Genomic DNA, 60,948 nt, shown 5'->3' with positions numbered 1-60,948 from the left:
ATGCCACACTATGACATTATTGCAATGTTCTGAGATATGTTGCAATTTATAACCTTTTGTCCAACTTCTAATTTTTCACCATTTTTAAATGATGTCCCCAAAAGGAAACTTTGTCAACATCTGTTTTATCTAAAAAAGAAACATTTCTCCGTTTGTTCATATCACTTCAATGTTATTGCTGCAAAATGGGACAAACTGACCAACACATATAATATATATATATATATATATATATATATATATATATATATATATAATAAAAGATCCATACTTGGTGCCTGTGTATCAATACAGTATTGCCACTGAAGATATTGCGATTCTCTGCTATATATCGATTGACAGGTGGTCAGGAGCGACGTTGCAGATGTTGTACGGGACTGCTGTAGTGAAGAAAGAGCTAATCCTTCCTACCCTGACCCTATGGTCATGAGCTTTGGTGAAGAGACCCAAAGAATTAGATTGCGGGTACAAGCAGCCAAATACAGAGTGGGGGACCGCTAGCTGGAGAGGGGCCGGTTCACCTCAAATGATTGAATGCGTCACTCATTAAATGCTATTTGATATATTTTATTGGCAAATTTGGAATTGCTTATAAAACTTTTCTCTCTTTATAAAACACAGTCGCTGGATTCTCGTCATGAACGTAGTTTTTTTGTTTTGTTTAGTAAAGCTAGACGTCTACCTGGGGAAAGAAGAGAGTATCTTAAGTGATTTGTTAAGTAATGCAGGTGAATAAACTCCATCACGTGGGATTTGTCTGTCGTGAAGGATTCTCATGATTTAGTCATCCAGGTGGCAGTAGAGGTAAATGGACACGGTCATGGCAGCAATCTGAGGAAAAAATATAGGTCAAAAGCAGATTTTTTTGCATTCTGTTTACTGAAACCATGCAGCTCAGAGGCCTGTTGTTAGAAAAGAAAACTGCAATTAAAGTCCGTGTGTGTGACTGTGCAGTCCGCAGCCCTCTGGAGCCGATAGATTAGATTAGATTCAACTTTATGTCATTACACAGGTACAAGGCAATGAAATGCAGTGTAGGTCTAACCAGAAGGTCAATAGCAGCAGGTGCAGGATATACACTGGTTCCATAAGTGCAGGACATGGATATGTACTGAATAAATATAGAAATGAATACTACTATAAACAGAATTTTACAGACAGATTTGTGAACAAGATTTAAAAACCCAAATTCAATGAAACTAATCATTTATTTTACATGTAAAAAGAGTTGTCTAGAACAATCCATGTTATTTTTTTTGACAATTTGGTTGAAAGAAACCCCAAATTTCTGAAATAGAAACTTTTTGAAAATGGGTCAAATTCGACCCGAGGACAACAGGAGGGTTAATATGGACTGAAAAGCCCGTCTTTCAGCCAAAGTGAGCACATGTCTGAAAATCTTGCGCTTCCTTTTCATCTTCTTTTACCTCCAAGACTCCTATCCCCGCCGCGACGCCTCCCACGGTGTTGGCGTGCTTCTGGACCATCGCCACGATGTCTCTGAAACAGCCCTGAGGAGAAACGCGGCGTGTAAATATAATCATCAGTAATTGACAAATAGGAAAACATCCTAAGAAACAAAGGCACCAAAAAAACATTCACCATGTTGAAACATAATGAAATTAAATAAGGCTAATACACTACTATCAATTGATGCATTGAATGCTTTTTAAAATAATCAATTGGCCAAATTCCTAATGTTGAAATGTTTGAAATGAATGTTTTGTTTCATGGTGGCTAATTTAAAAAAACTATTTTGCAGCCCTGCTAGCGAAGAGGCTGAATGGATGGCAATGTTGGTTTGCACCAGACTGAAATATCTCAATGTTTGGGATTGATTGCCCCAAAAGTTCTGACTTTCACAACCACTTAGAGCTGTGATTGGCTAGCAGGTGGAGGTGATGGAGAATCCCGGGGTCTGAACTCTTTTGCTGTCTTTTTTTAGTTAGTGACTCAACTATTTCCGTCCCTTTTCATCCGTACAAAAAGGGCCCACAATGAATTTATTCCAGGAGAGCGAAAAAACTAAAAATCAGAATCAGAAATACTTCATTGATCCCCGAAGGGAAACTCTGTGTTGCAGTTGCACAAATAGTATAAATATCAGAGTAGAAATATAAGGAGTGTGGATATGTACGGTATTTACATAGTAAAAGGAATGTTATTATACAGTATTTACACAGTTAACATAATTAGGAATTGCGATGGTGAAAAGTAATAAATAATAATTATTATAACAATTATGGTAGGAGTTGAGTATTGCACACATTTCAGGCCAGTGTTATTGCACAAAACAGATAATATTGTCCAGTTTCAACCTCTCTAAGTGTGTGTCAGACACTTAGAGGGAGGAGTTATAAAGTTTGATGGCCACAGGCAGGAAGGACTTCCTGTGGTGCTCTGTGGTGCATTGTGGGAGAATGAGTCTATCACTGAAAGTGCTCCTGTGATTGAGCAGCAAGCCATGGAGTGGGTGCTAGACATTTTCCAAGATGGCATGTAGTTTGGACAGCGTCCTCCTCTCTGACACCACCACCAGATAGTCCAGATCTCCCCCCCCCCCCCCTCCCCCCGACGTCACTGGCCTTGCGGATCAGTTTATTGAGTCTGTTGGCGTCCGCTACCCTCAGCCTGCTACCCCAGCATGCAACTGCAAAGAGGATAGCACTGGCGAGAGTTATCCTAGAGTCATCCTAATCAAACCAGCTCAACTAGGCCCTTACAACATGAAGGAGCAGTGTCTCTACTCCGAGCTCCCTCCGGATCTCTGAACTCCTAACCTTATGACTTCAGCAAGTTTCGGCTGCTTGTACACGCAATCTAATTCTTTTGGCCACTGCCCAAAGCTCATGACCACAGGGTGAGGGTCAGAACGAAGATGGACTGTTAAATCTAGAGCTTTGCATTGTGGCTCAGCTCTTTCTTCACCACTACAGTTGGGTACAGCGCCAACGCTGCATCAGTCCACTGTCCATCTCATGCTCTGTTTTACCCTTGTGAATAAGACCCCAAAATACTTGCACTCATCGCTTGGGGCAGTAACTCACTCCCAATTTGGAGGTAGAAACACAGTTTTCCAGCAGATCCAACTTAATTTGTGCTGCTGTTGGACTTTCGTTACATTATATTGAGAGATCTGTGTAATTTTTTTGTTTGATACTGTTACCTTGTAACTGGCAGTTGGATTCTCGCGATATCATGAGATCAACATATCACACGAAAATCCGTGTGTTGTCAGGCTTTAGGTAATGTGTCCGAACAGCAGCGGACCCAACCAATCAACATCCGGTGAGAAGCTAATGGGAGCTACGGCATGGTTTAGGTGTGTGAGGCACATGTGACGCACATGTTCAAAAACCAGTAAAGCGGAGGAGGTGATAGACAGATGGTTCATCCAATCACCTGCCAGGTCTTTTTTTTTAAGTGCCTGCCCTATACCAAACAGTCTCCAGCGACTGCTTCTCGGATGGTTCTGTGTTACCAAACCAATTGGCGTGTCCGAGTAAATATCTTGTCCATTCCACGTAAAACCTTAATAGACTTACCTCCTCTGCCTTTACTTTGAGTATTTCTTATATTCAGTTCTGATGGTGTACATCTCACCTGCACAGCGCTGCTCTTTGCCTCTTCCAGGCTGCAGGGGGTGCTGTTAGTCCGGCAGCAGCTGGGCGGCAGGCTGCCTCCATTCTCTACTTCAAACTTAGATCCCACAAAGTCGGTGTAGTTGGTGAAACCGCAGCACTTGATCTGGGAGAGGGAAGGAAGCACAGCAGGAAAGCACTGGCAGAGGGTGTTTTGTGGATAAATCTTAGATCCGTGAGCATTATCAATCAAAGTTCAAGTTCAGTGAGAGCTAGCACATTGGCCCAATCCCAAAGTGCGGACCCACAGACTCACGGACTTTGACATTCGTAAGGGCTTAGGGTCGTCCCGATGTCTAATATCAAAGGGCGTGGGGGTTTGAGTTCACACTTACTGAGCCCTTTCCGGGAGTCCGCATCAATGCAGACTTCTCAAAAGGAAATTACCAACAGTTTAAAGCATTGTGACGTTAACCACATTGCCTTTTAACTTTTTTTTTAAGTCTCCCTTAGCGTCATTTTGGACCCTTTGGACCGGATCTCCTAGCCTCACTATTTGATGCTTCTAGCTTTTGGCTTCATGGTACGCTTTATTGCTTTAGTCTTTTATCTTTATGTATTCACTTGAATCATTTTCTCTAAACTTAATATTCATAAGAATTAGTTAAAATGTTAACAAAATACAGCAAAGCACTGTTTTTGTCTAGAATGGTGGATGAGAGTGAGGCTATTCTCCCCTAAAGACTACGTCACACTGGAGGTTCATTTTCACGTGGCTGGCGATAATGTGACTCACGCATATTCTTCTTAATGATCTCTAAATATGAAATTGATTATTACTTAAGATGCACTTAATCTGGACTCTTGGTGTCACTTTTTTCACTTTTTGACGCTCTGGGTCGGGACAAACGCACGTTTAACTGACATGTTTCGGAAAAGATCTTGGGTCGGGGTAGAAAATGTACGTTTCAGTGACAGCGGCACAGAAACGGGACACAAACCATGGGTGAAAGTCCTGTGTTGTTTGATTTCATATTACTCACGGTAGATGCTAGATCGGATCTGGTAGATGTGTCAACATCACTGGATGCCTCGTGGCCCGCCTCATTCTGCCTCTGATTGCCCTGGTATTCTTACCCTAACCAATCCTCACTCCCTATGCCTAAACTACGTCGACATGTCTAGAGGCTCTGAATTATCATCTACCACTACTTGTTACCATTGTCTCGCTTAATACTACGTTGTTCAAGCTGCTGCTATGCCCGGCTCTTCCATACAGACACTAAAGGGGAATGTTTGCGTCGGTATCTGATGCTGAGAGCCACTGACCAAAAGTCAGTATTTGACAAATTGGGGGGGGCGAGAACAGGTTGTAGTTCAGGATGTCGGTTCAGCTGTTGCTCTGTATCGTTGTGCGTACATACTTCCTGCATGCAACGTGTCAATGTTGTGTCTCTCACATAATTAATCAAATGACTTTGATTGTAATAGATCATACAGCAGCTTTCAAGATTCAAAAAGTAGATTTTTCTTGGAGAAGACGTGAAAACAATGTCTCCAAGAAGGTGGGCAATTCATTTAAAACCTGATCATGTGATTTGGAAAATGGTCAGCAAGGATATTAAGTAATAACATACATGTATGCATATGTAGTAAGTAGTTTAGAGGGAAGAAATGCCAAACAAGTTGTGATCATGCACATGTTGAAACCGTGCAGGCTTTCAGAGATTCTGTACCTCTGTCATGGTGGTGTTCCAGATCTTAGTGACCACGGGGTCACTGCCGTAATCCTTCTGTAAAGACGGGACGGCCCACTCTCTAATGATCCCCTCAGCCTGAAGAACACACACACACACACACACACACCACACACACACACACACACACACACACACCACACACACACACCACACACACACACACACACACACCACACACACACACACACACACACACACACACACACACCACACACACGTAAGGACTCTCTTAAAGTCCACACTTGCCAACACATTTTTAGTTTATTCTCTAAAAATATCCCATTTTTTTCTGCAAAAGTCATCGAAAAGTCATCTTTTTAAAATAAATACTTTTAATCAAAGGATTGAAAAAACAGCCCCTGCATGTCAGGCTTTGTTTTATACTCTTTATTGATCTCCTATGGGGAAATTATAATTTACACTCTGTTGTTATTACACACTACACACAGGCCTGAAATACACACACACGCTCACTGATGGAGAGATGTCTGAGAGAGATGCTGAGCAGGCGCCCTGAGCGGCTGAGGGGGGGGGGGGGGGGTTCAGTGCCTTGCTCAAGAGCACCTTGGAGGTGAACTGGCATCTCTCCAGCTACCAATCTACACTCTTTCTACATGCTTTGGTCCGTACGGGGACTGGAACCAGCAACCCTCCGGTTCCCATCCCAACTCCCGACGGACTGAGCTGCTACTGGAGCTCATTCAAATTTTATTGTGATTTTGATTTTTGTCTCATGACGATCACAACAACAAAAAACAATGCAATCGAGAAAAACTGGAATTTTTTGCACAATATATTTTGCAAGAAAACTCTTATTTTATCTTGTGTTCTGAAGCAGAATTCAAGTAAGAAGGGAAATGTCCCATTTCAAGGTGCCTTCCCTGTTGATTTGTTGAACCGTTTCACTGTTTTAGTTCAATAATAGCAACATCTTTTCAAAAGTCAATAAGTAATCCTGTTAAATAATGGATTACAACATTGACCCAAAAAATTGTGGCAATGATTTTTATTTATAATCGAGTAGCCTTACTGTCCCCTTTAGGGCGCAGTATGTATGAGAGGCTTATACATGCAAATACCCTCCTGTGGATGCATATAAAAGCACAACACTGCTGTCAAAGAGTACCAGTGTCCCACATGTAAACACACTTGGTATACTCACTACGGGAGCCCCTGCAAATAAAATACTGCAGCTAATTTCACGGGTAGGAAAGGTCATTCTCTGGGAGTTCCTATTCATCACAACAACATTAAATAAATCTTCTCTGACACAAAGCACTTTGGAAAACAGCCCCAGTCTGGAAAAAATCTAAAAAAAAAATCCCTATTATTCCACATTCTTCTCCTTTTTGTGGTTGTTAACTGTGAGCTGGGGGAGGGCGGGGGGGGTATTAACATATATATTGATGCGCCTGATGGCTCCGGTCAAGGTGCATTTTGTCCTCTATTTGTGTTTATTCAAAAAGCAAATAAGGCAGGTTATGTTTCAGGCATGAGGAGAGTCTTTTGTTGTGAACGAATTGCTTCACACACAGGTTAGCTCTCTTTCATGCCTCCCCCCCCTCTTCCTCACCCATCCTCCCCCTTCCTCTTTTTTTTTCTCCCCTCCCCACTTTGATTAATAATCCTGTCACGTACAGTCACACAAAGACTCATTTGATGAGGAGGGAGAGTGTGTTTTACTGTATGTGCATGTGCCCATATGCAACTGTCTGTCTATCAGGGGTGGGTGGGTGGAGGGGTGGGTACAGTACAGTGAAGAGGGCAGGCGTACGAAATGCCCAAAGGGATGCTGGGATACATATCACAATTAAAAGTGCCCCCCAAGAAGCTGTGAGAGCGGCTGAGATCAGAGAGGGTTATTACCATCCGGCTGATTCATCACGGTCACTCTGCACCCTCGCCTCACCACATCCTGTTAAGTGCACACACTCGCGTGCTTACACACTGATCTGGGCACACACACACGCACACACACACGCACACACACGCGGGGGACAGACAGGACAAAGCCTATAGAAACCCACAGCCCAGTAAGGCGAGAGGCGGTAACACATCTATCAATACAGAACCGCGTCCCCACACACGATAAAAATCTTCCGCCTCGTGTGTTATTGATCTCTCGTTGCTTTACTGAGTGTTTCTTCTTCTGAAGTAATTATTGATATCTGTTACCACGGTGACTCACTGGCTGCTAATTGGTTATTGTTCCAACTGTAAGTGGAAAAGCAATAAATGAAAACGAAGGTTGTGTGTGCCAGGTCTGCAGAACTTTCCACAGATTTTTAAGCAAGAGAAGAAAAAAGAAATTGAAACCAAATCTGAAGCGTTGACGCATGTCCGCGCCAAACAGAAAACCAGTCGGTTAATTTACTCTGCATCACAGCTGAAAACTGTAAAAACAAATCCGCAGATTCCATTTGAGTCAGGTCATAAGCTGCATTTCCATCTCCGTCTGTTCATAAATGCAGTCCCTTTTTTTTTTAAATGTTTTCAACACTACGTAACACTAACTCACTAACTTTAGTTTTACAGTTATTTTTGGAGTTTAGGGTCAATAAACCTCATTTATTGGAAACTATACCTAATGTTTGAGTTAGAAAAGCAGAAATGAGGAATTATTGAGACTAAAATTAAAGGAATGGATGTTGATGATAATCACAGACTGGAATATGTCAACTTTTACTCAACACTATTTCAAAAACACTTCAATTTGTTTTTCAGATGCAATAAAATTGTAAAAGTTGCCCCAAAATTAATGAAAGTAGAGATTTGTACTTGGCAAAGAGCGTTGTGTGGAATCAATCATGTTATTTTGGGGAATTAAAAAGAACATTGATATAGGAAAACGGGTCAATTTGACCCAAGGACAACATGAGGGTTGAAAAAAAAAAAAAATATCCAGCTCCTCTGGCACCACCTACAACCTGTGGTGCAATATGCAAAAATCCACCGCTCCCGGTTCAGATGCACAAATCACGGCCGGGTGGGGGGGGGTCTTACTGCTTGTGCACATGCATTCATTCTCCCTTGAGGGGCTTAGGAGACCATTTTGGTCAATGTTCACACTTTTTGGCTAAGTCCTGGATCTTCGCGCTCCTTCCTACTGCACCTTTAAGCACCTGGATTAAGAAAGAGTCAGTTTGATACAACCCAATAAAAATGTAATGTTATTGTGTATGGAAATAAACCGTCACTACGCTAAAAGATGCTCAAATGGTCCGTAAAGCTGAGTGGAACTACAAAGTTGGCGTTGATTCTCTGCAGGTTCCTCTTGACTGACCCCTTCCACATGCACGCAGACCTTTCTGCCATTATTAATCCCCAGATATTGATTGGTGCAGCTTTAACGCAGAAGTAATTGGAGTTAATCATCTTACATCACTTACTCGGGCTAATCCTTCCTCTCGCTGACGACATATTAACGCAAACTTTAATCAGTATTGGATTACGTTTTGAGTGAACACTCCTTCGCTGTCCACGGACGCCGGCGTGATTCATTAGATGCCACGTCACATCCATGTCATTGATCCAGTGTGACGCCCATACCGGCCTCCGGTGATAAATCTCCACCCTGGTCACTTACCAATCACTCGAAGCACAAAGAACAACCCCGACCACTGACGGCCTCTCGTAACGCCCGCTGCAATTGCTTATTAAATCTCAGTTATTCCGACAACCTGAAGGTTATGGGCTCTTTGGTTAGATGAGCTGCGGGGGGGACCCGTTGGCCAAAAGGCAGATTTATGCTGCGGATAAGTAGGAAAGAATAGATCAACACTTTATTTATTGTCTCCTTTCATTGTCTTATTGACACAGGCGCCTAATATAGTGTCCATATGTATGCATATTAGATGGTTATTGCACATATTCATTATTCGGGTGCTGTTGTGTTTACCGTGTCTTATCACAAGCCCATGATGGACAGCCACTCTCACACACGTGTGTGTGTGTGTGTGTGTGTGTGTGTTTTATAATGAACAGATAATGCTTAAGTTAACAAACAGCGCGTTAAATTGACTCTAAACCCTATCTGGTCTCGCCGCAGGAAAAGACAACTCTATGAGCTATGTCTCTCTCTCTCTCTCTCTCTCTTTCTATCTCTCTCCCTCTTGTTTCTCTCGCTTGCTTTCTTTTCTTTCTCTCTCTGTCTCTCGATCTTTCTCTACCTACCTGCCTTCTCTCTGCCTCCCTCTCTCTCTACTTATCCCTCTCCCTCCGTCTCTCTCTCTCTCTCTCTCTCTCTCCTCTCTTTACCTTTCTCCCTCTTTTACCCCCTCCCTCTTGCTCTCTTCCTATTTTTCTCTCCCTCTTTCTCCCTCTCTCTCTCTCCCTCTTCTCTCTCTCTCTCTCTTTGTCCCTCTCTCTTTCTTTACCTTTCTCCCTCTTTTCCCCCCTACCTCTTACTCTCTCTTCCTATTTTTTCTCTCTCTCTTTCTCTCTCTTTCTCTTTTTTCTCTCTCTCAAAATTTCATTCCGATATTATGAAACTGCTCGTGTGGTGTTAGGTCAGTATCGGCTCCCATAGGCTTCACCACTACTTTGAATAATCCCGCACGGACCAAAACGAGCGCCTCAGCTTTCCAGGATAATTGAAACAAGATAATACACATAAAAATAAACAACTATGGAAATAATCTCTCTTTAGGCATCTTTTTTTTCACTCGTAGAAGATCAGTTTTTGAAGGACGCAACTGCTGGATTTTAAAGAAATTCTCCAAACTCCCCGCTAGCATTTGTGTTTGCTGTTGCCTTCAATGATAACTCGTGTGAGCAGTTACTCATATGGTCCCCCCCCCCCCCCCCACCCCACCCCCCCACCCCACAGGACGTCATGTGTCAGTCTTAGACTCTTTCTACTCTGTGCAGTGTCTTGCTGCTGCTGCTCAAACTGGTTTTACCAACAATCCCAGCACAGAGAAGTGAAATTCCCCGTCCTCTCTCCTCCGTTCATCAGCTCCTCCCTGCAGATGGATGTTGGTTAGATTACCTCTCTTGCTCCGGGGTACTCAGTTGAATCCTATGATTGGATAACAAAATCCACTCTAGATTTTCTTTGTTCGTATCCCAATCTTCACTAACCTCCTTTTACGTAGCTCATTCAAACCCCTTGTAATTATTATACAGTACGTGGCACTAAATGTAAAAGGAGCTTGTGTCTGTGAGAGAGCGCAAAGGGGGGGGGCACATATGTAAATAGGCTGTTTTGCATATAAAATGCTTTTAGATTCAATATTCCATAGTAATAAATTGCTCAAAGTTAGAGACGGCGCACACGGCCCTGGGCTATCCCGAACTCATTAAGTAGCCCAATGTAGTGAGGCGGACACAAAGGCAGTAATTCAATGATGGGGAATTTACATGGAGATAAAATCCAGAAAGTGGGACGGGTAGGTGAGAGGGTGAAAGAGGAAGCCAGATCTAGAGGGACGAGTAGTATCAGGAGACAAAGGAAAGCGCGTGAAGAGGAGGAGAAAGGGAGGGGATGTGATGAGGCGTGTGAACGCAAAGAAAGAGAGGTGTAGAGGGGGACTTACATATGAAGAGTAGACCAGAACCACGACTCCAGCAGCCACTTCAGCGGTGAATATGATGAGGACAATGGAGAAGAACTGCAGGGAGGAAAGAAGGGGAGACGAGGAGACAGTTTCTGGGTATTTTGTTATTTATATATATTAGGGAGCAGATTTCCAAAACCAAGACCAGAGCCACAATGTTCTGCATTATTGTTTGCACAAAGCATAATAAGGCATGGCTGTGCTCTTCATTAAGTCATAATGCTCTTTTGTCAACATTTGCTCTGATGATTGGCTATTTAAGTGACTTTTGCATTGGACCGAAGGGTATGGCGCCTTTCTCAATAATCAAATAAAAACAGAGTAAATGAGCTATTTAAAGTTCTGATGTTTGTAGCCACCAGCGCTTGTAAATACCCAGGGTCGTGTAAAACCGCTACTGCAGCGCGCAGCAATCACAGACTGGCGATAAAGCTCGGCTGATTAGACAGAGCCTGACACGGAGCCTAAATGAGCCCCTCGATCAGCTCTGCCGCTCTCTTTATTCAGTCCATTACAGCTGTTCCTCATGTGAGCCAGATATGCGCAGCGTCCTGCGCCGTCAGTCGCGGGATCTGCTGCGCCATCATTATTCAACTCGATGGGAGATGTGGACATGATGGGGGTAATATGTGCTGCCTGTGCTTCTCATTACACTCACCGCAGTGGACTAAGAGGTAGTTAGGCTTGTCGTTAATGAGCATGATGGTGTGCACTGTGCTGTTCTGGGGTTTGCTGCTGTTGCGGGTATTATCTGAGCTGTTGATGAGCTGGGTGTGAATGTTAAGTATGGGGGGGGGGGGGGGGGGGGGATACTGAATGTGGAGCACCCTATGAATCCATACTGTACATGCACATACATTTGTGGTGTTTTACATGCCAAAGTCAGTGGTTGAAGTTGTTTTTAATGAAACGGAACATGGAAAATATGCAATAACAATGAATGTCGTGATAACGATTTTACTTGGGATAGATAAGGATATTAAAGTGTACTCAATTCTGCATTTGTGCTGCTTTCAGTGTTCTGCTAAAATACAACAAATTGCTTGTTGAATTTAAAACAAATGAAAGGGCATAATTTCCAACTTTCTTTTATGGAACAATTGAACATTGAATTGAACATAAAAGGCAGCACTAAAAAAAGAATGCCACTTAGGTTGTCAAGTGCAGGTTTCTACTGATATTTTCTTTCAACTAACACACTGTCTAAACTTACAAAGATACAGTTATTACCATTTCTCAGTACTACACCTTCAGGCAATGAATGTGAATGAGTGTAAAATCAGTTGTTTGCCTGAAGATGGTCTAGATATTGAAATGTTTGCTATTATTAAAACTCCATTTTTTTGCAAGTTGCAAAAACAAGTTGCAAGACAGTGTGCAGGAGTTTTTCCTCTCTAGACCTACTTGTCCACATCCTACGCAACAGTCTCATGCACGTAAATGTGCAAAATATTCTCTGTACTTCCAACTAACACTAAAAAAGTGTATTTCACGATTTGCTTCAGTAGTGTACTGCGATGACGATTAAAAAAAAAAATAATAATAATAATACCGTGTAACCCTACACAATACACGAATGGATGACTTGTATTGTGTCACTATTGGTTTCATGACATGATTTAGCTTGAACCATCTATATTTTGACTGGTAGACACCGTGAGAAATCATCCGCGTGAAAGTACATGGAGTTTTGGAGGGGCGATGATTGTAAGTCGATCATTTTCTCTCTTTTAGCTCCAATTTTGGTCTCCACCAAACCAGAGCTTGTTTGACGGTAATCTCTACAAATGGATATCTGCATATGAATCTGTAGGTATTGAGACAATATTTTGGTATCAGAAGTGTTCTGGTTTCAGTTTGTAGTCCATTTGTAGTCTGAGCAGTATTAACCAATCATGCTTGATCGGGCATTGGTTGCCTGCAGGTAACCTGTCCGTGAGGAGAGCAAAGAGATGGAAAGCATTGGTCAAAATGCAAATTTTGGAACCCATCGGCCATTGGTTTAGCTTTTCATTAACTTTTTGTAGTAATGCATTTGCATTCATATGCAGATATCTATTTAAAGAGATGTCTTCTCTCAACTCCAACTCCATTGTTGAATCTCAAGTTGCTAATCTTAGCCCGTACATCCCCTGGCTACCCTACATCAATCACCTGGGTGCAACAGCTTTTGAGAGGTTAATAGGTTTTTGGAAATGAGAAGCCATCTTAAATGACTAACCCTCTGTTACTATTACCTCTTATCGACATCATGCCACCTTAATATCATTCATTTAGAGAGAAGGATTCCTTTTGTGAGACAGAGGTGCTGCCTCAGGCCTCCTATTATGTATTGAGTTGAGCACCTACTTGCCTTCTTTTTACCTTTCTGAATTAAGGGACTGCCCTTTTCCATGACTGCCTTCATTTTCACACTCATGTCACACAGGCATAGTGAAAGGCCATTTAGTGATCATCCTATTGTGCTACTAGATAAAGACAGCCTTGGGGTCTACTGAAGTAGATTATGGGATTATTGCGGAGAACGCCAAGTGAGGGAGATGTTTACCGATGTCTGTTTACTGTCGTCTGTAAAGAGTTTTCTTTTGTCTGCTCTGCAACTTTATTCAGCAAGAAGGGAATGCCATGACAACAAGGACTATACTCCACATGCGAGACTAGTTTCTCTACTGGTACACTGGATGTTCCTGGTCTTGGCAATTAAAAACACTTTACTAAATACAAAGAACAACACACTGGATTCATTATGAAATATGGACCAGTGGACATTTAGACAGTCTCAAACTGGATGCATCATATATTTTCAATTGTCATTGTTTCTAACAATGTGGCTGTTTATTAAAAGGTCCTATACACATACCGTGAGCAGGAGACACTTGCTCTCCTTGTGGGCCCCACACCAGCCCAGGGACCCCAGCAGCACCAGCACGGCCCCGATGGAAATGCAGAATATGACCACGTTGATGAACTGCATGCCCTGACCGGAGAACGGCCCCAGCAGCTGGAGGAAGGAGCTCCCGTCTACGCTCACCCAGATCCCCATGGCCAGCAGGGTCAGGCCTCCCAGCTGCAGGAGGATCCAGGAAAACACGATCAACATCTACACACGGATCCCCGTTAAAGTGTAACACTGAGAAACTAGTTTCTAGCGATGCGTACACAACAACGGCGAGTAAAACGTCAATCCCTTGGGTTCTACAGATTTTCAGGGAGAAATAGGTTTTTGGATATGAGAAGTCATCTTCAGTCACTAACCCTCTCTTACTATTACCTCATGGTGATGCCATGCCACCTTAATAATCCATTAATAATTTCCATTTAGAGAGGAGGATTCCTTTTGTGAGACAGAGAGGTGCTGCCTCAGGCCTCCCATTATGCATCGAGGCTCGAGCACCAACTTGCCCTCTTTTTACAAAATGGCCGCCCTTTTCCATGACTGCCTTCATCTCCCCACTCATGTCACAAAGGCATAGTGGAAGGCCATTTAATCGTTGTCATATTGGGCTGCTCGATAGACGGCCTTGGGGTCTACTGACGTGGTGGGATTATTGCGTGGACTGTCAAGTGAGGGAAGCGTGTTTACTGTTTTCTTTTGTCAGCTCTGCGACTGAATTCAGCAAGAAGGAAATGCAATGACAACAAGGACTAGACTCCACATATGTGACTAGTATTTCTACTGGTACGCACTGAATGTTTATCATCTTTGTAGTTTAAAAAAAACACCTGCAAGACTTTACTAATTACAAAGAACAACACACTGGACGACACATATACTCTGACACTCAAAAAAAGGACCGATATAAAGTTCTGTCTCTTATTTAACCTACAGTTGAAGGTAATGGATGCTACGCTTTTGAGAATCTACAGTAATTAAACTAGCCCAACAATCTCTGACCATGAACATCACAAATGTAACATTATATTGGGGGGAAATGCATTTATAGAAATCTATGGACTCAAAACCTGTATGACCTGCCAATAACAAACTAAATCAGAACTATGTCATTTCACATGTTTCACATTACAGTCTGGTAATCACCCAATCCCACTCTCCCTCCTCATCTCTTTACCTTTGACCTTCTCTTCCACCCTTTTACCCTCCTCCATCTTGTCCTGTGTATTTCCCCCTGCACTCCTTGCACTGAGTGATTTCTTCTTCTTCTTACCCCGTCCATTGCAGAAACCACGTTTGAAACCTGACATTGTCTGTCAGGATCCATCAGGCTGGTTGCCATCAGCCCCCCCCCCCCCTTGCCCTTTGCTTCCCTTCAGGCCCCGACACGCCACATCTCCTGCCAGACGCCAACCCCACCCATGTGGGGTTCATCTCCCCCTTCTCTTCTCAGTCTCCCTACCTTGGCCTTGCTCTTTTTTTTTGCTCTCCTCTATTCTCTCGGCCTCTCCCAATCTTTCACTTCCCTTTTCTTGTCTGTTGAACCCGTTTGATTCCATCAGTTCACCAACGGCTACATGTTAGACGACAAGCATATTCCTCTCTAAGTCGACGTGTGCCACCATCATCCTTCAGCAGGCATAATTATATCTGGCACTATGTCTTTCTTTTTTTAATCCTTTTGATGGTGCTCATGTGCAGGTCGATGCCCTGTCAGAGGAACGCCCACATGGAGGAAAAAAAGCACTGGAAGTAAATCAGGTTTTTTGAAAGAGCAGGGGGGAAGAACAAGCGGCGTTGTATCTATGGAGATGGGAAATATAACCTGTTAGAGGAGAGGGAATGAATCACAGGCCGAATAGGAGGCCACGGACATCCAGAGAGTGGGAAGTAAATGGAGAGCGATTAGATAGAAAGATACAGAGGGAGCGGAGAAGAGAGCATGCCCCTCCCACCCAAAGTGAAATGGAATGGGTTCTTTCTGAAAGGGCTGGAATGAGAAAGATGTCACTTGAGTTTAAAAACCCATTTTCAAGGGTCACATTATCGGGAACAGACGATCTGATTACCTTCCGACACTCGGCCGTGGATCTGCACACCGAGAAATCTTCTGTCCAGTCTCTAAGGGTTTTGTTTACCTTTAGTTTGCATTATATTTAAAAAGGTCATTTATAATGGATCTGAGAACCAGGGTTAATGTAGACCCGGTGTGTTTTTTTATGTGGAGTGACCCCTGCACCGGACTCTGCAGACGCTGAATTTAACCCTTGTGTTGTCCTCGGGTCAAACTGACCCGTTTCAAAGTGTTTTATATCAGAAATATGGATTTCTTTCAATCAAATGCCCAAAAATAACACGGATGATTCCATTCAACGTTCTTCAGGTAATTTAACTTTTTGGGGGTTTTATTTAATCTTATAACATTTGAAGTCTTTTTTTTTTTCTTTCTAATGGTTTTAAAACAGTATCCGGACTAAATTTTGACATATAACCATCTGAGATCCAGTCAACGTCCTCTGATCTTTACTATTAGTCAAAATAATTCATAATTTCTGCCTTTTTAACTAAAAACTTATGTATAATTTGATATAAATTAGGTTTTTTGACCACGAATTCCAAGAATAAGTGTAAAACCAATTATTAAACCAGCTTAGGTTTTTTTTTTAAGCACCAAAAGCTAGAAAAATGACAAATAATCTGAAAAAAGCGACAAAAACATGGAAAAGCACAAAAAAAGTTAATTTCAATTTTGACCAGGATTGGACAAGTTCAGGTTAAATGGAACAAACCGGGTTAATTACATTTTTATTAAGTACTCACCTGCACCGGACTGGAACGATTGGTAACTCTTTGTTGTCCTCAGGTCAATTTGACCCGTTCAAGTGTGTTATATCCAGAAATAGGGATGCCTTTCATCAATGCCCAAAAGTATACACTGTGTCCATTCAACCGTTTTTCAGGTAATTACTTTTTGGGGTTTATTACACTCTTACATTGAAGTCTTTTTATTTTTCATTTCTATGGTTTTAAAACAGTATCCAGGATAATTTACATATAAACATCATGAGACATACAGTCTTGTCGTTTACTATTAGTCAAATATAATTCTAATTTCTGAAGCTTTTAACTACAAAACTATGTAATTTGAAACAATTAGGCATTTATTTGACGCGAATTCCAAAATAATGTAAACCAATATTAAAAACAGCATGGTTATTTTTAAAGGACCCCACAAGTACAACAATAAAATAAATCTGAAAAAGCGACACAAAAAATTGGAAACAGCACTAAAACACAGTTAATCTTTCAATTATTGACCAGGATGGACAAGTTCATGGTTAATGGGAAGACAACACAAGGGTTAAAGTTACATTTAACAACAGAATACTTCATCCACACACTGTCACAGTGTAGAAAGATGTGGTAACTCTTTGTAAAGCTCATTTTCCGTAACCAGTGTAAAGCATGCAGGAATTAGCACGCTAGCTGACTAGCTATTTGAACTCTAGAGTCCTCCATACATTTAACTGATGTAAAGGTAGAAATACTACAGTTTGATACTCACATACCATTACAACTCTTAACTAAAGTATAAGTAGAAATAATACACCATAACATCCCATTACAAGTAAACACTTTATTGAAGTAAAATTAGAAATGTGATACATTACAAGATCCAAGAAAAAATCCTCCTGAAGTAAAAGCAGAAAACTACAGTAGAATACTTTGTTACAAGTAAAGATGTTAAGTAGAAAAACTACAGAAGTAAAGCAGAAATAATACAGAAGTATAAGGACAAGTACTACCCCCCCCCCCCCCACACACACACACCGTCAAGTGATGACAACCAAGTATTTTTATTTTTGTTGCTATTTGCTATTTTTAAGACCCCAAGTATTATAGCTTTCTTTAGAAATGTACACAAAGACCCATGCATTAGAGCACAGAAAAGCTTTCTTTTTTATTATATATATATATTTTTTATGTTTTTATTTTACCTTTATTTCAACCAGGTTTGTCTCATTGAGATATACAATTTCTTTCTAAAGAGAGACCTGGCCAAGATAGCAGAACACATTAATTACATAAAACAAAAATTTAAAACCACAAAACAAACACAAAAGAGGCAAAGACAGTGCATTTCAATTAAATAAAAGTGTCATTAATCAAACATTTGCACGTGTGAATGGAGTCATGTTCTATGGTTTTACCATAACATTTAAACTCATTTAAGGAAATTAGACACTGATGTATAAACAAACCTGTATGGCTAAACAGACCCGGGAGGCATCGCTAGTTAAAGAAACTCCTAAAAGTTACACAACGACTAATGAGAAAATATTAAAGTACATCCCTTAATGTTTGATTGGCAGCTGATCTCTGTGCAGGGAAGAAACGCCACGACCATCAGCTCTCAGCAACAAACACAGAGACAAAACAAGAGTTTAAGAGTTAAAGCTATAGTGCAAACTGTTGTATATTAATGAACATCCGTTACATTCAAGCCATTGCCAAACGAGTTGGCACAAAGCTTGTAAAAGCCGATAAGTACCAGAGTTCTCTGTACATTTGCTGAGTACATTTGCATTTTATGTAACCGCTGAAAAAGGACAACAGCAGTATTCAGCTTTGGAGACAAAGAGGACATAACAATTACAAGATAAATACCTCTTCTGAAGCGTCCATCACGTTGGGTTTTTTATCCTTTGTGTCCTCCTGGATTTGACGGGTTCAACTACTAGCAACTGCGTGGTGGAGGGGTGCTCTGCACATCACCGAAAGATTGCATCATGTGGATGCGTGGACAGTGTTGTTGTCATTACATAGAATTCCTCATGAGGGCGACAGAAACTACCCGCCGTCAGCTTTAAAACACAAACTCTAACCCGCTGCCCCTTAAACGTCTTCTGTCGAATTGAGTTCACAGAACGTGGCCGAGTCTCCCCAACTGTAATTAAAGCAAAACCCAACATAGAGCGGCTGAGTGAAGGTGGTCTGCACTCTGTGGAGGAGAGTCATGGTTTTAGAGACGCTGTAGAAGGACAGAAGGCCTCTACTGTGATCCAGATACACTCCTACTTTGGACGAGCACGGACCGGAGACGTGAGTGCAGACATTGTTGTGATGAAATGTAAGACTTTTATTGAGACGACTTAACGCCCAAGATTTGTCATTGTATCCAAACTGACATTCTTCAAAGCCCCCTGTTCTGCTGATATCCTTGTATGTGACTGCTACCCTAACTCCTATCCCACTCCACTGCACCTCCAAGTAACGACGACCAATCAGACTCTCTCTACTCAGGACCTGACGATATGAAGTGAATCGGTCTTGGTGACTAGAATAAGAGTGTTGGTCTTTCGTGAATGTTGCTCCTCTGTTCCACACTGACACCTGTGGGTGGGCTGTATTTGGATCCAGGGTGATTTTCTGCGAACATTTTAAGAATTCAGCTCTGGTTTGGGGCTCCGGATGGGACAGTAAAACGTCCACATCAGTCACTGCCAGTGAGATGTTTGTCCATGTCTCACTCAGAAAGTCCTGTAGTTTTTCTCTGACTTCTGACACAGCCGCTGTCACACCCTCGAAGTAACTCAGAGGACGGATATTGATGCTGGATGAGTCTGTAGGTTCGCTGAGTGGTGCCAGTGAGGGGTAGTTGTGTAGAAACTGGTTGTGATCCTCGGTGTGTAACAGCTTCGTCAGCTCGGCGTCGTTCCTCTTCAGCTCAGCGATCTCCTGCTCCATCCTCTCCCGAAGCTCTGTGACTCGACTCACCTCGCTTTTCTGCTGCGATCTGATCTGCTCCTTCACCTCAGCGCTTCGTTTCTCAATAAATCGGATCAGCTCAGTGAAGATCTTCTCGCTGTCCTCCACTGCTTTATCAGCAGAGCAATTGATGGCCTCCATCTCAGGTTGAAGCAGCATCACCTCTTTCTTTCTGTCCTGGAGTCTCTGCTGGATGGTTTGTTGATTCTCCTCGAGCTCCTTCTGCCTTTCAGTCCTTTCTGCTACAGCAGAGACTGTGTCGTGGTCTTTGTGTTCATCCACAGGGCAGAGATAGCAGATACACTGCTGATCAGTACGGCAGAACATCTTCATCACCTCACTGTGACGAGAGCAGACGTTCTCCTGGAGCTTCTTGGACGGAGCCACCAGCTTGTGCTTTTCAAAGATGGGTAATTCAAAGTGAGGCTGAAGGTGTTGCTCACAGAGAGAGACCAAACACACAAGACAGGACTTGTTCGCTTTCAATTTTGTCCCAGTGCAGAAATCACAGTCCACATCTTCAGCTTCAGCATTGCAGTGATCAGTTTGGACTCCATTGTTCTTAAATCCTTCCACTAAATCTGCTAACGTGGTGTTTTTCGCCAGGACGGGCCTCGGTTTGAAGATTTGCCCACACTGAGGGCAGCTGTAGAGTCCCTCATCATCCTCTGTATCCCAGAAGCTTTTAATACATTTCGTGCAGTAGCTGTGTTCACAAGACGTAGTCACTGGATCGCTCAGTAGATCCAGACAGATCAAACAAGACAAGGCATCCCGGTCCAGCTTAGCTCGTTTCTGCTCCATTTCTCCTCTCACTGACAACAACTGCCTGACTCTCACTTTCTGAGAAGTGAAACTAGTTTGAGCTCTGATCTGAGCAACATGTGTTTCCGCAGTAGAAGGGGGGGGGGGCTGTCAGCTTTCACACCAAAATGTTGGCTACACCCATCTTCAAACTGTAGATCTGAAGGGGAGGGAACAAGGAAATACATAGACAGAGCAAAGCTTGCTGTGTGTGAGAGCAGGAAGAGGAAGGGGGGGGGGGGGGGGGTGTCAGGCTGTGATTCATTCCAGCTATAGCAGAGCAGCACATTTATAACGCAGCCTGCAGTTTATACCTGCTCCAAGTCTCAACACGTTTTTAGTGAAATACTTCTTTGCTCCTGGCTTCTGATTACACTTCCTTAAAGTTGGTTACATTTTCATTTACTGATTGAAAATAGATGACTGACAACAGGAAGTTATCAAACTAAACGGTCATGAAATACAGTTTTGCTGTTTAATAGTTGTCTCAAGTATATAAGGATCTATTTTGAAGGACTTGTGACAAACCATTTAAATTACAGAATTACAATTTTGAACCAAACCGGCATTTAAATCTTCAGATGGGTTCAAACTAATAGCCTCAAAGAAGGTATTAAAAAGTAGCAAGTGGGCGTGATTTCATCTAAAGTGACCCCCCCCCCCCCCCCCTCCCCCCACGTTTTAACACTCATTTTAGTAGATAGACAGAAAAACATCTGAATCAATCAATCAATCAAAATGTATTTATGGAGCACTTTAAAGCAACCAGCAGGTATCCAAAGTGCTTAAGATCAGAATGAGTAAAATCCCATCATACAATAGAAAGAGTGAACATAGAAAACAGTAAAATCAGAAAAAGTCACAAAGAAACAAAAAAATGAAATGGTCGCACCACTGCTACATATCAAAGGCCAGACTAAACAGATACGTTTTGAGTTTGGACCTAAAAAGAGCTACTGTACATCTGTAATAGTGTGTATATCGGGGGGAAACTTGTTCCAGAGTCTCGGGGCAGCAACTGCAAAAGCCCGATCACCCCCCCTCCCCCACTGTTTATACCTGGACCTTGGGACTAACTGATTTGAAGACCACAATGACCGGTTGTGGTCCAGCAAAGTTAAAATTTCTCTCCAGTCTTTCCAAAATCTTCTAGCCTGAGACTAATGGTCGTTTTTACAGTTGACGCATCCAAGCATGCGAGCCAATGTGATGTCAACATGACGCAGATTTTGCTGGTGTGGTGACTCTGAGTGACTGCAAGTCTCTCTGGTAACCTTACTGGGTTAAGATGAGTTCTTTGAAGGTGAATGAAAGGCTCGATCCAACCAAGTAGGTCATCCAATCAAATGGAAGCGCTGACGGCCATGCTGCAGCTAGTTCTGCCTGTCGCTCCCCGATGTGAGGCGAGTGCAGATTTCAGTCGCGCATGTTCAAATGTAAACGGTTTTTCGGCATAACGTGTCATACTGAAATTTGTGAAATCCATGAAACAATAAACTTTTCTCATTACAAACAATAACAGAAGATGGGAATCATTTCAAAAACGGTTTTGCTATGTTAGTTTGATTGCTAACGTTAGCTCAAAACACCATTCCACTGACAGGCTTTGTTGTGTTTGATGCTAACTTGTAGCTAAGCTAGCAGTGAACCAACTTGGTTAAGTAGGTCCATTTTTACTCTGTTGACATTACAGAAGTCCCTCGTTAGCATCTTGTATGCTACTTAATTCTGCACTAGACTCACATCAGGGAGGGACTCAGCCGTGTTTACCTTTCTCTTCCTCGTCTAGTCCGTAGAAATAGCGGGAGCCTTTGCTCATAGCACCACCTCTGTTCAGGAGAAGACTAGTGTCTTCAGAGGCATAAGCTGCTCAAGTAATTCTCTGACGTCTGTAGTACACACAGCGTATCAAGCAAAGAGAAACCAGACCTTTAATAATGTCGTTAGTCACGTTTTGGAATTTATGAACTGACTCAGATTCACAGAAGACTATTGATCCTGCCCCTTATTTCCTCGAAAGATAAATTCTCTGAATACAGATTTCCTCTGTGGATGACTCCTGATTTAGAGGAATAGTCATAAAGTTGCAACACCGAGCGTGAAATGCAGCGGAAGTGTTGGAGCAGTCGCCGCAAATCATTGCCTTTTTACGAGCATGAGAATTATTTTTATCATTCAGCTCTGCTGGCTAACAAAGAGACGTCATAATCAGTGTGCTGCTGTGCCTTTAAGAGCTGCCGATCCACATCCAGAAGCTGCGTAACTCAGGCAGGAATTGGAAATGTGAGGAAAAAGTGATGACTTGTGCTGGGAGCTTCATCTGTGACAGCGGGACTCCAGGTGGCCCCGATGCGCCGGGCAACTTCATCTTGCCCCTGCCAAGGTTTCTCTCCATTTGACAAACCACATTAGTTATAACATCAAGCCAAAGATGAAGGTTGGCCAAATCAGAGCCTTTGAAGTTAATGAGATGAAAATGGCTACGGTGGAGAGAAAGGAGCATCATTAAGGCCTTCTGGCTCAGTGGTCTGAAATGTTTATTTAACATATGTTTGCATTGAAGTGCGGTGTTAACTGATTTTCTACACTTTGTGCGTTTTTACTTCCCACATGACTTTTAATGTTAAGATTAAACACGGTGATATCTGTAAAAATCCCTCCCCCGCCGCATCCTCGTATATATGAGCACGTAATCAAAGTGGAAGCATACTCACAAAGATAAGCAAGTTGAACACGACCATCATCAATTTGATGAATGTGAAGCAGCCCATTTTAATCTGTAATAAAAGAAGATAAATTACTGCATTTCTTCTTTCTTCAGCCGAGACCTTCCTTATATCTCTCTACACACACACACACACACACACACACACACACACACACACACACACACAATGTCTACATGACCAATCTTAATGCATGCTGTGCTATGACATCCAGCCCACATCCCAGCGAAATTTACTGTGAAAATGACACTGCTGACAATGAGCCTTAATGATAACACACACAGCTGTGAGAAACGGTAGAGATATCCGTTAATGGGAGATCTATAGGAGAAGGAGCCATCTGAGAAAGGTGTTAAGTGGCTGAGGCATGACACAAATTACAAATCTTACCGTTTAGGGTGCTTATATTCCTGTACGTATATATCCACCTTAAAGCAAAAAAGCTGCAGAAAGAAAAAAAAGAGACCTAAAACATCCAGGAGTTTTCTTTTCCTCGATGACCACTGTTTAAATATAGCCTGTATAGTAATGATGCCCGCAGAGAATCCAAGAGTCTGATCTCAGGAATCGGTTGAGTGCCTCTCTTCAGGCTTGCTGGAGCAGTGATTGGCGGCTCGGGTGTGGTCCCTGAGGGTACAGGTGACAGCAGGTGGAGGATGTTCAGGTTCAGGTACAGAGGGGAGGAGCGAGTGGCTGCTCTGACCGCTGCAGGCACACCGTGACACAGATTCACTGCTCAGGATCACCTGCTCAGGGGTTTGAGGTTTGAATACAATGGGCGTGTACAGGTCCTCTGCTTTAGACCTGTCAGGAACAACCCTCCAAACGAGCCCGCAGAGTCACACGTGACTGGTGATCTCTGGAAGTAGATTTGAAAGTAACATGCTCCATATGCCTATCTCTATTTATCCTGATGTTCAAATACTTGTTCTTGTATTTTATTCCTATTATTTATTATTATTATTATTATTATTTTCATGTATATCGTATGGATGTACATTGTATCCTAGTATTTCATTAAGATATATATTCTGTGCTGTGTGACTGATTTGGCTGCTGTAACACCCTCATTTTCCATTTTTTTGGGATCTATCTATCTATCTATCTATCTATCTATCTATCTATCTATCTATCTATCTATCTATCTATCCATGGTATATATCTATCTATCTATCTATCTATCTATGTTTAGGCGACCCTTAGGCCTTCTTCAAAAATGTTTTTTTTTTCTCCTTCTTTTAAGGATTTAGTCCTAACCTTTTGCGTTGAATCTGTTAAGTTTACCTTACAATGGTGTTATAAAAGTATGGTTCTCTTCTCTCGTTCAGTTTGAGTTGATTTCTCACGAGCCAACTCACGTTTCGTCAGACCGGCTTCTAGGCGACTTCGCTCAGAAAATACTGTAAATGTAAAAAGTATCATTGTTTTAAAACCCGCACCATCTATGTTCCCTTAACCCTCGTGTTGTCTTCCCGTCAAAATTGAAAATCAACACTTTTGTTGATGCTTTTTTTCAATGTGTGTCACCAGTTTTACAGTTATTGTTGGAATTTATGGTCAATAAACATCATTTATAGAAATTACACCTAATGTTTGAGTTAGAAAAGCAGAAATTAGGAATTATTGAGACTGAAATTAAAGGAATGGATGTTGATGGATAATCACAGACTGGAATATGTCAACTTTTACTCAATACTATTTCAAAACCACTTCAATTTGTTTTTTCAAATGCTACAAAATTGAAAAATTTTAAATAAATAAAAGTAGAGATTTGTACTTGCCAAAGAGCGTTGTGTGGAATCAATCATGTTATTTTGGGGAATTAAAAAAACATTGATATAGGACAACGGGTCAATTTGACCCGAGGACACCATTAAGGTTTTTTTTTTTCTCTCTCAACCTGGACCCTATTTCCCTGTTTTTGTGTGTGACTGATCAACAACAATCTTTGATATTGCTCCAGTATTATGCGTGAGCGCTGCAACCGGCGGCCACAGACCGGCGGCGATGTTACCCCACGGCTAACGTCCACTAAAGGGGCTGTTTTTGGAGTATTATGTGTCTGACGACGTCATGGAAAGCATCCTTACAGAGAGAGACGTAAACCAGAAACCGCTCTGAGGTCGCTGGTGCTAAACCCACCGGACTCCATGAGGTAAAAATAAAAAACAGAGCCAGCACTTTGGTTATGGAAATCAGTAATCTATGTGTTTATTTCAACCCAAACTAGAGTTTTGATGGTGGGAAACGTGGAAGGCCGACCCAAAATGGATTTTCATAGTTTTCTTTAGTTTCTGTCTACTTTCAATGAAGTGTTTTTTACTGTGTTAAAATCACAGTTTCTTGATATGGAGTCTGATGGCTTTAGCCAACGTAATTTCGCAAATGTTTTTATGTTAAACAGAAGATTTGAGGAATTTTACACTCCATCAACCTAAGCCAACATTCCCTTAGAGTTAGTCCACAGTGGCTGGGTATGGATACTCCACTGACCAAGAATAACCCATTAGCCTACCGAGTAAAACCCAAACTCCTTCAGTAAAATGATACCTGCATTTGGTCCTTTTTGAAGCCAGATCTAGAAATAATGTGCCTAGTTGTGTTTTACTTGCCAACTGCTGCATCAGCTAGAACCCATACAGTCTGTGGTGGGGGGAAGTCGAGTGTATTTGACAGAGTTAACAGTTTAGTTGCCGAGATTCTTCCATTAACACGATGGGTAGCCTATTGAATGAAGTACTCTTCTGGTATCTGTATCCATTTGAGGGTATCGTAGACCCAGTCCGGATCCTAAAAGCCTTTATTCTTGTTTACATCTTACCTGGGACATGAAGCGTTATCCACTATATGATGGATGGATGGATGATGGATGGATGGATGGATGGATTATTAAACCCAGTAAGGCGTTTCACTGTTACAGCAGTTTAGCAAAAAACTAAGATATTTTGTCAAATAAACCAAACGGTACTTATAAATATGCAAAGCATGTCGACAATAGCTTAAATAAATGAGGATTTGGCACCATGTGCAGCCATCAAGTGCTTATTTTATGATCCCTTTTATGATTTCAAAACAATTTGGCCATGAAAACGTTTGCCTTAGGCAGCCGTTTAAACCAATTCATGGAGCTGATTGCTTGAATGTGCGTTCTTGGACTTTGACCACATTTGTTATGCAACCTGAGAGACTATTGTTATAAGTTATGAAAGGATTAGGAAATGTCGACTGAAATGTTTGAGGATAAAACATAACATCCAACCTATTTTTCTATAGATCATTCATGCTCATAAAAATAAAAATAAAAAATACACTCCCACAGCAGCACCCACTCTGGACCTTCTCCCGGGTTCTGTGTCTCTGCTGCTGCTTTCTGCTGTTGTTCATCTCTCCTTCCTTTGTTCCCCGGACCCTGTGATGGCTCCTGCAGACCACCAGAGGGGGGTAGTGAACTGCAGAGCCGGCTGTCGGAGTGTCGTTGTTGCCCTGCCGCTTCAGCTGGTGATGAGTGTTTCTCTGAGTGCAAGAATGTGCGCTCCTTTGTCCAGGAAAAGTGGGGAGAAAGGTTGTAAATACTCAAATGAAGTGTTTATCTTTATCTATATTTTTATCATCACCTCCTTCTGATGCTGTCAATTCTGTGGTAGGCCTGCATTTTAGTTGCATCTGAAAGCCATTCAGCAGTAGGTTGTAAATACAATAGCAATCTAAAGCTCCAACTGGATATTTTTATCAGAGATGTTGCATGTTTTGACAGTTTTTTCTGTATCCTCACACCAGTTTTATGCGAGATTGCAGGAGCTGGAGCTCTTCCTTTGTCTCATCTCTTGTTTCTCTCTAAAAGGCTGTTTTATGGTTCTGCGGAGGCTCCGTGCAGAGCTTTCGCTGTAGCCTACGTAAGTGGCCTGAAGTTTATACTTGTGCGTTTGTGTGTCCGTCGATCTCTTTTAAAAGAATAGCAGGGCCGGCGTGAGAGTGTGGCGTGTAGGAGAGGGAGTGAGAGAGTGACTAGCTTGGGAGCGAGAGTCATAGTGACAGAAACAAAGTGTCTCCTCTGAGCTTTCTGACCACTGTCGGAAATGTGTAGCAGGAAAAGTTAACCCTCTCCTTGATTTCATGTTGTTTATGGAGAAGGAGAACCAGGAAATGAGTTGGGAGGGGGGGGTGCAGTAGACATGTTTTGTAGTTACATTTTTTGAGAGGTGCACGTCAGGCTACAGAGTAGGGTCCGGCTTAGGGTCCGGCATAGGGTTAGGCGTAGGGTCAAGTGTAGAGTCCGGCATAGGTTTGGGCATAGTGTGCAGCATAGGGTCCAGCATAGGTTTGGGACGTAGGGTCCGGTATAGGGTCCAGCATAGGTTTGGGCATAGTGTGCAGCATAGGGTGCAGCATGCGGTCCGGCATAGGGTCCAGCATAGGGTCCAGCATAGGTTTGGGACGTATGGTCCGGCATAGGGTCCAGCATAGGTTTGGGGATAGGGTGCAGCATAATTTCCGGTGTAGGGTGCAGCATAGGGTCCGGCGTACGGTCCAGCGTAGGGTCGGGCATAGGGTCCAGCGTAGGGTCCTGCATAGGGTCGGTGTAGGGTGCAGCATAGGGTCGGGTGTAGAGTCCGGCATGGGGTCCAAGATAGGGTCCGGCGTAGGGTCGGGCATAGGGTCCAGCATAGGTTTGGGGATAGGGTGCAGCATAATTTCCGGCGTAGGGTGCAGCATAGTGTCCGACATAGGGTCCGGCGTAGGGTCCAGCGTAGGGTCGGGCATAGGGTCCAGCATAGGGTCTGGGGTAGGTTCAGTATCTCCACATACCTACGTACGTACCCAGGGCGTCAATTTAACGCAGAAGCATACATCAGCGTTAGGGTTCTTATTGAGTCGAAGGCCATTTACACTGAGCTGCAGGCTGAAGGAGAGACAAAAACTCTTTGAAAAATGGCAGAAGCCCTCCGCCCAATGCCACCTTGTTGAGTTGAGCCCCCCATCAGCTGAAGACTTTCTCTGTAATATTACTGTAATGACCTTATTGTGAGTTATGACAATCTCACCCGCACCATCATTAACCCGCCGGTCCTTAATCTCAGCGAGAGGACCACCTGTCAGGCTTCCTTATCCATTAAACCGTTAATAATCCCGGCCCGGGTCCACGCACGCACTCACACACTCTGTGGCCGCGGCACGTGGAAGACGAAATGATTAGACGTGTGCTTCTTCGTCACCTCTGGTGGAAGTGGTTTCTTTTGGCAAGATGGAGAAGGTAAAAGAAACAAGGGTCCCTTAATGAGGCCGGTTAGATTGAGTATTATCGGGCTCTCCAGGGCCGCTGCCATTACATGTAAACTCTGTAAATCTCATGTGAACGTTCGTTCATCCTTCAACCTGATTTTAAAGTTGATAGGATATCATTGTGTTTGTGCTCAGCAGTTTTAAAGCTTCTACTACTCATTAAAATAGGTCTCGGAGACCTTGATAGTTTCTGTGAGTCGTGGTAGTCAGCCTGGAAATGAGGAATCAATTTAATATAATCACACAGCAGCTATAATTTCTTCTTGACACGCGGGAATCTCTTAAAACTCCATGTTGATGTTTTCCATTTGTTTAAAACGCTGCCCTGACACTGGAGGTGCAAAAAAAAAAAAAAAAAGACAACATAGCATTCAAACATCCCATAAGTACCCGTGGTAAACTTAACCCTAGTGTTGTTTTTGAGTCAAATTTGACCCGTTTTCTATATTTCGATGTCTAATTTTCTAATTTTGATCAAAAATAACATGGATGATTCCATGCAACGCGCTCCGCAAGTACAACCAAAGATCGGATCTCTACGTCCATTCACCATTTTGGGGGTTTTGTTAAAGTTTTTAATATTTAAAAATAAAAAAAAATTGAAATGTTTTGAAACTGCACTTTGACATACACCCTTCTTTGATTATCCTTCCTTTAATATTAGTCTAAAAAATTCATAATTCCTTTTTTTTTTTTACTGAAGAATTAGGTAGAACTTCCTGAAAAAGAAGTTTGTTGATCATGACTTCCAACAATAAGTGTAAAACTGTATAAGTTGGTGATGGTGTTCATAAACAGTAGTGAAAGTAAGCGTTATACTGTATGTAAAAGAAAAAAGCATCAGAGCATTGAAAAAAAAAACCACCTAAAATGTTAAAAAAAGAGACAAAGACGCCATAAAAAGTGTTGATTGATTTGACAACACAAGGGTTAAATTACTAAATGGTGCAATCAAGAGACCTCTTTTAATTTCACTCCTCAGAACTGGGGCCTTTGACGATGTCATTGATTATTAATTTTAGGATGTCTTGGAGGCCTTTTATTAGACCGGTCAGTAGCGAGAGGACAGCCAATGAGAGAAGCCAGAAGGGGAATGAGACCGGGCCCCAGACAGACCTGGACCGGTTTTGGGGACGTTACGGTTCATGGTTGGCACCTTACGTCCCTAACAGGGTGCCACGGGCAGGTAAACTTTTAAAAGGCATCTGGCATCTTTAATTTAATTCATTTTAATTTATTTATTTTATTAATTCAGGACAATGCACACTGATGAACATGAAACAACAGAACACGTAAATGTGCCAGATTGAAGCCCCGGGGCTGATTTCCATCTGCAGTCCAGCAGGGAGGTTGGAGTTACAGCAAAAAAGACACAGGATGGTAACATTTAGTGTATAAAGACAAGAAGAAACAAAAAGAAAAGAAGAAAAAAACAGCACAATTCATTAGTAGAAAAATGGAAACACAAGTTAGCGGTGGTTACACGTTTGGTTAGCCGCAGCCGCAGCTTTACCTGGCTCTTAGAGGTCAAAGTGGGTCGCTCCCTTATAGTTGGAGGAAGTGTGTCCCATAATGCATTGCCTTTAACCCTCTGAGCCCGAGACACTCGCCCACGAGTAAAAAAGTACCTCTGATTCATAGTTTAATAACTTTTGAACCATACAAGCGATTTACTCACTTTTGGTTTCGTTTAAATCCTGACGTTTTCGGGTTTATGGAGGTCTTTTCCGGGTCTTTCTAGCCTCTACGGGGGGTTTTCTATCCAGCCGGGAAATTTAGCCTCTTTGGGTTTTTTAAATCCATCCCGGTTATACCCAAGGTTTTGGCCCCTTTTAATGCCCAAAAATTTATCGCTTTTTGGCTCTTTTTTCCGCTGGCTCGCCCCCTCCTCTCTCTTCTGTCGGGCCTGTCTATTTTTCGGGGAAGGGTGTTCCCATTTATGGGAAAAAAAGGGAAACCCCTCTTGTAGGGAAAGGCCAGGGGGGAAAAAACCCCCTAATACTCAAATTAAAGGCCAAATAACCCTTTTAACCCTATTTGTTTGTAAAACCCTTTGCTGTGGGTGAAATATAAAAATAAAATATGACATTTTTATGTTTTTTTGGAAAAGAAAATTCATGAGGAAAAACCGTTTTGATTTTTTTTGGAAAAAAAATGCATGTATTTTGTAAACTGTAAATTAAAAGGATTTTTTCTTCCGTGTACTCCCAGACAAGGGAGAAGGTTTTTAGAAAGGAAAATGGCTTAGGGGGTTTTTAAACCTTTTCTGTCGTGTTTCAATACATATCGGGAATTCATTTTCCGTTTTTTTTTTATTTTTTTATTTTTAAAGGCCTACAACCTTTTTTAAAAACAGAAAATTGCCCCTCACTGAAACCCCAAAATTTTCCCAAAAACCCCATTTGGGGTCCAAAAAACAATGTTGTTCATATTGACTGTAAAAAACGGGGTTTTATGTTTATTATATAAAATTTTATACTCCCTGTTTAAAAATTTTTACGTTTCCCTTATGGGTGGGGGGAAGGGTGTGCCCCAAAAATGCACTGCCTTTAATAGATGGTGCATTATGGCGAAGGAGGTTTTATGAAAGGAACCTCCCCACCCCCTTTTTACAAAACAGCTCTTGTGACCATTTTGGGCTTATTTCTGTAGATGGACGCCCATATTAGATTATATTTTTCTCCTCGCCCGGGTTTTACTCCCACCCCCGCTCTTTTGGCGCCTGTCATTCCTCCCCTTTTTCCCCAAACATATCTTCAGCGGGCCTGTCAAAAAAAAAAATCCTAAAAGGCCCAAAAAAAAATCTTTAAAAAAAAAGGGATCTTTTGTAGCCCCTTTTTCAGGGAAGATGGTTTTTTCAAATCGGCAAGTACATTCCCGGGCCCCGTTTCCCCCCCGCAAAGACATTTGAAACTTTTCATTAAAAAAAGCAATTTGTTTCCCAAACATTTACAACTGGGGGGAAAATTGGGACTTTGGGCCTTTGTTTTGAAATTAAACAAAAATTTTTGGGGTCCTCGGAAGGGTCCCTGGCGAAATGCCCCCCATATTTTCAGGGCGGGCTTATTTTAGGGTGAAGGGTAGAGGGGGAAGTGAAAGGTTCAAACCTCCAAAAAATGGGGGGAATTTTTAAACCAGGGTTTCAGACCAGGGGTGCGAATTTTTTAAACAACCCCCGGGAGGATAAAAAAAAACAGAAGGAAAAAAAAATTTTTAAAATTTATTGTTTTGACATTTTTTTCCCGAGGTTTTAAAACACTTCCCCCTTTTTGAACCCCCTGAAACGGGGAGGGCAGGGAGCCATCAGGGAAAAGGTCCCCCCAATAAAAAACTTCGAAAACCGGGGTGAGGGTTTGGGGAAAGATTTTTTTGGTTAATTTTTTTTTCACTTAACCACTGAGGGGGTCTTTCCCCTTAACATAACCGAAAACTTTAGGGGTTAAAAAAAGGTAATCTTTCTTTAGTTACACAAAAATTGTTTAGATTTGTTTGGAAAAAAATTAAAAGTTCATACGTTTTACCTATTTAACCCCCTTTTCCTGTTTTTTTTGATTTAAAAAAAAAAAATAATAAAAAAAAAAAATAAAAATAATAAAAGGGATCGTTTCCGGAGACCGGGGTTTTATTCTATCAGTTTTCCTTTCGGAGATTGGGGACAAGGGAAAACACCGCTTCCTTAGATGTCCTTGGGTAGGGATGGCCCCTGCGATGGCTGGCATTTTTTTTAACCCCCTCGCATGCCTTCCGATGGGCCAACAGTTCCCTACCAAACAGTAAAACAGTTAGTGAGGATGCTCTCAATGGTACAGGGGTTAAAAGTTTTGAGGATCCTGAGGACAGATGGTTCTTCTTCGGTCCTCTGAAGAACAGGCGCTGGTGCGCTTTTTTGATAGTTTGGAGCAGTTGGTCGTCCAGTCAGGTCCTCAGAGTGTGGACACCCAGGAACTTAAAGCTGTTCCACACGCTCCACCGCTGTCCCTGATGTGGATGGGTGGGTTGTAGGTCAGCGTTTCTCCTAAAGTCCACAATGAGTTCCTTGGTTTTTTCAGTGTTCAGCTGCAATTTGTTTTTGTCGCACCAGTCACCAGACGGTCCACCTCCCCCTGTAGGCAACCTCATTGTTGTCTCTAATGAGGCCAATCACCGTGGGTCGTCTGCAACTTGATATGGCGTTGGAGCCAGGGGACAGGTCTGCAGTCGTGGTGAAGAAAGAGTAGAGGAAGGGACTAATCACAAAAACCTTGGGGCACTCCAGGTTCATAATGATGGTGGATGAGGTGTGGTTGTCCAGCCGAACATGTTGAGGTCGACTGGCCCAGGAAATCAAGCAACCAGTTACACTTTAGTGAACTGATGCCGAAGTCTGTGAGTTTGGTATGAGTTGTGATGGGATTACAGTATTAATGCTGAACTAAAGTCTAAAAACAGCATTCTGGCGTAAGTTTCTTGTTTGTCCAGGTGAGAAAGGACAGAGTGCAGTGCTACAGAATAGCATCCTCTCTGCTCCTGGTTCTGCCTGTATGCAAATTGGTGGGGGTCCATTTGTGGGGGGTAGACAGGATCAAAGATATATGGGAGATAAAGGCACCCCCTTTGTATGGAAGGCCAGAGGGGAAAAAAATGCCTTATACTCTATTTAAGGGGCCAAAATATCACATTTACACACATATTTGTTTTGTATAAACATTGCTGTGGGGGGTATATCAATAAATATGACATTATTATGTTATTATTGGCATAAGTAAAATGTCATGAGAGCAAAAGCGTCTTGACTTTTTTGGAAAAAATGCATGTATTTTGTCAACTGATAAGTTTTAATGATTATTTTTCTTCACAGTGTGACTCCCACAGACATATGAAAGTTTTTTAGAAAGGAAATGGCTTAGAGAGGTTTTACTTATCTGTCTCTGATATCAATACATATCTGGGAGATTCATGTTCCGTTTTATTTATTTATTTTTTTTTAAGGCCCAACAACCATTTTTAACATGGGAAGGGACCTCACTGCAACCCAAAAATTCCAATAACCCAGTTTTGTCCTAAAACAATGATGTTATATCTTGACTGTAGACAACAGGTTGAGTTTATTATAATATATATAATAAATGAATAAATGGGACGCTCCCTTATAGTTGGAGGAAGTGTGTCCCATAATGCACTGGGCCTTTATAATGGTGCATTATGGCTGAAGGATGTTTTTTTTGAAAGGAACCCCCCAGCCCCTTTTTACAACAGCTCTTGTGTCCGAGGTTCTATTTTTGAGGTGGCGCCAATAAAATTTATTACTCCTCCCCCGGGTTTGACCCCGACCTCCCGCTCTTTTTGGCGCATGTCTTCCCTCCCTCTCTCCCCATCTTTCTTCCCCTGTCCTGAAAAAAAAAAGTCCTAAAACCCCAAAAAAAATCTTTAAAAAAAAGGCATCTCTGTACGCCCACATATCAGCACGATGTGTGTCAACTCGTCAGAGTACATCACCGTCCTGTTTCCCAGCAAAGACATGTGAATTTTTCAGAAAAACGAATTTTGATCCATCATGACTAATGGTGACCCTGTGCCTTTGTAAAATTTTTTTTAGAATTTAAATCACTCTTACCGGGTCCTGGGTAGCTACAGGGTCGGTGCGCGCCCATATATTTCAGGTCAGGGCTTATTTAGGGTGAATGCTAGAGGGGCAGAGTGAAAGGTTCAAACCTCCAAACATGTTCCCTAAAAACCCAAAGGGTTTTAAACCAGGAGGTGCGATATACCCCGGTAGGTAAAAAAAAAGCAGAAGGGGAAAATTCAATTTCAAAATTCATTGTCTGACTTTCTCCTGAAGTTGAAAATCATTCCGATTGAACCGTGCACGGAATGACCATCGGGAGGTCAAAAGCATAAAAAGCTGAAAACACGGGTGATTTGGGAGATGTTTTTTGGGGGGTTAGTTTTTATCACTTAACCATCATGAGGATCTTTCTCTTAACATAACCAGAATCTTTAGAGTTAAACAAGTGTAATCTTGCTTTAGTTACCACAAAAAATTGTTTAGATATTGTAGGAAATCTAAATATAACTGTTCATACATGTGTTACTCTATTGAACCCACTTTGCCTGTTGTGTTGATTTAAAAACAATAAATAATAATAATAATAAATAATAATAATAAAAGCATCGTTTTCAGGAGACCGGTGTGATTCTATCAGTTCTTCTTGCGGAGATTGAGTGAGCAGATGAAGCTGAGAAGAAATCACAAAACTAAGGGACAAATAACTCTAACTAGCTCAAATTCAGAATTTTTAAGTTCATTTTATGGCAAGATTCGTCAAAGATTTATTCACCCTGAGTCGTTAGAAACCCTCCTCGTTATGGTTTTTTTGCCCAGATAGTTCCTGAAATGTTGATATCTTGGAGATGAAACATGTCACCTTACCATGATGTGTGCATGTCTGTCTTTCTGTCTCTGTCTGTCTGTCTCTGACATGGAAAAAAAGTGTCAAAATCTCACATTTTTCTTTAGATTACGGGATATCCCCGTGTAAACTAGACTAAAAGGACTATACTCCCGCATTAAAGTACACAAACTGGGAGCCAGCTGAAGTTACTGTACATACTGTACATACACGTTACTGACTAGTGTCCTCACGCTCCAAAAAAAGGCATTTGTGTGTGTGTGTGTGTGTTGTGTGTGTGTGTGTGTGTGTGTGTGTGTGTGTTTTAGCAGGGCGCAGACAGGCCCTCTGTCTGATGTTTGCTGATGTAGACCGCAGAGCCCCTGACCCCGTAAACCACCAGTACGAGGTCTCTTGGGTAGGATTGGTGTAAATAGCCTCTGGTCATAGTGTGTGTGTGTGTGTGTGTGTGTGTGTGTGTTTGTGGTGTGTGTGTGTGTGTGTGTGGGGTGTGTGTGTGTGTGTGTGTGGTGTGTGTGTATTACAAAGTCTGATGGTGATGAGGAGGTTGATGATGGTGATGTATGCTCGCACCTTTCCTGACCTCCCCCCCCCCCCCCGAGATGGGATGAGTCTCTAATCTCCGTGTTGTTGGCCTCAGTCAACAAAAGGAGTAAAAAAAAAATAAAAGGTGCTGATGAATCGCCTCCCAACGTGTCGCTCTGGATCCAGTAACGCCTTTTGTTCAGACAATAACAATCGCTGGTCCCAGTCGTTATGATCTGCCTAATTATGTCCACGTGGCAAATGATTTCGAGAGACGTCATCCAAACGAGCTCAGCAGTCACTTTATTATCGGTCATCATCCGATATGGCGACGTTACAAATTGACCATTTGTTTCAAGTGAGGGGTGGGAATCGGGGGGCCGGAGTAGCGCCGTTTCAAACGCCGTCAGTGTGGAGAACGGTGCATCTGTGACCTCCATTGTGTCTCCTGCTCTTTAATTTATCACACACACACACACACACACACACACACACACACACACACACACACACACACACACACACACACACACACACACAAGCATTGCATATTAAATCACAGCAATCCATTAGGCCATAGGAGGTCCGCGGTCTATAAATAAAAACCAAAGGGGCTGGCTAATTGACTCACACACAAAGGAACAGGACGGCTATAAAGAAGATGGGAAGAGCTAGGAGGAGGGGGGGAAGAGATGAAGACAAGGGGACGAGGAGGAAGGGGTTCACGGGAAAAATAAGTGACGGACAGGAAAAAGAGGAGGAGGAAGAAGAGCGTGCAGCGGTGCGTCGCTGCCTCTGACCCGCGTGCCTTCTTTGTTCTATGAATGATGGTGCTCGGCGATGACACACATTGCTTATGAGCCCCTGTGGCCACGGGCTCGATCTCTCCACCTATGGGGCCACGGTGCAGCTGCAGAAGCAGCGTATAAGGGGCCAACTCTCGCAGGGCTCTTAGCTGCGCTGCTAATTAGCTAAGGGGTCATTTGTATGCAGCTGCTCTGTCTCTCTCCAGGTCTCTGTCTCTTTTTCCCCTCTCGGTTATCAATCCATTCCCCCCCCCCCCCCCCCCCCCCCCACCTCCGTCTTTTTCTCCATTTGTCTCTGAGACTGTAATTGTATCTGGCCTAATAATTAGCGTAACTGAAGTCTAATAAGTTGGCCGTTACCGCTAACAGATTAGAGTTCAGGAACTTTCATTTCCTCATCCTCCATGTGTCTAATGTACTCACAGAAGGACATTTCCACCTTCTAATCTGTTAAGTGTCTCTTATGGTTCTACATAAGAGGAATTATCTAAATATCCAGTACATTTTTCTGTGCTGTGAGTCTCGGGGTCTGTTTCAGTATGTTCATAACCCAAGTGGATCCAAGTGGACTTGACACACAGTCAACTAAACAAACAACAATCACAGTCCACAGTCTTCCAATTGTGTCTCTATCGTCCCAATAATCAGTCAAGCCACCAAAAGTAAAGCAATGTAGCTTGTATGTACTCCTCATATATTTTGCTGTATGCACCACATGGACTGCTGCTGTATAAAAATGCAGTGGACCGCGTAGGGAGGAGGTTGGGGTGGATGTTTGGGTCATAAAACACAAAGCTTTCAACGCTCACTCACAAACAACCGGCAGCTGTCGATGCTCTGAACCCAGCTAAAATAAAAAATCATGACTAAATGTCACTGCTTTTATGCCAGAAGAAAAACCCAATAATAACAGGGACAGTGTTTTTCTACCAGCATTTGAATTCTGTATCCACATGCTGAAATACTGAAGGTCTGAAAAGTCTTTGAAACCAGCATTTTAGACTTTCATGGAAGTTGTAGAAAATATAACTGAACGCTAATAGAACAGTTATATCCTACATTCACAATGACAAATTGAAATAATACATTTTAAAGAGCTATATTGTGCGTCGTTTCTGTCGCCCCCATGAGGATGTCTAGACCACACTGATGCAAGCCTTCCGTGATTACGCACCACCCCCACCCCTCCTCCTCCTCCACACAGTTGCTAGTAGCCAAGGAGGACACAGAGGATTAAAAACCATCACGGACTCTACAGAAGAAGATTATCTTCACTCGGGCTTCTGCACGGGAAAGTCGCCAGGCGACACACTCTGCTGAACATAACCAAAGCTATCAAGCGTTAAAGGAGCCCTGCTGCAAAACCTTGCATTACATGTGGTGAATTTGAAAATTAACTGCTACCACCTCCGTCAGCTCCAGCCACTGAAAAGAATTAAGAGGAGAAATCCGGCCAATTACAACAGCTGGTGAGTCTGACGCCATGTTACCGGAGCTCATTAATATTCATGAGCTCGCCCAGTTGCGCTGGGTAAAAGATACTGATAGCCAGGCTCTCATTGGCTAGCTGTTAGCCAATCAGAGTCAAGCAGCTTAGCTCGTTGAATAGTAATGAGAACGGGCCCAAATGGAGCTGAGTCTTCCTGCAGGTTTCTATATCACGCTAGAAGGGCTTAAAACAAGGTAACCAAGACCTTTTTTTTCCTCAGACAATGTTACGGAGTCCATGGTAGAACTACAGACATTACCACAAAGTCATGGAATACGTCAATGCAACAAGTCCTCCATATAACAATAAAGATCCATAAATCTAAACCAGAGAACGTGATGGTTGCTGTTTTAAACACGTTAATGTTGTGAAAAAAATCGCAGTTTGGTTAGGTATAGGCACCAGAACTACTTTGTTAAGCTTAAAAAAAAGACTGCGGTTTGGATTCAAATCAGATGTCACTTCTCTTCACTGACATTGATTGGGATCTAACTCAGTTTGTATATTAATATGTAAATTAAATTTTCAAACGGGACGCAAACCCCGGTCTCCCTGGGTGAAGTCCATCTCACCAACCTTCCTCCACACACACAAACACACAAACACACACACACACACACACACGCACACACGCACGCTCGGCCCTTCAGCCCGGCTTTCTGTTTCCCGGCTTGTGTAGGAGATTGATGGAGATATGTCAAATGGTTAAACTATATGGAATTTTAAAAACTCATTGTCTATGTTTGATTAGCGTTAGCACCCAGTTGCTAACATGCTCAGGCCTGAAAGCTGTAACATTAGTGGCCAATGTTCACACTTCATGTCACTTTTCTTTCTTTCTCTAATATTGCAACTGCCTCTCTTTCTCCTATTCTTTGCTTGCCTTCTTCCTTCCCTTCCTCCTTACATTCTTTCTTTTTTTTTTTACACACACCAGCACATACACTCGGCCCTTCAGCCACACTTTCTCTTTCCCGGCTTGTGGGATTGATGGAGAAACGGGAGGCTTTCATGCAGTAAATAGCATGAACATTGGCTCCCCACTACGAGATGAGAATCCAGCCTGCTTCTTGTGCGCTTAACGCTTCCCCACCTCGTCTCTCTTCCACTGCAGCTCGTTGACTTATTTCCCACCTCCTCCTCCTTTACCTGAAAAAATCGTTAAGTATGGACCGTGGAGGGCAACGGAGCCGCTGCGAAGCCTCCCTGCTATCCCTCACCCTGAGTCACGAGCTAATCTGCCGCCCCCAACGAAAGACCCAAAAAGCATTACTCCTTGTCCGTCTTCAAACACGCCTCCCATGTGCTTCTCCTCCTCGGGCTAATCTACCCCGCAACCTTTCCTGCACCTTCTTTTCCTCTCAATTTCATTGTTTTGCCTGCTGAATGAGTTATTCCCCTGCAACATTTTCATCAGGCATGCAAAGCTCCTCATCGCAACATCATGGACAATGAGTCCCTCTGGCTCGGGAAAGGTTAATGCGTTGGATGATTGTAAATTGTTTGGCTATTTCAAGGGGCTGTGAAAGGGATAAGTCAACCATAAAATTTGATCGGCTGCCTCTCTCTCTTCCTCCTCCTCCTCCTCCTCCTCCTCCTCCTCCTCTCTCCTCCTCCTCCGCCTCTCTCATCTGCAGCATCCGCCTGTCACTTCCCTCAATCATTCTAATTTTCCTTCTCCTTTCTATCTTCGCTTCCACATTTTCTCTCTCTCCCGTGTCCTCTTCACAGTTCAATTTATCTTCATTTTCCCTTTTTATTTTCTTACCCAAACAACGAGTTCAAAGGTGATGAGACTGAGATCTCATCCCTGTGGCGTCCACCGTGGCTTTGCCCCACATTAGGGGAGGATTTCAGGGAAATTGCCTCCCCTCTGTCTGTATACCTCCGACCACAATTTATTGCGTGGAACTACAGTAGGATGACTTTCAAGTGCTCACATGGTTATCATTAGGCCCAGCTGGGGTAGACGGCGTCCCCATGTCGCCCTCCATAAAGCAATGACCCCTCAACTCTTTGAACAATACAGGCTGGCGCCTGGGTGGCTCGGTGGGCCGGGACATGTTGCTGTTTCCCTTCAGTCTAGAGGGAATTGGAGTGAAGGTAAACTAAGTTTGTTTTCTGACCTGATTATTTCAAGTCCTCCAATGACAGGTTGTTTATCATTGTCTTCCTAAATGCAATATTTTTAATGAAATGGCTACAACATTGAAGGCTGGAATTGTCCTATATTGTCTTATTGTCAAAATACTAAAACATCAAAATACTTAAACCAACAATAAATTAATCATCCTATCAAATTAACAGATGGGTTACCAACTGGACAAAGCAGCCAACTGCCCCAGGTCCCCAAAAAGTCATTGTATGTTCTTCCGTTTGGTAATTTGATTTATCATAATTATGTTTTTAGGGAATTTACACCACTAAAGTACACCTATCAAGCCAATGCGGTGGCCTTGTATTTCAGCCATTGCTTGTCTTGTGAAAACTTCTCAAAATTGAGCCCCCATTGTTGAGAAATGTTCAGCAGAAGAAATATCCTGTCAACCACTGACATTGTGCTTCATATATACTGTACGTACATGACAATGCGTGACCCACTGCATTTTCCTGATTGTCTCCAAGGGGCAAATTGGACTGAAGTCCATCTGAGTCTAGACAGTATTAAATTAAAACCTCATAATCTTCACACTTCAAGTATATATTCACCCTTTAGAACTCTTTCTTAAAACCATAGACTGGATGTAGCCACTGTGACGTCACCCATTGGTTTTGAAATGTAGCCTTGAGTTCCACATTTTATCGGTCGACGTATTTTTTTTATGATGATATTTGAATGAGAGGGTGGAGCTGAGGTGGGGCAAGTGGTGGGTCTGACTGAGAACCTGAGGACACTGACTTGTTGCATTGTTGTCTATTTTAAAAGAAATAGGACCATGATTTACCAAATCAATATCACTCTGTATTAAAGACAAGTTGGAACTACAGAGTTAATAAATGAAGTAGGAGCATTTTCTCATAGACTTCTATGAAAACTGACTTGTTTTTTGCATCCAGTGGAGTCGCCCCCAGCTGGCCGCTAGACATAATGCACGTTAAGACACACGCATTTTCCTAAAACTAGCTGTATTAGAAACAAGAGAACGCATTGTACTGGGAGGTTGTTTCACTGGTTGAATGAAACAGGATGCAGCAATAAAGATGTTACAGTTGCCGTGGTGCCTGTGTTTTTCACGTGGATCAAATGGGGGTTGGCTGTCACATGGGAGACTCTCTGTACAAAATGCCTCGGGGCAGATAATCACCCCCCCCCCCCCCCCCCTACAGAACTGCTGCTCACTACAGTACCAGATCAGAGGTGAAGGACATTGCAACACATCTCAGCTCCAGTGAACACACACAAGAACAGCACGTAAACACACAAAGGATCCACAACCCAGCAACTATGTATTCTGAATATGTGAAATAGGAGCAAGTTCTCAAATAGGGATAGCCTTAAATTAGATTCCGTTAAAATGTATTAGTATACATTATTCATTTTCTGTATCTCATTGAGGTCAGAAACCATGCAAAATATGTCTTTTATTGTCTATTATTGCTCATTTCAGGCTGGAAAAGCCCAATGCAGACTAGCCTGCCCAGGAATTATGAGGATATTGGATGAATCTGCAGGACACAATTGATGGACTTAATTTTGTGCCAATGCAGGAAGCGGTGTGACATTTATGTAGCGTGACGAAAAGTAAAGGGTAATATATGACTTTGACACCCGAGCTTGGCTGTCTATTCCTGTCTCGGAACAACAATTCATCTATTCCATAACCTTTGCAGCCCGTCGTTTTAGTTGTGGCCGAAACATAACCGTAAGAATATTACATTTTGAGGTTAAAAAGTACTAAATAATAACCATTAACCAAGTCCTCCAAACCATACAACCATACGGGTCATTTGTTCCCTACCCTCTAATACGACTTGTACGACTAGCAGTGGGGGAATATAACCTCATATCCAAACTAGAGAAAGTCATTTGCGATTTTGAAAGTAAGGGTCGTGATTTTAAACACCCCTTTACATTGCGGTGTGGTGGCTGTTTGAACAAAACTACCTATTTAAGTTTAGAAAAAGACATGGTTTGTGCCATTTTAATGCTACGAAGCCATCACCTGCAGTTAGCATCCCATTGACTCCCATTCATTTTGGCGCCACTTTGACAGTGAATAACTTTACGCCTGAAGCGATTAAAGACTCTATTTGTCCGTTGTTTATTTCTAAAGAAACCTGACAATGCATAAAAGGCTCAATTACCTTGTATCTCACGTTATGGCTCCGTAGCAGACTTTTTAATAAAAATAGGTTGTGTCACAACCACGCGACTTACCATCGCATAGTTGACAAATCACTGTGTTGTCAGGAGAAGCTCAAGAAAGGGGCCGTGCCAACTTCATTTCTGTTAAGTTGATGATTGATGCTTATTATGTGATTATTTGCAGGACTAGTTCATAAGATGGCGAGCTAGCAGGTAAATGGCACATGCTAGGACCCACCAGCCTGCCATGCTAACTGGCAGTTAGTAAGCTATCTACTGTAAAGTGAGCACTTACTGGACAATAGTATTTTTACCATCAAGTCTTGTCTCAGCACTAACTTCAACCCTTGCTTCATCTGGAGCAGGGTAGTCAGCACTGATGAGACCTTTTGCAAATTGAGCACGTTGTTAGCCTGGGATAGCTCCTTGTTTTTTACAGTGTGGTTCTATGAGCTACTTCTCCATAGTCAATGTTAGCTACAGTAGATGGCAGTCGGCATGCAGGACTTTTGACCCTTTAAACATCAAAATAACACTATAACTAACCAATCAAGGCAGCTGTAGACCAGCAAATCCCGTGTGAATGAATGAATGTTTTTGTCAAAGTAGTTTGGTGGATTCGAAGAGAGGAGAGCGGTTGCATGCCCATCATGTTACATTATCCATGCCCAAAGGCTTTTTTTAAAATTAGAAACAAAAAATGAATGAGCCCTAGATTTTTATTTAACCCTTGTGTCGTCTTCCCGTCAACCATGAAAAAAAGTCATCGCTTTTTCTGACATTTTTGTAACTTTTTCAATGTTGTGGGTGCTTTTTTTGATGCGTTTTTCAAAGTTATTTGATATTTCTAATGTTGACATTTTTTAGCTTTTTTTCAAAGGCCCATTTTAGGGTGATGAAAAAACTAAAAATGGGTCAAATTTGAACCGAGGACAACATGAGGGTTAAACATTCTAGACTGAGAAAACAGCCCCAATTATACAGAAATTTCCAATTTAACGTGGGCGTTTTATTCATTTATTTTTTTAACCCTATACAGGCAAGTGAGAACTAGTGGAAGCTTGGAAATAACAGATTTTGAAGATGTCAGACCTGTGAAGTCGATATACATTATGAACATTTGATTCATCCCAATGAAAGAAGAAACAAAAAAAAGTATTTCACGTGCACATAAACCGCTTTTAGGAGTGTTACTGTAAAGTCCTATGTGTCGTTGAGGCAGCTGTGAGAATTGATATCGACCTCTTGGGAGGATATTTACTTACCAAGCCCATTTGCTCCCCACATTTTCCCTGTAGTAGAAAATTCACGGAGCCCAAACTGTCTCCTTTAGACATAATTACACACTCGGGAGCTTGAAATGACATGACAAAATACCTCTGTCACACCAAATTTTCCATTCCCACTTTCTTTAACTTTTTAACCTTGGGACTTGGACAGTGTGGGATCAACGTGCTCGAGGGAAAAAGAACTGCAGCAGGCGATAATTTATAACTACCGCGGGTTCTCAGCCCAGATGTTTTGGATAGAGAGGGCGGCGAAGAGGTACGGCTGCCATATTTTGCTGGTAGATAAATATGACAAAATGGATAATCTGTGGCAACACACACACCTGTCATACAGATTTCCATATGCTTGCTCCTGACAGGGATTAATAACGGTATCTAAATAGTGGAGTCGCTCCTCCAGGCAGCAGTTTGCACAGGCATACACACAATAAACGTCTTGCTCTGAGAGCGAGGACTCTGTTTATTGAAACACATACAGTACATCGAACAGATATACACTGAAACAAAACCAAACGCAAGCACACGGTGTTTGATTTGTGCCCTCCAGAGTCTCGGAAGACTTTTAAAAAAGCCACTCGAGGACAAAACCACAACAAAAGGCGTTAACAGAAGCAGTCTCAACAGTCCACTGCCAGGCCTGAGAGATAAAATATATATACACACACACACACACACACACACACACACACACACACACACACACAGCAGCGAATCTTCTGTCTGAAATTAAAATTTCATCTCCGGCTCCAAGGAGTATATAAGTCTGTAAAATATATGTTTATAATTTATTGGACCCATAGAGCCGGTAGAGGGCCTTTAATCATATGCCATATATATATATACCCGCCATATATAGAGCCATATAGTTGAAATATGAACGCCATAAAAAGGATGCAAGACGTATGGGAGAGTGGAAAAAAACACAGTGATGTGAGAGCTGGTCTTTGATTTCAGGGAAAGAAGGAAGGATCGAAGGAAGGAAGGATGGAAGGATGGATGGAAGGCTAGAAGGGAGTTGGCAGTGAATCTCTTTGTCTCACCGCTCAGTTATTTTTATTTTTTTCTCCTGCCGTGCGAGCCAGATCTGCCCTTGCAGCCTTTTTGTTATGCGTCTTCTGCCCTCGCCCGGGATCGTCCCCTGTGCTGCTTCGGCTGCTCAACAGATGGCCGTTTGGCTCATTAACTTTAATAAATCTAACATCAATTAGACCGGAGGTAATTGGGATGCCGCGGAGGTGATTGCAAGGTAGCGGCGCTGCATATGAAAGCTCTCGTCCCTTAATGAATGGCTCTCATCACACACAAAATATGTGTGTGTGTGTGTGTGAGTGAGTGCCAAGAAGGATGGCGTTAAAGCATTGGCAGTGCCAGGCAGGAGGGATGGAGGGATGGAGGGATGGAGGGATGGGACAGATGATTGAAGGGCATAAGAGACTTTTTCCCTTCTGACATATTACATCACATCAGCTGACCTTTGACGGGTTCACACTCTCCATCTGTGCTCAGACAAATTCTCTTTGTCCTCTTCTTTGTTCTTTCTCCGACCTTCTCCTGTCATTTGCTCTGGAAATCCTTCACATCTCTTCCCTCGCATCTCTCTGACCCATTCCTACTTTTTGCCACGTATCTGTCTATCTCTGCTAACAAGCTCCTCTCAGCTCTTCACATAACAGTACGTCTCTCTCGCTGCCTATGGTCCGCCTCCCACCGTCTTTCCCCTTGAACTTTTTACTTCATTACTCCTTCGTGACCTTTGATATGGCTTTGAGCGATGAGCATCTTTTTACTGCCTCTGTGTGCACGTGCATGCTTTTATGCCCAATCCAAAAGGTGTTTATTCTGAGTGCAGTAGTTGCATGTATCATTGCTTTATTTTGCTGAACACGGCTCTGTCTGCATATACTGTACACGTGTGTATCTATATATTATCTGCCAGACAACTATCACGTATCTGTCAGAGGGTTGTGCTGACTCAGCCAGTCAGAGCCACGCGTCTTCCACAAGAAGCACATGCACCTGCCAGCCGGCCTGCCTTCGCTGCAAATGTAGAAAAATTGCGTGTTTGTCTAAACGCATACACAACATATGCCTCATTATGAATGCTTCAGTAACTTGTCTAAAAAGAGAAGCGACTGTACTCCCACACAATGCTCCCGTCTCTAATCTGAACAGATTGTATCATGTGGATCGAGCTGCTCTCGGCTCTGCAGGTCTCCGCCTGAGCTCGAGAGACTGAGTCGTCCCTTCATGTCCACAGAATTAGTCTGTCTGCTGAACAAAGCACATCTGCTGAGCTGCCGCCGTCGTAGAAAGCCACAGAGAGTCTCACAGGTGTCTTATCCACTCTGAGAAAAAAAAAAAAAAACTCTGAAAAATGGGTTCTAGAGACAGCACATGTACCAACTGTGTCAAAGCACTGCAAATTCAGAAAACATGCAAATTTACAAAATAAACACCTGGATATGGCAAAGGACTTCCTTTCCAGTGGACCCCATGGGTCCTTGTTTCTGAAAAGAAATATGTTTGGTAGTGAACAATCGAGGCAAATATTGCTTTGATTTGGTTTGAATTAAGCCATGTACTTCACATATAATGTTCCTCAATTTAAAAGACAATTATGCAAGTCGAGGCAGTGTGTTTGTTGGGGCACCTGGATAGCTCACCTGGTAGAAGGGCGCACCATGTACCGAAGCTCAGACCTTGTGGCAGTGGCCACAGGTTCAGACCTTGCCCAGCCTGGTCTCACAGAATTCGGTGAAATGATCACGAACCGCATTACGTTGTGGTGCCACGGCATGTGTGAAAAGTCTGCGACCGCCACGAAAACAATGTCAATGTAGAGTCAATGAGACGATGACGCAGCATTAGGAGCGGCTATGGTAGCGAGTAGTAGGAAAGCCCAAAGATCCGTGTAAGGAGGTTGGTTTGGGGGGGTGCATGGGTCAAACAACACAGGACTTCCACCCGGGAGACTGGGGGATTGTGTCCCGCGTGTAATGTTTTCCTAAAGTCGCTTTCTACTTTTCCTAAACCCATCCGTACCGTCCTTCCCGCGTGTCACGGAACCGGAAGCCCGCCCACGACCTTTTTCTCAACCTAACCCTTGTGTTGTCTTCGGGTCAAATTTGAGCCGTTTTTCAAAATATCTACAGTACATCAGAAATAACGGTTTCTAAATGACCAATATAACCCCCAAAATAACATTTGCAAGTACAACAAAAGATAGGCTCTCTACTTTGATTGACTTTTGAAAAAAAAAAAATCTTTCAAAACCTGACTGAACGTTGACATATACCCTTCTCTAATTATCTTACATTTAATGTGAGTCTGAATAATTCATAATTTCTACTTTTTTAACTTAAGAATTAGGTGTAATTTCCTATACATGAGGTTTATTGACCAGGAATTCCAAAAATGTAGTAAATGTAAAACTGGTAATAAGTGGGTGTTAGTGGTGTTTGTACATGGTAGTTAAATGAAGCGTTAAACGTCAAAAAGTATTGATAAAAGGGAAGAAAACATTAGAAAAGGTGGTGATTTTCAGGACAAGTACGTGGTCGAATGGAAGACAACACAAGGGTTAAGGTGCCGTGCTCATTTCGTGGAATTCTTCCCTGGGCCCATCAGAGTTTTTTTGCGATTTCATGAAACCGCCACAGATTTAGAGTTGAGATTTTGAGTTGAATTCGTTGAGATCAGGTTGTCTCGTCAAGGCGGCGGCAGGTTTGACTCCGACCCCCTCTGTCTCCCCTTTCACATCTTCAGCTGTCTTATAACATGCCCCAAAACTAATTTTAATACATAAATGCAAATTTGAAAAGCCCATTTGGTTTGACTCCAACCTGCGGCACTCATACTACCTTTCAATAAAAGCCTAAAATGCCCCAAAAAATAATCAAACAAATAAAAAGATAGTCTGTTTGTCGTAGTGTTGCTTAGTTTTGTGTTAAACCGCTTGACATACTACAACTACATTTCTGTTCTCGCACAATTTAGGTCACCTTGCTTGATGCTTGGCTTACTCGCTAGCTAGCGAGTTAGCTTAGCTCCTTTCCACAACACATGTAACGTTATCTCACCTGATAAGTGTCTTTTAATCAGCTGAGAAGTGAAAAAGAGCGGGAGCTGTTGCTTATGTGAGTACATTTCATCCCGGTACAAAGCAGAAGGGCATCGTAGCTTCAGCGAGACCTCATTTACGCCACTTTGCGCCGAGTAGCCTCGTACTTAAGTCCTGTACTTCAACTTCAAATATTTCAAATGTGGCTTTCTGTAAGTGCGTGGTCGCTAAAGACTCGTGGTATGTAGGTCTGCTGGAAAAAAACAAAAACCTGTGCATTTAAGGGTGGAGTGGATTCACTTTATAACACAGTACACACTGTCCGCCTGCTTTGCTAGATTTTGTCCCAGTTTAGCTTCTGTCTCAGTCCCACATAGTAACTTTTAAAGCTGCGTTGATGTTGTTTTCCAAGAATTTAATTCGCACAACAACTCTTCTGTGCCGATGTCTTGGAAAACTATCACAGACTTAGAGAAAACGAAAATTCCCCACTCTGTTCTTGCTATAGCATCACCGTTGATTAAAGAAAACTAATGATCCGGTCCCTCTGGACCTTCCACAAGCAATAGAAATACACTAGATGAAGGTCCAGAGGGACCGAAATGTTGGTATCAGTGGATCAGTTTAGTTCTGCATCTGCAACAGTTTTTTTTTTTTTATTACTTTAAAGTACCACAATTAACCAAATCATGTAGGAAGAGTCTTTAGAGTCTTTACTTAAAGAACGGAAACCAATGTTGGTTAAACCATTACACTTTTATCTTTGTGGAGTGTTATCCTTTGATCACGGTCCCTTTTGAAAGAGGCACATCCTGCTCTCAGTAAAAGCCAGAATATTGCACACTTGGGGGTGATTTGCTCCAATCTAAGACAGAGGATGGCGTGTAGGGAGATAGTAATGTCTCCTAAGCCTTCCTCTGTGTCCCATAACCGGCTGTAAATATGGGATCCCCTTTTTAAAGTCTCGTCGCTGGCGTTCCATTGTTTCCCCCTGAGAGCGCTTCTGGCGCAGCAGGCGAGCAGCGTCTCCTTGTCTTTGTGTAAATATCAGGACCCGTCCCTCTGGGCAGCTGGATATGAGGATGGTGGTGGTGGTGGTGGTGGGGGGGGGGGGGTTTATGTGCGTTGACTGTGGGGGTAGGGATGGAGGGGTAGGAGGAGTTGGAGATGATAACCATTAACAAGGGACTTGCCGGGGTCAACCCTGATTTTATTAGACAACAGGAAATGGAATCAAGGTGGTGGCGGGGGGGTCGCTTTCTTTGTTCTGGAAACTTTTATGGATCCTATGTAGAGCTGAGGCCCCCGCCCCCTCTCATGGCTAGCTTCAGTTCCAGGAGCTTCTCTTCCTCCATCTCTTCCAGCTGTCCCTCTCAAAAGAGAACATGTTCCTTGGCTTTTTCTGTCTATTTAGATGAATGTGTATGTAATACTTTACCAGGCAATAATATTTAAACGCCTGTCATTTTACCCAAGATAAAAAGATGAAAACTTAGAATCGGGCGACGCATCGTACGAGTCCTAGCATTCTGTCAAAACATAAGGGAAATAAATTAACATTAATAACAGTGTTATTGCTGAATTGCTTCACTCGTCGATTCAGAAGTCCCGGGGCTGTGCTCATTGAGTCGTTGGTTGTTTCCTCAGTTGGCAAACATTCAAACCAATCAGAGATTAGTAGGTGGGATTAAGGACGTAGACGTCATCCTCCTGTGCCAGAGGCAGAATGATGCGAAGAAAGATGCGACCGGAGCAGAGTTGGTGGAATAGGTTTGGTACACAGTGTGTGCGGCGTCCGAAATAATCCAATAATAAGCCAAGATCATTCGTTGTCTCCGCAGAAACGGGATTTGAACCCCCCGACGTTATTCATCTTATAACGTGGGCCCGGGAGGTGACGAGTCACCCGATGGTTTTCTGACCACGGTCGGAAACCAAACAATCAGGAAATGTTCACACCTGGAACATTTTAAATGAAACAGCTAAACGACGTGCGCTCAAACTTGGAGCGGAGACAATGATGGTAAGCTATGAACCGTGAAATTGATCAAATATCAAGTAGAATGTAACTATGAGATGTTCAATGTGTTGTCTTTGTTTCTCCTTTTAGGGATCGCTCATCTCAACATTAAAACATGCTGCTGGTCTGAATGGAACCCAAATTACTTAACCCTTGTGTTGTCCTCGGGTCAAATTGACATGTTTCAAAGTTTATATCAGAAAATATGGATTTCTTTCAACCAAATTTCCCAAAAATAACATGGATGATTCCATACATTGTTCATTAATGATTACTTTCATTTAATTATTAGGGTGTTTTATTTCATCTTATAGCATTTTAATTCTTTTTTTTAAAGGGTTTCAAAACAGTATCCGGACTAGACTTTAACATCTACCCATCTGAGATCCACTCAACATCCTCTGATCTTAACTATTAGTCAAAATAATTCATAATTTCTGCCTTTTTAACTAAAAACGTATGTATAATTTGATATAAATGAGGTTTGTTGACCATGAATTCCAAGAATAAGTGATAAATCTATCACTAAACCTGCTCAGGTTTATTAAAAAAGCGCCAAAACCGTGGAAAAAGTGACAAATAAATCAGAAAAAGTGACAAAAACATTGGAAAAGCACAAAGAAAATGTTCATTTTTCAATTTTGACCTGGAAGGACAAGTTCATGGTTAAAGGGAAGACAACACAAGGGTTAAACCACATACTGTCTGGCCATTTTATGAAATACATTGTGTCCTAAAATATGCTGGAAAGTGGTCTAATATTGTCTTGATTTTTTTTAGAGGGCTGTCTTCGAGCGCAGTATTGACTCTCATTGTATTTTCCCACATTGATTTTGAAGTATGGGCATTTATCTGTGCATTTCATTTTCTTTCTTGGTCGGCTTTGTCGGTTTTCTTTCATTTTAAATATTATTAACGGGTAAAATGCAATATCGCTGACGTGCGCTGTGCAATTCTAGAGTTGTTTATAGGCTGAGATATTGCTTTAGAGAGCCCTTATTGCCTGCTAGCGTGCATTGAGGTGTTAAGTCTTCTATTATTTCCGGCATGTAGAGAACAATGAATGTGTGGGTTTGAAAGTGTGCGGTGGTATTTTGTTCCATTGGAGCATATTGCTCTTTTATTGTGTGTGTGGGGTCCGAAGGCATTTTAACAGCCTCTATTAGTTCTATTAGAGTGTTGACCCTAAAGTCGCTACTGCGTAGCTCCACGCTGCCGCTGTTGGCCTTTTCTAATTATGTTTTTAATTAATGCAGACTTTGCAAATTAACTCAATTCATATATTGTAATATACCTGTACCTGTTTCCATCGCTACGATCGTATGTAGTCAATGAAATCTGCACATATTTTTGTACAACTTAGGGAAAAAACCTGCTCCTAGCAGCCGCAAGTGCTTCTTCTATTTTAACTGAAAACTATGTTAATGGGAACACATTTGTCACTCATTTACCGGATAAGCGGATGTCCCACACCTTGCAAAACTTACATCAGGAAACAACAAAAGCTAGCAAGCTACACGCTGAAAGTGTTTTAAAGAAAATGTAGATGGTGCAACAAGGCCGTCCTGCTCAGTTCTTTCAGGGAATGATTGTAAAGATTTACATATAATATGTTCACACCCTTTAATCTCTAACTAGGACGTTTTGGGGCTGATGGGGGGGGGATTTCTCTGGACGAGGTACACACGGCGATACACTGGTAAGAGATAGTGAGGTTTAACCATGTATCAGCTGATTTAATTAGCTCACGATACTGTTTTGTGTCAACAGTTAACTTCATTTTATATCGGATGTGGTGTTTTCTTGTGCGTGGTCTAAATTCCTTCCTGAGATTATTTGGCAGAGCCACCGTCGCTGCGTCCAGAGCGATTGTGATTGGTTCAAAGAAACTCTATCCCACAATGCATCTATGGAGGTGCCAGACTTTACTCTGCAGTGCTGCGGAGATAGGTCCGGCAAGGGAGACGGCTCGCTGCTGATTGGATTTTTTAAAAAAGACTCTCCCATAACAGAAAAAAGCCAACATCACAAGACCTCCTGTTGTACAGTTTCAGCCGTTCTTAATCTGATGATCAGGCTGGGATGTACGGTAGGTTCTTAAATCTTGGCGTAAAACCCCATTTAATAACTGAATTTTTCATCACTTTATACTGATTTACTGCCCTGCCTTATTGTTCATTTCATGATGTCATGAAAGAGAGTTAACTTTTTAAATGTCATCACACATTTCATACAATTTTGTTTTTAATTTCACTGTAATTTCCCATTATATTGGGATCAATAAATATCTATCTATCTATCTAACTATCTATCTATCTATCTATCTTTCAAACAAACAAAAAGGATTAACATTATAAACATGCAGCCATATTTTAATATTATTTTAAATACAATATGTGGACACTTAAAGTATCCCTAAAGGGCCTCCGAACAACATGTCTTTATTATTATACCACAGCCCTGAGAAAATGGGCAGCTGTTAAATTGAATTCTGCCTCTAAACAAATAATAAGATACATAAACCACTCGTCTATTTATGCCTTTCTGTTATTATAGTGTGTGTGTATGAAAATTGTCCTGCATACATTTTTTTTTTACACATTTCTATTTTCTGTGCAAATCTGTAGACATACCGTGTGTTTGTGTGTGTGTGTGCACACACACATTGTATGTATGAAGACATCCACTTGGGAAATAAAACCACAATAGAGATGCTTTTAGTGCTCGTATTGCATTAGTCAGCTGAGAGGGATTGATTACTGCAACAAAGATAAAAGCCTGCAGAGACACAACGATGAGCGCTAAACACAGAAACCAGAGACATTAACGTCGTCAAACTGAAACCTAATAAAGACAAAGGGAATTTGTTCAGTCCGAACCAAAGTGGTGGATGGACGAAAAACGTCAACCGGCTGGTGGCGCTAGAGGGGAAGTCAGGGAATCATCGGCATACAGTACCAGTCATAGGATTGGACATGCTCTCTGATTCACTTGAATAGGAAAGTGTGTCCAAACCTTTGACTGGTACTCTACATACATACACTGTCTGGATTCCATGGTATATGTTCAAAGTCTTGTGCAAATTCATTGTGTAGATGTTGAGATATTCCACTGAATAAGTGAACAGTTTGACCTGTTAGTGGCACCAGAGGAGAAATCAGAGGATCACTAGTCTCACATTGCTGGACCTCTAGCACTGTAGACTGAAGATGGAGGACATTCAGAAACTGGATCTCACTCAAAACAGCATGGATGTTTTTTTTTTCCAAGTGTGTATGCGTGTGGAAGCATCAGAGACACAAAATAACCCCCCAAATCCCAGAAAAAGGGATTTTTTTTTTTTAATATGGGCATTTTAAAGGTTGGGTTTTTCCAATTTTTTAAATTAAGGCATTAAGATAAAATGTGTGAAATGGAAAAACATCCAGTATGCGGCAGTCCTGTGGGCGAATATGCCTTGTTGATGCTAGAGGTCAGAGGAGAATGGGCCGACTGATTCAAGCTGATAGAAGAGCAACTGTGACTGAAACGACCACTCGTTACAACCGAGATATGCAGCAAAGCATCTGTGAAGCCACAACACGCACAACCTGGAGGCGGATGGGCTACAACAGCAGAAGACCCCACCGGGTACCACTCATCTCCACTACAAATAGGAAAAAGAGGCTACAATTTGCAAGAGCTCACCAAAATTGGACAGTAGAAGACTGGAAAATTGTTGCCTGGTCTGATGAGTCTCAATTTCTGTTGAGACATTCAGATGGTAGAGTCAGAATTTGGCATAAACAGAATGAGAACATGGATCCATCATGCCTTGTTACCACTGTGCAGGCTGGTGGTGGTGGTGGTGTAATGGTGTGGGGGATGTTTTCTTGGCACACTTTAGGCCCCTTAGTGCCAATTGGGCATTGTTTAAATGCCCCGGCCTACCTGAGCATAGTTTCTGACCATCCCTTTATGGCCACCATGTACCCATCCTCTGATGGCTCCTTCCAGCAGGATAATGCACCATGTCACAAAGCTCACATCATTTCAAATTGGTTTCTTGAACATGACAATGAGTTCACTGGACTAAAATGGCCCCCACAGTCACAAGATCTCAACCCAATAGAGCATCTTTAGGATGTGGTGGAACGGGAGCTTCGTGCCCTGGATGTGCATCCCACAAATCTCCATCAACTGCAAGATGCTATCCTCTCAATATGGGCCAACATTTCTAAAGAATGCTTTCAGCACCTCGTTGAATCAAGGCCACGTAGAATTAAGGCAGTTCTGAAGACGAAAGGGGGTCAAACACAGTATTAGTATGGTGTTCCTAATAATCCTATAGGTGAGTGTGTGTATGTGTATGATATATATATAATATATATATATATATATATATATATATATATATAGTGTGTATATATAAGTGTATACATAGATGCTGCTAGCTTGGCTAACAGAAAACTAATGGTTCGTCAAAATAATGAGTTGCCGCCCACTAACAGTCGGTAACACTGATACTTTGACCTGAGAGAAATTAACCTGTATAACCACGCTGAGCCTGTGGAATTCATATGCTGAATTCTAAATATTAGGAATAATATGGGAAAAACTATTTGTAATGATGCTGCAGCAGTGACAGTCCCCCGTCCTTCCTCAGAGACATGGACCCCAGAGGGCTGTTAGTCCAGTTTTCTGTTGTTGTCCTTTGAATAGAACCGAGTTTTACTGCTCTGTGTTTGTGTGTATCCCCCCCCCCCCTCCCCTGGATTGGGAGCTCAGTGCGGATAGAAAAGGCCACAAAAGGGGTGAGGGAGTAAATCAGGAGGAGAGGGAGGAAAAGATAGGAGGGAATAAGAAATACAGTCAGTTAGGCAGGTGGATCTGTTGTGCCCCTGTCAGAGGGGTAAATGAATTAAACACACGCCCACGTGCTTGTGTTATCACAGTAACTAATATTTTACTCCCTTCCTTACATAACACATCAAACATATCAAAACCTTTGTTCTTACCTGTCAAAGGGTTAAATAGCATTAAACACACAGACACGATATTAAAACAATATTAAAACTGGAAATAAATGAAGACTTAAGGAAACAACAATGAAATACTGCCTCATGTAGTTTCGATGCATGTTCCCCAAAGTCGTATAGGTATATTAGACAGCATTTGAAATACAAATTGTCTTTTCATCCTATTTACTGTATCTTTTAAGCCCCTTTTACACGCAAAGGTCAGAGCAATGCATTACAGATCTACAGATCATAGAGTATTTAACTCAAAGAAATAATTAACCATCCTTTTAACCAAGCAGTGCAATGAATTACAGCATTCAAACTTATTAGTTTGAACTTGCACATTTTAACTGCACATTTTTAAGTATCTTTTAACCTATGTATTCTCATTCATTGTATTTAAAATATCCCTGTTACAGATCCTGGTCTGTCTCCTGAGAGGGATGTTCTCTTGCACTGTGGATTGTGTAAGGGGTTGCATGACCTCTGATTTCTTTTAAAGTGGACTCTGATGTGATGATGAGTTCACGTCGACTTGTTGCTTATGACGTCATTGACGTTTTTTTCAGTTATTTGCATAAAAGAAAATCGCAGGAGGGAAAACTTTGCATTCTTTACCTGTATTTCATCACCCTTTTATATCAACCCTTGCTTCTTTAAAGATGCTTGCTTTGTGTAGCTTAGCCTTTCTAGCATTTTGCAACCTGTCCAATTCATCAGCAAGCTCGTTTGCAGTGAGCTTAACTTAAGTTACCAGTTTTTCAGTTTGTGCTTCAACACACTACTCGCACTACTGGGTTCACCGGCGCCAACTCTACACCACACACCAGTCCCGGTAATCATGTCCGACGCTGCATCGCACATCTCCATGATAGTCAATTAATTAAAAGTTTGCCGTAAACAAACTCAGTGCAGACTCTATTGTCCGTCATCTTTGGCAACTAATGCATTGGGTTTATGCCTAGTTATATGTGCACACAATTGAAATGGTCCTTAAATGTAGCGTGACTCATACCTCCTACGTTGGGCTCCGTGCTGCATCCCAGTGATCTGATGCTGGACAGCCTGTAACGTTAGCATTGGCACACAGCTCCTGCGTGTCTTTGCACAAAAAGTTGACTGCTAACGTGCTTTAGCCTAGCAGAAATACAAAGAGCTGCTGGGATTTCGACTCATTTTGGCCGGGACAGTGCTACACGTCTATGTTGTTAGTGATAAAACCACATTTTATAAAACACGAGTTTTGAGCTTGAGGTCGACAAGTCACTGATCATGTCTATGCCACCTCGAGGGTGTGTGTGTGTGTTTGTGTGTGTGTGTGTGTGTGTGTGTGTGTTTGCGTGTGTGTGTGCGTGCGTACTAAATGGAATAAATGGACTATTTACACATAATACAGTAAAACTCGGGAGCCACATGAAGTTCAGACATAAAATGTCCTCATGCTCCAAGAAATGCGTTGCTCTCCAAAAAAAAATGTCCATCCATCAATTTTCATCAGCTTGTCCAGAAGTATTCCAGATGTCTGTCACAAATGTGTAAAGCCAAAGAAAGATCTACCCATTGTACAAAATTAAAATGTTTGTGTTTTGACTTTCCAAAGAGAAGCAAAAAAACATCTTGTCTTAATACTTTCCAAAAAAGTCTTCTGAAATGTCCTGACAGTCAAGGTCCAACACTCACGAAGACACATACACATGCTGCGTCTTCTCATGTCAGTGCAGGTGAAATAATCAGTATGTTACACAGCAGAGTCATTAACATAGATAGATTGCCAGGATAAACTATTTGAATGTGATTGCGATACGTGAGGAGCCCCAGGGTTGTGTGTGTGTGTGTGTGTGTGTGTGCGTGTGTGTGTGTGTGTGTGTGTGTGTGTGTGTTTGCATACCAACAGAGACCTACCCTCGTGCCTCTCTGTTCCCTCACAGGATCACAACCCGCCTATTTGCATGCTCACTGACTGTAAAATTGCAAACTCGTATGGAATCAACTCTTAACTAAACACTTCTAATGATTTCAGATTAGAATCTGATTGGTGGGGCTTTTTTTTTCCTTTGGGGAGTTTAGTTTGGGGATCTGGCTTCAGGGAGGACTGGCTGTAAGCTATTACAGAAACCAATTAAACCCTGATACGTAGAGAGAGAAAAACCTCGGATAGGTGGCTTGAGGGTTTGTATGGATGTGGATATCTTTGTCACAGAGGCATTTGGGATTATGCAGGTACCTGTAGGAGGTTATAAATATTGGGAACCCTTCCCCCCTCCGAAGTCTTATCCTCTGTCACTTCTGTTGCCCTTGTTGCATTGGAAACTATTTGAATTTGTTATTTGATGCTTAACAGAGAGACTCATTTCAAACCAGCTGGAACAAAGAAACTGGTTCACACTAGCAGACTTGAATGGTGGGGTGTAGTTTCCCTATGAGCCTCTAGGGGGCACTGTAGGACATTTTTCTGCATAGCACAAAGGATAAGGAGGTTATAGAAGTATGCTATAGAGCCTATATGATGCAGAGAGAGAACAAAAGAAAGGCAGAGGCATTCAAATGCTTTTCCTTTCTTCGCCTTCACAGCTCATTACTTCTCTTTGCTGAAAAACATACACTTGAGAGCTGAACAAACTTCGAACTTTAGCGCTGTTTCTCAGTTTGCAAGGAGTGTAAGACGAAGGGCCTTTGACCTTGTCCCTGGGCTGCATGTATGGGAATAGTACAATTCCAATAAAGCTACTGTATCTTCCTTTCTCTCTCTCTTCTTTGTGCGCAGGCTGTGCTTCACGTTTGTGGTTGTTGACAAGTATGAACATCACGTCTGAAAGGTTTCGACACACTGTTTGAGCCAAAGGACAGACATCTCTATATGGGAGGAGAAGAATAAGTGACTCCAGAGCAGAGTCTACCTTGAACATGTAAAGAAATCCACGAACAAAGATATTACTACACATAATGCTTATGGAACATGTGATCTTGAAGTTCTTGTGAAGTTTGAAGGACATCTTCATTGTCTCTGGGTGGTGTGCTGTTCATCGTGCTGCTGCTGGGGTCAGTTGTCACTGGTGAATAAATGAACGTAGCCAATGAAAAGACACTGCCAGATATAAATTATGTTGACATAAACGCCACAATACTTACTTACTTACTTAATGTAATTGTGTCCACACATTTTACCTGTGCAAAGATGGCCGTTTTGGTGCATTCACTTGCATACAGTTTGAAGAAGGGGATACCAAATCTTTTGAGTACTTGTTACTACAACCCATAGAAACCATTCTAACGTAAGCAATTAAAATGAGTTGTAATAAACCGGAATAATCTTTTAAGAGTGCTGGATATGTGTAAGGAGTCGCTGCTAGCACCGCAGCAAATACAAATTTTTGTCGTAATTCTGAACAGAAACTGCATAAAAAGCCAGTATTCAACCCTCATGTTGTCCTCATGTTGTCCTCATGTTGTCCTCATGTTGTCATCGGGTCAAATCAACCTGTTTTCCTATATCAATGTTCTTTTTAATTCCCCTAAAATAACATGATTGATTCCACACAACGCTCTTTTCCAAGTAATCTCTACTTTCATTAATTTTGGGTCTTATTCAATTTTATAGCATTTGAAAACAAATTGAAGTGGTTTTGAAATAGTATTGAGTAAAAGTTGACATATTCCAGTCTGTGATTATCATCAACATCCATTCCTTTAATTTTAGTCTCAATAATTCCTAATTTCTGCTTTTCTAACTCAAACATTAGGTATAATTTCCTATAAATGAGGTTTATAGATGATAAATTCCAAAAATAACTGTAAAACTAAAGTCAATAAATTAGGGTTAAGTAGTGTTAAACGTCAAAAAAGTGACAAACATTGAAAAAAGTGTTGAAAAAAGGGACAAAATCATAAGAAAAAGTTAAAAACATTGATTAAAAAAAAATTCAAAAGTTTTGACTTTCAATTTTGACGGGAAGACGACACAAGGGTTAAATTGTGGAGACCATTAGTAACACTTTAAGTGTAGGCTCTGTTGTAAAGGTGCTCCGTTAGCACCCGAAACCATTTGTCATTGTCAACGGGGTAGCATAGTGTTAGCCACGATGCTAATGGCATTGCATTGATAACCAAACCACATGGGGCTACTATTGCTAAAACTAGTATCCAAACTATATTAGGGGTTTCTAAGCAATCTGTTTTCTTAAACATGTCCCGTTAATAAGAATACAGATGTTAATATATGAAGTAGATGCAGATTCTGACAGCTGGATTAACATTAGCTCTCCACATCTACATCTACATCCCAGCTGTGGTCCTATAACGTTAAGATAGGAAACAAGAACGTGCTAATTAATGACAACAGAAGCATTTTGAGTGTGTGTTGTTAATTCAAGTTAAACTACTAACGTTACTCAATTTTTCTACCATATGGTTAGCTCCGTGCCCGTGATTTGTTTGATCTTTACGCATATCACAGAGATCTGTCAATCCCCTCCCGGGCTGAAACACAGCTACGCTGTGTGTGTGTGTGTATGTGTGTGTGTGTACACGTGTTTTCCACACTGTCTCTGGTTTCACGGTCTCTGGAGATCTCTCTTTCTGACTACAGACTTCTGAAAGTACATTTACATATGTACAAACTTTGGATTCTGGGACGATTTCCTTTTGAAGAGATTCTACTACTTATTGTATCTTATCTCATTTCCCTTTCTTCCATTTTGCTGCATGTTTGGCACAGTTGGTCAGTCGTTCCACTACTCCAGACTGAAATATCTCAAAAGCTATTGTAATTGATTGCAATGCAGCAGACCTGCCAAGTTCTATGTTTGATGTGCTTGATATATAAATACAGTAGAATTGACTTCAGGATAATGTTATCCTTCAACTGCTCATGGACCATGAACATCAGTTTTAAAATCACATCTACAAATGGCATTAAAATGTGGCCTGCAGTGGTTGAATTAGCTGGCTGTAGACGGTTAATCAGAACAAGGGACCACATGCCACCAGAAGCTCCAAAACACATGAAATAACTGTTGGCAAAATACGTGATTTTTATTCTAAAATGTTAATTTGTTTCTGCAAAACCGAAGGCATAGTTCCACTAACAAGAACAATCAGTTATGAAAAGCTCAAACTAATGAAGCACGCATTTGAATAATGCAGCAATGCAGAGTTTAATAGAGGGCTTATAGGGATCTTTTGCAATTGTAAGATCCTTGTTGGCTGCTCTAAACCCTTTGTGATGCTCATGCATTTGCCATATGCCCGCAAGAACCTTTTTAAACCCTCCTGCCTACAGTTAAACTATTAATAAGATAACACACTCCTTGGGCAGGATTTTAATTAGCTGTGAAGCAACTCCCCCAAATTTACATGCAAATGACTACTTTGGTGGTGGGAATGATATTCAACGGGTTGAGAAATGTCACCTGTTAGGGTGCCACAGGGATTTCCCCTCAACGCGATTCAAGTCGAACGTTGGGGTTCGTTCCTCTGTTTCCCTGCCTGAGCGCCTGGAGCCAGTGTTGGGAACACTGTGTTTTCAGTGACAGCTATAGCTAACAAGGGGGCCTTGGTAGCCGCCACTGCTCCATGCTCAGCCTGCCTGTACATAGGGGAGCACCTGGGGTCATGGATGAATATTTCAAAGCACTTCCAAATCAAATTAGTCGTGACCTTGGAGTGCACAGGCTCGTGCCCGATGAAGCCTGAAAAGAGCCTAATTTGGTTTCAAAGACCTCCTCTGCCATACAAATGCCTGGGAGGGATCCCTAATGCATGACACATTATAGAAACATCTCTGCAACCCCCCTCCCCCCCCCCAAACCCTTTTCCTGTTTCTCCATCTCTCTCAAACTGTACTCTGCAGAGAAATAAAAACATTGTGTGAAGAATATGAAAAGAGAAGGATGGAGGGGGAGGATCAAGAGATGGAGTTAAAGGTTTGAAATGATGATGGAGGCCTGTTTGTGTGTGTGAGTGTGTGTGTGTGTGTGTGTGTGTGGGCACTGGTGGGAAATAATAAGTAAATACTGTGGCATCAGTATATTTACTCTGTGCTTAAGCATGCATTAAAGCGAAACTCTCAGCAAAATGCAGCCTAGGGTGTTTTTGTAAATGTACCCGAGTCAAACTTTAGTTTAAAAGCAGAATTCGGACGGAAGCGCCACTTTTAAGATTGACCGTATCTTTGTTTTCGGTCGAATGGCCTTTTGAATGGGAGAGCTTCATCTATGATAGCATCAAAATCAACATTTTTAAAACACTTAGAAGGCTCGACACAACATGAAACTTCGTTCCACGTATCACCAGGGGCTCTGCACATGAACTCAGCTTTGAGGATGTTGTTTGTGTTAAAAGGGTTTGAACGACTTAACCATCTCGCCAGTCAAAATGTGTCAATCTCCGAATGCGAATGAACGGACTCCATAGGAGGAAATGTCATTCTTATATGAGGCTCCTTTTACAAGGTCAATGTTGTTTTTCACTAACGACAAAACAACAAATTATCCGTGCATTTATAATAAAATTAATATAGTTTGGCAAGGGTTCATTCACAAAAATTTTGGCGAGAGTTATGCTTTAAGATTCATTTCATTAGATCTTCTTTATTGATAGAAAACATAATAGAACACCATATTTACAGTAAATGTAAATATATCTGATTCGTTCCAACTCTCCATACTTGTCTTTTTGGAGACTGCATTTTGAAAG

General features: G+C 42.0%; 2 protein-coding genes across 2 annotated transcripts; both read right to left on the bottom strand.

Moving 5' to 3' along the window:
* Window positions 1–780: 780 nt before the first annotated feature.
* tspan1 (tetraspanin 1) lies at window positions 781–23,192 on the bottom strand. Its single transcript, XM_032526206.1, has 7 exons — window positions 23,080–23,192; window positions 13,760–13,966; window positions 10,879–10,953; window positions 5,318–5,416; window positions 3,604–3,747; window positions 1,428–1,511; window positions 781–831 (listed from the first exon to the last, which is right to left on the bottom strand). The coding sequence occupies exons 1-7, from the start codon at window positions 23,134–23,136 to the stop codon at window positions 781–783; spliced, it is 717 nt and encodes a 238-aa protein (XP_032382097.1). The 5' UTR covers window positions 23,137–23,192.
* LOC116695997 (tripartite motif-containing protein 16) lies at window positions 17,771–20,581 on the bottom strand. The gene has a single exon (XM_032526594.1). It carries the CDS (start codon window positions 20,363–20,365, stop codon window positions 18,689–18,691), a length of 1,677 nt encoding a protein of 558 aa, XP_032382485.1. The 5' UTR covers window positions 20,366–20,581; the 3' UTR covers window positions 17,771–18,688.
* Window positions 23,193–60,948: the final 37,756 nt, after the last annotated feature.

Source organism: Etheostoma spectabile, chromosome 9 (genome assembly GCF_008692095.1).
Source record: "Etheostoma spectabile isolate EspeVRDwgs_2016 chromosome 9, UIUC_Espe_1.0, whole genome shotgun sequence".
NCBI lineage: Eukaryota > Metazoa > Chordata > Actinopteri > Perciformes > Percidae > Etheostoma > Etheostoma spectabile.
The sequence above is the reverse complement of the archived record's forward strand: the minus strand, read 5'-3'. Positions and strand labels throughout refer to the sequence as shown.

What these genes read in the sequence shown, in the direction of transcription:
- LOC116695997 (XM_032526594.1), bottom strand. Translation starts at nt 20,365, where the DNA reads ATGGAGCAGAAACGAGCTAAGCTGGACCGGGATGCCTTGTCTTGTTTG.
- tspan1 (XM_032526206.1), bottom strand. Translation starts at nt 23,136, where the DNA reads ATGGGCTGCTTCACATTCATCAAATTGATGATGGTCGTGTTCAACTTG. An exon ending in TGTTCAACTTGCTTATCTTT is followed by an intron (nt 13,967 to 23,079) that starts GTGAGTATGCTT and finishes ATCCTCCTGCAG; the next exon opens with CTGGGAGGCCTGACCCTGCT. An exon ending in TTCTGGTCTACTCTTCATAT is followed by an intron (nt 5,417 to 10,878) that starts GTAAGTCCCCCT and finishes TGTGTTCTTCAG; the next exon opens with GCTGAGGGGATCATTAGAGA.